Raw genomic sequence first — 70,938 nt, forward strand, 5'->3', positions numbered from 1 at the left:
ATTCACAAATGATTTCTAAAAACTATATATATATACATATACATAAGTTTGAGAATATATATTTCCGTTCAAATTCTAAGTTTTAACGATCACGAATTATCTTTCTCAAAATTTCAGACGTTCAATATTCAAGTTCTAAATTCTTAATATCATTTGGTGATTTGGTCATTTGGTGTATTTTGGAAGAGGATTCTTCTTTAGATTTCAACTTTCGACATCAATATTTTAATGTTCATCATAATCGTTTGTTCTTATACAAACGTTTGGTAACTTCGTTCCACTCTCTAATCTTATATTTATTTTTTGTATTTATTATTTGTAATTTGTAAGTTGTTCTTATTATATTATTCGTTCTTGTTAAGTTTCGTATTTTGTAATTTATAATTTTATATCATGGAGTCTTCTAAAAAAGTGGATGTAAAAAAGGTCTAGTAGAATCAATAAAAAATTTAGTTAAAAAAACTAATAGAGGTGCTAGTTCTTCTAAATCTAAAAATCCTCTTGTTAGAATGAATACGAATGAATTTACGCATGTGAATGAATCTAGTTTTTCCCGTCTCGGTCCAATAAATATTAATTCGGATACTCCTATAATTTCCCATGAACTCTATGAAAGACATTATGGTATTAATCAACAAAATGAAGAAGTGGAAATTGATGAACAATTAAATTTAGATGAAGAAGTAAATTTAGATGATACGCCGACTCGTCCCGATATCAATAGTACAGGTACTGAAGTTCCACCTTTCGGTTGGAACTACTCGTCCCCCCTATTATTCCAACTAGAGGTAAGACCAAGGTACAACTTTCTTTAAAATCCCCCTATTATTCCAACTAGAGGTAAGACCAAGGTACAACGTTCTTTAAAATCACATTTGTGAAAATTTTGTTATTTGAATGAAGAAAAAACTTTTAGTATATGTAATATTTGTAAACAACATTTTAAATATACATCTGGTGGGAGTGGAGGTTCAACGGGGGACTAAAAAAACATTTGATTAACAAGCATAGTAAAGAGTGATTTGCATATATGTCTTCTCTTGAAGTTGGTGAAAATTCTAGTGTTAAAGCATCGGCTAGAGGATCAAATATGGTTCAAGGTGAATTAAATACTTCGAACCCAAGTGGTCCTCTTGCACATCGAACCTATAACAAGGATCGTGATCGTGAAAACTTTACTAAAATGATTGTTGTTTGTGGTTTACCTTTTAGTTTTGGAGAACATCCGGGTTTTATTGCATATATTCGTGAAACATAAAATTCTAGTTTTAAAGGTTTATCAAGAAGCATGGTAAAAAGAGATATTTTTGAATTTCAAGAAAGACATTGTCAATATTTACGTGCCTATTTTGAACTAATGGATTGTAGAGTTGCTATTACTACTGATATGGGTCATAGTCCTAATGGTTTTGATTATTTAACTGTTATTGTGCATTGGATTGATTATAATTGGAATTTACAAAAAAGAATTATTGGTTATAAAATTTGTCAAAACAAAAAAAACGGAATATATTGCTATTACTGTGTTGAAAATTTTAGATTTTCGGTCTTTGTGATAAAGTCATTAGTATTACTTTAGATAATGCTTCTGCAAATTAAAATGCTATTAATATACTAGAACCTAGACTTTGTCCTATTAGTAAATATGTTTTTCATGTTAGATGTGTTGTGCGTATATTAAATTTGGTTGTTAGAGACGGTGTGAAATTATTTGAAAATAGTTGTGATAAAATTGATAATGCTTGTTTTTATATTTTTCATATGAATAGTAGTGGTAGAATTAATCAATTTAAAGAACTTTGTAACGCATTTAAACTTCCGTTTAGAAAAGTTCCAAAGCATTTAAAAACTAGATGGAAATCCTTTTATGATATGCTTGAAGTTGCTTATGCATATAAGCAACCTATTACTACGCTATTTAATAATCATAATGCTTATCTAGAATTAAAACTTAATAATAGTGACTGGGATGAAGTAAATTAACTTAGAATATTTTTGAAATCATTTTATGATGCTACTAAAAAATTTTCTGGAATATTATCCTACTATTTCTGAAATTTTAATACACATATGTGAAATTTTATCTATCTTTTCTGAATATAAAACAAATACTTTATTTACCTCTGCTATTGAAGTTATGATTACAAAATTTAAGAAATATTTTTTTCCGATCCCTCAAATTTATTTAACTGCAATTCTTTTCAACCCCGAATATAAAGAATATGGTGCAAAAACTTTAGTTGAATGCATTTATCAAAATTTAGATATTCAACCTGAAGAAGAACCTGATTTGGTAACATGTCAAAATAATATAAATTTTTTTGCTAAAGAAATGTATGATAAATATTCTTCCTTAGATAATGTTGAAAATCTTCAAACGTCTATGCCTCAAGTAGGTGCTCATGGACGAATGAAACATAAACTTGGTCTTGACTCTTCTAATAAATGTGAATTTGTTAAGTATCTTGAACAGGATTCGGATGATACTACAAACGATGAAGGTATACCACAACTATTGAACTGGTGGAGGTCTCGTGGAACTCAATTTCCAAAACTTAGTAGGATGATAAAGGATGTGCTTGCAACTCAAGGAACATCAGTAGCTTCGGAGGCAGCTTTCAGCGCGGCAAGATTTCAAATTGGAGACTACAGATATTCGTTAGCAGAAGACAGCTTGGAGATATCAGTGTTATTTAGAGATTGGATAAATGTTGAGTGGAGAAATCAAGGACTTCCGAAGTTAGATAGTCAATTTGAACTTTTCATAGATTCAGCTATTAGATGTGGTAGTGATGATGACATCGAACTTCAAGATCGTCAACGAGCTTTACCAAGACCAGAAGTTGATTACAGTCAATCTATAGCTGAGTTAGAAAGAGGATTTACGGAACTATACAACTATTAGTATTACATTCGAGACTTAGCTGAAACAGAACCCTTCCTAGAAGGTGACTGCGTAAACTTTGTACTCTACTAATAGTTGTAAATTGAAATTGCAATTTGTTACAAATTTAAATAAATTAAGTTGATATTTTTTAATTTTTGTAATTGTTTTATCCTTATTTTAATTTAATTTTTTAAAAATTACAAATTTAATTTATTTATATTACAAGAGACAAGTTATAAATATAAATTATAAATTATAAATATTAATGAATAATAAATAATAACTTATAAAATATAAACTTCAAAAGATTACAAGAAACAAGTTATAAATACAACTTATATATTATAAATATTAATGAATAATAAGTAATAACTTATATAACTTTAGAAGATTATAATACACAAGTTATAAATATAATTTATAAATTATAAATATTAATGAATAATAAGTAATAACTTATAAAGTATAATTTTCAAAAGAAACTTTATTATTCTTAACTTGCAAACTTAATAAGTAAAAAAAATTTTAAAAAAATATCTTTAAAATAAACTTAAGTAAAAAAATACATTATAAATTTAAAAACTATTAATTTAAACTTAGAAAAATAAAAAGAATATTCATATTTTTGTAATTCTAAAAGATCATTTTTGAAATAACTAGATGTGTCATCCCCTTTATTCCGTCCCGTTCCATTCCGATCCGTTCCGGTCCATTCCGATTAATTTCGGTTCCCTCCTGATATATAGTGGGACGGAATGGAATCGAGTATCTGTCCCGGTAATTCCGATCCGGTTCATCCCGATACCAATCAACGAATTAGTCAACGCGTCCCGTTCCGGTCCGGTGTCGGTTCGTTCTGATTTGTTGCCCACTCTTAGCCTTATTATTCCTCAGATGAAGCTTCTAATTTTGAAACAGATCCAGATTCTTTTAGTGATGACTAGTCTCCGGGCACGTGCGTTGCACGTGTATCCCAAATAAAAATCAATAAAAAAATAAATGAAAAAGTATATAATAAACTATTAGGAGAACATGATGTTTTTTTCGAGTATTCTCTCGATATTTTCAATCTACTGCAAATTAGATAAGTCTCCAAAGCTTACCCATTTATAAGCAATTAAATGTACATATAGTCATCAACAACTAAAAAATTAATGAAATTGATCAATCAAAAGGTGATTAGATATCAATATTTGTTTTATATTCCAAGAAAGACACATCAAGTTAAAGAATTAAAAAGGGAAAATGCGACGTTACTTAAAGTCTTCTTGTATCCTTAATGTGTGTCGTTACTAATGTAACTATTTCCTTAAAAACTTTGAGATATACCCAGACTTACATTTATAGGCTTACAACTACTATCCATCACTGCTAGAGCAAACTTGGAGTTGCTAAATTTGTTGAAGAAAATGTGATATATTTTGCTAGCAAACAACTGCAATTTCAATTTATTATTAATAGTTTAAAAGTTTATAACATGGTTTCTTTTCTGCGGGAAACTATGCTTAGAGAGTTTAAAAAGAGTTGATCATCATTCAACATCAAATCTTATGTGTACAACACTCAATTTTTTATATGTGTGATTATACCTTTCAAGCTATTTATTTTACCTATTAAAAAAATTAGAAAGTTATCATTCAAATGAAGTTAGCAAATCAAACGGAAAAATCTAGACTTAATAAGATTGTACCTGAAATTAGAAGACCCTTTTGTACCCACTTAACAATGGAAGCTTATGTTGAATGACTAATATTGAGTATGTTTATATAGTGTAGTCTTGAAGATTTGTTGATAAAAACTCTTTGATATTCCTCAATTACTTAATTTGATTCCTTTCAACTTCTCATAATTAGCAAAATACGTTTCAACTTCTATATTAATTGAAACTTTATTAGTGTTCATCCTATTTCGTTGTTTCACACATAGTAATTGAGTAGACTGCTGAACTTCTCATTTTGCTCCTCTATTATGTAATTCAAATATTACTATTTAATTAGATATTTAATTTATATTTGGGTAAAGTATTTTATTACTTTTTAATTTAGTATAGGGGCAAAATAGTAATTCAACTTTACACTTTAGAGCTTCATACTTATAATAATACTAGTTTCTGAAAACGTGCCTTGCACGTTTGTCCCATACAATTATTATAAAGTTGAATTATTATATAGAAAATGTTGAAATTAGAAATATTAGTTTTACCAATTTATATTTTATTCATTAAATAAAATTCATAATAATCGAATAGTACATTGACCATCAAGCAAGAAATATGGAAAAATAATTATATTACTATAGCATCTAATAATATGAATATATCTATATGACTTTATCATTAATAATCTCTCATTACGCTCCATATGTAGCTAGTTAAAGAAACTATATTAGTAAGGAAAGATAAAAGTAAATATATATTATAAAAGTACATTTAAAAATGAATCTAAATGTCATAAATTAGTAATTTCAGCACTAATAAAAATAGATTTATAACATTCATAATTTCATAGAAGATTATATTAAAGAAATATAGTCGGTAAAGAATACAAAAAAATTAAACCAATAAGAATAAATACAACATTCATATCCTTCTTAAGACTTTTATTATAACAATATATATAGTAAAAAGAAATACACAAGGAGTAGAGTTTTTTTTTCTCCCGTAACAAAAAAAAAGCAATCTAAAATGGTAAAATTAAAATTTATGATGCAAAATACCATTCTAATGAGGATCAACAAATATTAATATTTTAAAACAAAAAAAAAAGTATTTGAAAATTGCCTAATGATTCACATCAACACGACAATGGTAAAGAAAATTACTTTTTCATGATACATATATATAGCTAAAGATTCATTGGATAAGATGAAAAGGTGAAGAGTTGTTTAAGTTAATTTTCAGAAGTTAAGTGATCTTAGACATGGGGTAGAGGAAAGGTGATTGTTTTTACTAATAATTCAATACATTTAATTATACTAACTAAAGAGAGAGGATAACAAATTTAATCATTTAACCACATTAATTATAGAGAAAGAATAGATAATTTTTATTTTTTTAAAAAAGTAATTCCTAACAATTTCCTATGATATAATTTCTAACAATTAAAATATTTTTGTCTTTCAAAGTTTGACTTTACACCTTCTTATTTTTAGTATTTAGTAGAATATAATATAATTGTTACTTAGTATGTAAATAATTAGAATTTAAACCATTGTGTCTAGATGCATGTATTTAAATATGATTATTTAATATTAAATTAATTATATATTAATATTTAATTTAATTTAGGAATAAAATAAGGGCAAAATAGTAATTCAACTTTTAAGTTAGGAGCTTCCCACTTATAATAATATATGATATGATGTAGGGGAGGAGGTTCAACAAAGAGAGAGAGTTAAGCCAAAAAGGAGAAAGAAGGTGAATAGAGTTGTATTTGATGCATCTTCGTAGAAAATAGTTTGGGAATTGGGTCTTGTATTTGAAAGTGTTAATGAATTTAGATCTGTTGTTACCAAATATGCTGGTGCTGAACATGTTACAATTGAAATGCATATTAATGAACCGACAAGGGTAAGGGTTAGGTGTACAATTGGTTGTCCTTAAGTTTTATTTGCTAGCTTTGATTCTAGGACAAAAATTTTGTTGTAAAGACATACAATTCAGTTCACAAATGTGATCCTACTAATAGGAACAAACTTTGTAATAGCAAGTTCTTATCTAGTCACTACAGTGAAAGGATAAAGGAACAACCTGACATTAGAATCTTTGAGCTTCAAGGGCTTATTAAGAAAGAATTGGATTTATATGTTGGAAGAACAGTGTGTAAGAGAGCAAAAAACAAAGTATTACAAGAGCTAATGGGTGACCATGTTCTGGAGTTTGGGAGGATTTTGGACTACAAAGATGAGTTGCTAAGAACTAATCCAGGTAGTACATGTGTAGTAAAGCTTCATGAGGAAACATTTGAAAATAACAGAAAAATATTTCAAGGCTTCTACATGTGTTTTAATGCAATGAAGAAGTCTTTCTTGGCTGCGTGTAGGAAGTGCATTGATTTGGATGGTTGTTTTCTAAAGGGAATATCTAGAGGTCAATTATTGGTTGCTGTTTGTACGGATGGGAACAATCAATACTGTCACTGGCTTGGGCGGTAGTTGAAGTCGAAAATAAGTTTACTTGGGCTTGATTTGTCAAACTTATAAAGGAAGATCTTCAGTCGGGAGATGATACAGACATCACAGTCATATCAGATATGCAAAAGGTTAGAACATTTATTTATTTTTTAATTTATTTCATGTCTTGTATTTCATGCCTTTATTTATGGATGTCCTAGTTTCTTAGTTTCATAACTTGAATTTTCTTATATAGGGTCTTGAAATTGTCATACTTGATCATTTGCCAAATATTGAGCACAGAATGTGTGCTAGACAGATTCTTGCTAATTGGTCACCGAGATGGAGAGGTATTGAGAGAAAGAAATATTTATGGAGGTGTGCAAGGTCTACTTTTGAGTCTGAGTTAAAAGATAACATTAACTACATGAAAAAGTTGGGTAATAACATAGTTGATCACTTGTTGAATTATAATCCCGAAAGATGAAGCAAGCTTTACTTCAGTTTTACCTCAAATTTTTTGTAGACAATAACATGGCTGAATGTTCCAACCCATGGATATTAGCAGCAAGGCATAAGACTATAATTACAATGTTTGAAGAAATTAGAGTGAAAATGATGAAAAGAATAGGGCGGATGAGAGAGTTTTGCAATACTTGGATCTATGACATTTCTCCAATGGTAACGAAGGTTCTACAAGAAAACACAGTTAGGCCTATGAAATGCAGCATTGAATGAAATTGAGATGCAAGGTATGATGTACTTCATGGACAATACAAACATGTTGCAGATATTCAAAGGCAAACATGTAGTTGTAGAGCTTGGATGTTGAAAGGCATACCATGTCCTCATGCAATAGTTGTTCTTCACCATAGAAAATTGGACCCAATCAATTACATTTCTCACTGGTATAACAAAGAAACATACATGAATACATACAACTACTTCATTCAGCCAGTTATGAATCTAAAAATCTGGCCAGAATCACAAAACATCTCTGTGATACCACCTCGTGATAGAAAGATTCTTGGAAGGCCTGGCAAGAAAAGAAAGAAAGAGCAAGGTGAAACCAGTAAAACTGAAAAATTATCCAAAAGAGGAACTGAAATGTCATGCAGCACTTGCCATAACAAGGGTCACAACAAAAGAAAGTGTCCTCTTGGTTCACGTGCTTCTGGTTCAAGTGCACCTGCTTCTGATTCAAGACCTGCTGCTGGACTAACTGTTGCACCTGCTTCTAGTTAAAGTTCAAGACCTCCCACTGGCCCTGCTGCTGTACCAAGTTCAAGATCTCCTTCTGGCCCTACTGCTGCACCAACATCAACACAGACTGCTGGCCCAAGAGCAACACCTAATGCTCCAACTGGAAGATGGAGTGGTAGACTAAGATGTTCAACAAAAAAGGTGATATAATTTCCTTTATTTACTTCATTTATATGTTTTAGATAAGTTGTTTTACTGAATATTTTGTTGTATTTTTAGGATTATTTTACTAGCAGAAGAAGAATGGTTGGAATGGGTGTACTACACACACAAGGTGGTGCTACTATTATTAATGTAAGTTTTTTCTATTTGTATACTGGAATGCCTAGTGAAAGATTTAGAAATGTGAAGTCTTCAGCAGTTGTCATTGGAGATCTTGGGCATATACCAACATGTGGTGTGAAATGAAAGGGTAAACAAGCTATGACCTCAAGCCAACTTGAACAGATGAGGGGAAGAAAACAAATGAAGACTAGGTCTAAGGCTGCACATTTGAGCCAAGAGAGCGCTAATGTTATCTAACTTGTTTTGGTAGATTTTTGTTGGTAATGCAATGTTGATATTATGTTTTGTTGGTTGATAGACATGCAATCCACTTTAGGAATCCCATCTACTTTATCTCTATTTAGTTCCCTTATATTTAAAAAAATGAATTTGCAGTTGTGACTGCATTTTATTTTGTGGTGTTTAGTTATGTAATTGTTTTGACAACTATGTTGATTAATGATTATGCAGTTATGGATCACTGTTCATTTAGCAATATTGGTTCTCTTTTAGTTGATGATTTATGTGTATATGTAGACACTAAATGTATAGAAGATACGGGATCCCAAGATACAAAACCAAATAAGATAAGGGAAGCCTTGCAAATTCTACAGTACACAAATGCAAACAAATGCAACTTCATTACACAAGCATATTCAACTAACATCATTTCATTACACAAGCAAATTCAACTAACATCATTTCATTACACAAAAAGCCTTACAAGTTCAACACAATATTGCAAATTTTTGGTACAAGAAAAGATTATGGCAATCTCCTTGAATCTACTTCTCCGTTCAGAAACAATACTCTTTGAAATACTGAACTTACACCTAAAATACAAACACAAAACAAAGCAATCCAAAGTTGTTTCTCCCTTTTCTTGGACTTGGCCAAATAGTTTTTCCATTTTTTTTCAACTGCTTTCATTTTCTTCAAATCATCATCGAAATTGTCCATTTCTGACACTATCTTGTTCATATCTAATCTGCTTTCCATAGATTTGGTTGACTTAGTAGGCTTGTTGACTTCCTTAGTAGAAGTTTCAACTTTTTCAGAAGATTCAACAATATGTTCAAGCTCAGCAATTCTTCCCAACAACTTGCGAATCACAAATTTGGATCTTGGATCAATATAATCATCCTTCCACAGCCAAAAATCACATGATGTAGCATTCTTAAAAAAACAAAATGAATCAGTTTGTGGCTCTTGAAACAACAAAACGAATCATTTTACTCTTAAAAAAGATTAACTTACCCCATAGTAAGGACAACCCCAATATCTTCTACCAGGATTTCTTTGGGTCCAAGAGGTCAGCAAAGGCAAAACAAATCCATGTTTGCATCACATCTCTTCCAATTCATGATCTTTCTCTTGTAAACAGAGCGTACTCAAAAATTTTCGAGCCATTGTGGCTCCTTAATAAAAACTATAACGAATGAAACAACTAAAATAGATAGAAATGAATCAAAATGGAAAAGAGATGAATAAATAATAGTGAAAAAGAGTTACCTTTGATTCAAAAGAAGGAATTTTGAGTTATGTTTGAATTCAATTTGGGGTTCAGATTTTAGGGTAAAAAATTAGTGTTCTTCTTCATTTAGAAGGGAATGAGAATATAACCGTTGGGTTGGTTTTTTTTATTTTAAAAAATAAATAAAAATAACTTTATTAGCGTGTTTACGCGCTCAACTATGTGAGGCGAAGCGCGCCCTGATTTGGGTGACGAAAGGGAAAATTAAATCTATTTTTATGTACTTTAGGTGTGTAATAGGTCACTCCATTAGTTAAAGCATGTAAGTGACTTTTGGGTACAAGTTTAGGGGGCAATTTATGTCTTTTGCCGAAGTATCATTGTTGGTATCATACAAGGTATGATTTATGAAAGGAAGCATAATAAAACTTGATCATGGACTAAAACCAAAACCTATACCCCTAAAAGAGAACCTCCAAGAAATCAAACAAACCCTGAAATACAACAAATAGATGAATTCACAACTTCTCTTGATTTTCTATCAGATAACGAAGGAATTTTTCATTCCCAATAAGTGCATATAGGGTTTTCTTGACTATCCAGAGGAAAATAGAAAAAGGGAAAGAAAGATGAATAGGAGAAAGATACAAGCATATTTTGCCAACAAAAGATATTCTCATGTACAAGCATTTCTAACGCCAAAATGGCAACAGCATGCCCATCGATTACTGCTAATCTAAATTAGCATTTCTGCCGATAGACACAAATTATAATTTTTATTTTGTGAACCACCACACCTATAAGATCATATTAGTCACTGCAAACTATATTCAGCCTGTGAAGACCCTCTTCATAAAACCTTGTACAGAGCCTCCCATTCCTGCACCAACTGCTTCAGCCAAACGTTGTGCCTGCAAAATTGTTCACAGATTATTCTCAGAAGTCAGAACCAATATTCTGAAATCCTAGTCCAATTCATTTCAGGGGGTCTACATACAATAACATTAGCAGCAAAATACCTCTTGAGCGGTCTTCTTCAGATCAAATGCATCTTTTGTTCGTGCATCCAAGAATACCCATGTATCACGAAAATCTGTCAACAGAAACATAAACAATAAATCCCACAAATAGAAGAGACTTTTCTGAACACAAATTATTGGTGAAAGTGGTAAGTGTTCCAATATAGGTTGCTCACAAAGGGAACTTTTGTATGGTATATTAGCTGCTCAACTAATTATCAGAGGGTTGGTCGGTTGGAGGCATTTAGGCTTCAACAATGGCTCTAAATCGAAGAGTAAATGAAGAAGATTTGCCCATGGAGGGTATTACTTCAGGATCAGAAGTCGCTGCAACTAACTTGGAAATGATGATAGGCAAAGTTGTCTTCATGAAGCTTAGATTCTTAGAAAGCACCAAATTCAAATGAAATCCATATCCTTTGGGATCTGTTATGAGGTGTGGTCCCTTTCCAAAATCATTAGTATTTACATCCTTTCACCAAAAGATCCCTAATCCAACAGATAATGTCTCGCAGAGGACCCCCTCCAAAGTAATTTCTATTGAAAAATATGCAACACGTAATACATAGGTAGTGAGAGCAAAGTTGTCACAACAATGTACCATAAGAGGAACTCATACCAAATACTCCTTCCGGAGCAAGTGTCATTTATTGTTTTATTTTGATTGTCACAAGTGTCCTCTTTCTACTTGAAAGTATTCAGAGAGTTGGAAAGGCGACATATTGGATCCGAATATTACATTTTTTATTTTTAGGATTGCATATCCTAAAATTTTGTACATTACAGTGAATTATTGATGCTTCATACGGTGTTTATTACATATAATATCTCATCTACTTTATACGACGAATCAGAACTCCACCACTTACGCACCAAGCTTTTGTTTGCAGCAGGGTTCAAATCCGTCACATGTGCCTAACCCACACATCACGTGCTGCGGCGGGAGAGTCATGTTTTCTAACAAGGGCACATGTCATGTTCTTCACTTGACACAATACAAAAGTTGGGAAAGTACATGTTGGGTCCATAATTGCATTTGAAATTTTAGGATTGGGTTGATAAAATACTGTACGTTAAAATCTATTAGTGGATGCCTTATACGAAATTTATAGCATATGTTATCTTAAATACTTTATGCCAGCAGTATCATGGGATGACCCAAAAAGTTGGCCATTCATTTAGGATTAAGTGCGTAGATTTCATATATTCCCACAGGTACAACACTGTTATTGCAAAATATGTCCTCTACTGGCAACTTCAGTTTAATGAACTAAGGCACCAGCAGAGTGCATCTTTTGCGGAATTATTATCCCGAGAATTACTTCTGTTCTCATGCCTCCTAAAAAAAAAATGCTTTCTTCTGTAATTTAAAGAGTGACTCGGCGAAACAAGGAATGTGAATAATTTCTAATAACCTGAGAGGCTTCCTTCCAATTCTATGACTTCCATGACAACAAAGCAGTAGGAAGCAGGAAGAACTGTTGATAGTGGGGCATGTTAGGATTATAAAGGAGTTCGATTGTTGATTGAATGTTAAAATTTTAATAAGACTTATACCATAATATTAGAAGGATCGCACGAGAAGAACAAGCATAGGACAAAAAACACAGCAGTTACAATGGCACACCTGGAGAGCTATCTGTCAACATGTATAGTTCTGTCGTGGAGTATATTCCACCTAGAACAGTGCGCTTCACATACCAATCAATTTCGTTGGCATCATCACCAACAGCATGCCATATCTCATCAACCAGCATTGCACGCTGCTTGAAGCTTGTTGGAACATTCAAGGGTTGAGCCTACAATCAGTAGTTGTTATCTGAAACACTTCTGCTCATTATACAGGCCAACCACACAAGAAAGGAGCCTTAAAAGATGTAAACTTTAAGGAGATAAGTACCTGTATACTGAGAGCTTGTGGCCATTTTGATATGTAAGGGGTTTGCATTTCCAAGCGAATTCGTACAAGCTTTGCTACCTGCTCACTAGGTATTAAGTTTTTCAGATCGTTCCTTGATTCAATGATATCAATGAGTCTTTCCAGACACTCATCCATAAAATACTGAGAAAAAGAAGTTCAACATAAAAGATCAACAGAGGATTTACTTATTGATTTGCCGAAAAAAGAAAGAAAATACAAGCATTAACTAGATCAGCTAAACTACTTTAAATGTTAAACATGTAAGAAGCCAGTATAAGTCTGAAAGCAATGTTGTATATGATTCAAGAAAAGACGAAGCTTGACAGCTGAATGAGCATTAAGAGCCTTGCCAAAGGTAATTAATGTGCATTAAAAACAAAGTCAAGAGACCAAAACATCTAGCTTTTTAGGCCTTCTTGCAAATGCTAAACAAATCAGCAATATCTTAGGATTTAGCTCGTTATTTGGTATGGTCATCAAAGAGAGCACATAATTGTTAGAATAGGAGTAAGTATTTCCTACTTAAAAATAGGAATAGTAAGAAGAATAGGAATAGGAATCCTAGTCGGAAAAGGGTTCCAATGCAGTGTCTATAAATAGGGTCTCAATGTAACAATGTACATACACAATTGAATAATATTCTTTCCATATATATCTCACATGGTATAAGAGCATTGGTGAACACTTCAAGTCATCGGTGTCAAATTTCGGTGACGACAGTGGACTGATTTGTGTCATCTTTTATTTTGAAGGTGTTGTGCAAAAGACAACACTGTCACGAGGCTCGGGAAGCTCAGGCGACCCCCAGCCAGACCCACCGAAAAATAACCCCCACGCACCCCACGCGCCGATCGAAGGTGGAAATTTTCCGGCGAGATATGTTCACGCGCGCGGCGCGTGAGTGCTGCTCCTGTCAATTTTTTTTCGAACAATTTTCTTCCGTTGGGTCGCCCAGTATTTCCAACCAGAACATGGACAGTTTTCTCTAGATCCGATCACCGGAATTAGGGTTGCGGTGATTTTAGGCAGTTTCTGGCAAGTTTTCAGCGATATCAGAACTTTTAGGCTACTATAGGTAGATTCCGGCAGTTTCCAACAAGTTTCTTACTCTCTTCAAGCCAAATTTCGAAAAATGTCTTCCGGGTGTGATGTTTTTGGCTCCAAAAATACAGGGATTGGAAGTTCAAGCCTTACAATCACTTCAGAACCATTAATGTGAAGTTCAAACTATTTAGCTTGGGCTTCTTCAGTTGAATTGTGGTGCAAGGGTCAAGGTGTTCAAGATCACTTAACAAACAATGCTTTTGTTGTAGATGAAAAGACAAAGTCTAATGACGATGGTGCAAAAGCCAAAGCACAATGGGAGAAAGTGGATGCCCAATTATGTAGTCTCCTTTGGCGATCTGTTGATTCTAAGTTGATGCCCTTGTTTCGCCCATTCCAGACATGTTATTTAGTTTGGGAAAAGGCACGTGCTTTATACACTAATGACATATCTCGATTCTATGATGTGATATCTTGGATGACCAACTTAAGGAAAGAAGAATCCGATATGTTTACTTACTTGGGACAAGTACAGGCAGTCATGGAGGAATTTGAAACATTGATGTCTATCACTACAAACGTGGAAAAGCAACAAGAACAAAGGCAGACATTGTTTCTAGTTCTTACACTTGCTGGACTTCCTACAGACCATAACTCTGTACGTGACCAGATTCTAGCCAGTCCTACAGTTCCCTTAATTGATGAATTATTCTCTCGTCTGCTTCGTCTTGCTGCACCTCCCAGTCACAAAGAAGTTTCATCACTCATTGTTGACTCCTCTATTCTCGCATCTCAAACCACAGAAAAGCGTACATACTAGTCTATGGAAAATCGGTGAGGGGGAGGGCGTTTTGGGAAACCTCGATCCAAGTGTAGTCATTTGAATGGCTACGTAAACTATATACTTATAACTTATAAGGTGTCAAGGATATATCATTAATAATCCTTTTACTTTACCAAAATCATTAAAAATCCTTTTGTTAAGGAAACACAACTATTACGTTTTTGACTTTGCATATTACCTCAATGGAGTTCCTTTGAGTTATACTATACCAGACAAATTAAGTGCAGATAGATAAAGAGGAAAACCAAAATAAAAGATAAACAAAACTGAGAGGCAGATAATCTTATATCAACATTTTTAGCAAAACCAAATATGTTGGAGCCCTATAATGCCCACAAAATCCAGTCTCATTAAAGAATCCAGAACTATGAGTAAATGTAGGTGAACCCTCATTTACCTCCACCAGTGCAGCTTCTTTCCGAGGAAATGATCCAACAATGGAAGGTGACACTCCGACATCCCTTGCACCTGCAATCATGGCGGTTTCAGTCCATCCTAGCCGAAGCTGCAAACAAGTTACCCAGCACCAATTACAAGCCTGATATATATATGAAGGAATAGAAAATATGTGTTTGTATGTCAGAATATGTTCTTAGGAAAGAATTTTCCTTGACGAAATCCTTTCAGTGTTTGGTTGCCCTTATTGTAAAAAATGTTGTCTCCAATGAAGATATTTCCACCAAAAGGGAGAAATGACTTCCTTCACTTGTTGGGAAGTCGATTCCCTTTACAAATACTCTTCTTTACCATACACTTGGCAGTCACCGGCTTCATACCCAATTAAACAGAGGAAAACCATCAAGAAAATGATTTCTCAGAGTAAAAATATCTTTTCTAAAAATAATATAGGAAAGCATCTTCCTCCATACCGACATACCAAAGTAAAACTTTCCTTTGGGTATGTATATAAGATGAACCTTATATTACAAGGCATTATCTTCCTCTCATCAGGAAAGCTCTATGAACTTTCAAATGAACTACTTTTTCATAATCTATCTTTTTATCTTTTCCAATTGGATTACTGAATGTACTTGCCAGAAACTACTTCTACGCCAAAGAGGTTTGGCAATAGAATCACAATGCATAAAGGTCCCAATCCCATTTCTTCGGGGAGAAAGACAGCAGCAGGTTCAACAAATTCGAAGGTCAAGTAATCAATTTATGCAGCCAATTTCACCAAGTCAACAAACAAATTCAATTTAAAACACATAAGACACAACGCATTAATCTACACATATAAATCCAAAATTTCATAGTTGCACAAGAAACCAAAGAGAAAGTAAATGTAACAAACCACATGAGAAAGAGAGGCACCGAGTACACGGGCCTCTTCGTCCTTGTAATGCGCTTTGGGCCGCTTTGTTCTCGAGCTAGATTTTTCATCAGTATCCTGAAAACGTGTCCTTTCTTCTTCCTTCCAAGATGATGATGCGGTAGAGTCGGTCGGATTAGAGCTAGGAGGAATAGGGTTAACCGGAATAGGGTTCTGATCAGGAATATTTCCGGTGGTAGCTGAAGTCATGAATCGAGTGGGGTAGTCTGCTGCTAGGGTTCGAATGCATGATACTGCATCCTGGCGTCGCCGGTAAAACGCCGGCAGTAACCTCTTTGCCGCCGATCGATACATTGTCAACGATTTGTTCGCAACTATTTTGGAGCTTCAATAGAGAGAGTGTAGTATGAATATCAGGAAAAGGCTCCACGTAGAGATACTGCAGTGTAGAAACTTGTCAAATGTACAAGCCATTGAATTGTTAATGGCAAAATCTTAAACTTAATTAAAAATTAGACAAATTATGTAAAATTTCAGCTTATAAATTTAAATTACATTTTTTTAAAGCTCAATTTTCAAAATTTATAAATACGGGTTCATGTTAACCCTTTTTGTTTATTCAATACTTCTGTATTTTGTCAATAATTTTAGGCCTTTCCTTTTGTGTTATTTTAAATTCAAGATTTTCAATATAAATTAATATTTATATCTGTTCACAAGTACAATCGCAAACTTTATATATATAGTAATGAAGATTGGATAAGTGATGAAGATGAATAGCGACTTAATGGTGTTGGAAAACTAATATATAAATGATTTTTAGTGGGAAAAAAAGGAAAATGACCTAAAATATTTTTGAAATATTGAAAATGGTACAAACTATCATTCATCCACTATTGGCTCCAAAATGCTTTTCTCATCCACCTCTTGGCTCCAAAATACCCTTGTCATCCACTTTGTGTTCAAAATTGACCACTTATTTAATTGTTTTAAAATCAATCTGTTTAAATATTTTTTGAAATACTTGACGCTCAACTATTTTTTATAATTTAATTTATTAATATAATTTATAAATCAATCCACTACCCAATCATTACTACCCAATTAATAAACCAATAATATCAAAATTGTCATAAACAATACTAAAACAAGACGAAACTATAGATTCCTGAAATTGACATCTAAAATTATTCGAGTCAGAATCAAAGCACCAACTAAATTTATGTTGAACCCCTTATTTAGCAGGACACTTTCAATAGGATTCTCTTTTAAACTTCAATTAGAAATTTATGATTAAACGTAAAGAAGTAGTACATCCCAAATTAATTCATGCACTTTTTTAAATATAATTTTATAAATATTTATTGTTTGTTTTAAAACCTTTAATATATTATTTTGAAAAAAAAAGTTATCTATGAAGTAACATTACATAATTGAGACGAAAAAATAATTAAGATGAACATAGTCAGAGTTTTAAGTGCTGTAATTTTTATTTAGACACTTAAAATCCTGAATGTATGATAATTTACTTATATAGATATTTTCGTTTCAATTTTTTAAATACACTCATTGGCGGTAGCTTTCCTGATGTTGCATTAGTAATGTGACGGGTTTATTAATTTGCAGGGATTTAATTAGTAACGGGTGGGTGGTGGATTGATTTATAAATTATACTAATAAGTTAAATTATAACAAATAGTTGAGCCACGTATTTAAAAAAATATTTAAATAGTTTAAATTTAAAACCGTTAAATAAGTGGTCAATTTTGAATTCAAAGGTGGATGACAAGGGTATTTTGGAGTTAATAGGTGGGTGGAAAGGGTATTTTGGAATCAATAGGTGGATGAAGGATAATTTTATACCATTTCCAATACTTCGAAGGCATTTTAGGCCTTTTTCCGTGAAAAAAATAATAAAAATCAAAATGAATAAGGTAATAATTGAAACCATAGGAGAATTTGAGTTATGGGAAGGCTTGTATTCAAATTGTGAACTCTACATAGATGTTATAAATGTTTTGGAGATATTTTGGTCTGAACGAATTAGTAAAACTTATCCGTATCGAGTATCTATATCAATTCAATACATATATGTCATGTGTTTATATTTATAATTCATTATACTTAACTTTAATTAATTAGCATGTGTTTTACTTTATTAAATCACATAATAATGAAAATTTAATTAATTTGGTGTAAACATCGGTGTGGGTAAATTTTACCTGAACTAACCAATTTGATGATGACGGTCGGACATTTCAATTAATTTGGAGCATTATATTACTCCCTCCGTCTATTTTTATTTGTCATGTTGCACTTTTCGAAAGTCAATTTAACTAATTTTTTAATTCAAATTAGATTACATTAATTCGATATTTTAAACAAAAAAATTAGATATTTAAAAACTATATGAAAAGTACTATAGATTGAATTTTTTGCATATCAAAATGATAAAAAAATACATCTTAAAATGCTAGTCAAAGTTCTTATAGTTTGACTCTAAAAATAGAAATTATGACAAACAATAATGAAGGGAGAGAGTATATTGAGCAAAAACAAGATAAATTAAGATTTACTATTTTCAAGGTGTTTTCTCTAAAAGAATAGAAGGGATGGACAATCTTGGGGAAAAGTTAAAAATACATTTAAATTTTGATAAACATTGCTGTAACGATATCAATTTTTTAAAATGAACTTTTATCTACTGCATTATTTAATAGTGTACATTAAAGGGTCATTTGGTACAAAGATGCATAACGCATGGATTACTAAACCATTGATTAGTTATGAAGGAATTAGTAATGCAGGGTTTAGTAATGCAGGGATTGATTTTTATCAAGTGTTCGGTTCATTACTTCCCACCTAATTTTATGTTTGGTTTAAGACTCTAGAAAAACTTCTTTCCTATTATAAAATTGAGTTTATTGTGAGATTTTCCATTTCATTTAACTAGTCAATTAGTTAAATACTGTTATAAATCTATTGAATAAGTGGATAGTCCATAAAGTTAGTACATGAACAACCATTCATATTCACTAGGTTTCATGAACCTTTTTGGATAAGAATGTATCTATTTATTATGATACTTAATATGGTAACCTTTGGAGTGATTTCTCACTCTATAAATAGGGTTGTTCATTCACTATTGTATAATATTCATATGAAACTTACATATACTTGAATAAGAAGAAAGTCTTCTCCTACATCTACTTCTCTTGTCTTCTTCTTATAATCTTGATTTTATAACACGTTATCAGCACGAGTCTCTGCCAGTTCAAGTAAAGACTTTAAAAGCCTCGGAGGTATGAATTTCCTTTTTTTAAATAATGTCTAATCTTTCTAAACTTGAATTTCTTGCTCTAGACATATCGGGAAAAAGCTATCTATCATGGGCACTCGATGCAGAAATTCATCTTGATGCGATGGGTCTAGCAGACACCATCCAAGAAAATAATCAAGCATCGAATCAAAACCGTGCTAAGGCGATGATATTTCTCCGTCATCACCTTGATGAGAGTTTGAAAATGGAATATCTCACTGTTAAGGATCCTCTGGTGTTGTGGAACAATTTAAAAGATAGATATGACCACCTGAAGTTGGTCATCCTTCCACAGGCACGTTATGATTGGATCCACTTGTGACTTTAAGATTTTAAATCTATCAGTGAGTATAACTCTTCCATGTTTAAAATTATCTCACAATTAAAATTATGTGGAGAAAATATCACTGACCATGATATGCTGGAAAAAATATTTTCCACTTTCCCTGCCTCGAGTATGCTTCTGAAGCAGCAATACTGAGAAATGAGATTTAAAAAGTATTCCGAATTAATTTCACATCTCCTTGTTGCTGAACAACATAATGACTTACTGATGAAAAACCATGAAAGTCGACCTACAGGTTCTATGCCATTTTCTTAAGTAAATACGACAAATTTTTGCCAATCTAGGCGTGAAAAAGGTTGTGGCCCCAGTCGTGACCGTGGTCGTGGTCGAGGAAGAAATTTCAATTGTGGTGATCGTCTTGCACTAAATAATAACCTTCAACACCAGCAGTGTAAAAAGAAGAATGAAAAACATGACGTAGTGCAGAAGAAAAATTCAGAAAACAAATGTTATCGATGTGGAGGAAAAGGACATTGGTCACGTACCTGTTGTACGCCAAGGCACCTGGTTGAGCTATATCAAGCTTCCCTGAAGGAGGTGAAAAATAACGCAGAAGCCAACTTTATCACGGAAGATACTGTTGAACCAATGAATCTAGATGTAGCGGATTTCTTTGAGAATCTCGAAAGAAAGATAGATCACCTGATAGGTGATGGGTCTGTAATAATGTAAATATATTTCATTTTCGTCGTTTATATGAACTAGTATGAATATGTTTTCCTAGATTTGTAAATAACTAAAAGGTTGTGGTATTGTTTTTGTTTAGTAATAATATTATAATGTTTATTTCTTTTATATCTTTCATCTTGAAGAGTATATGGATACCTCAATGATCAATCATGAAGATATTTGTGTAATTGATAGTGGAACAACGCACGCCATATTCAAAGATGAGAAATACTTCTCCTACTTGCTTAGAAGAAAAGCAAATGTTACTACAATTTCTGGTAATTCAAACTTAATAGAAGGCTCCGGAAGAGCTACTATATTTCTGCCTAAGGGGACAAAACTTGTCATAGAAAATGCTTTGTTCTCTTCTAAATCCCCAAGAAACCTGTTAAGTTTTAAAGATATTCGCCGAAATGGATATCATGTTGAGACAATAAATGAAATGAATGTTGAATACCTTGGTATTACCAAGATTGTCTCAAACCAGAAATATGTATTGGAGAAATTATCAACTTTATCTTCTGGCCTGTATTATGCAAAAATAAGTACGATTGAAGCACACTCTATCGTAAACCAGAAGTTTACTGACTTAAAGACTTTTGTGCTTTGGCATGACCGAATAGGTCATCCTGGATCAATAATGATGAGACGAATCATTGAAAACTCAAATGGACATCCATTAAAGAACCTAAAGATTCTTACAAATGATGAGTTTTCGTGTGCTGCTTGCTGCCAAGGCAATTTGATTACTAGGCCATCACCAATGAAGGTTAACATTGAATCCCCTCAATTTTTGGAACGAATACATGGGGATATTTGTGGACCTATTCACCCATCTAGTGGGTCATTTAGATATTTTATGGTCCTAATAGGCGCATCTTCAAGATGGTCTCATGTGTGCCTCTTATCATCTCGCAACCTGGCGTTTGCAAAATTATTGGCACAAATACGATTAAGAGCGCAATTTCCAGATTATCCCAGTAAGACAATTCGTCTTGATAATGCTGGCGAATTCACATCTCAAGCTTTTGATGCTTATTGCGTATCGGTAGGGATAAAATTTGAACATCCTGTAGCTCATGTTCATACTCAAAATGACCTTGCTGAGTCATTTATTAAGCGCTTACAATTGATAGCAAGACCTCTACTTATGAAAAGTGAGTTGCCTACTACTGTTTGGGGTCATGCTATCTTACATGCAGCATCACTTGTTCGTCTTAGACCAACTCATTATAATAACTCCCAATCACAATTGGTATTTGGCCATGAACCAAATATTGCTCATCTTCGAATTTTTGGATGTGCTGTATATGTGCCTCTAGCACCACCTCAGCACACCAAGATGGGCCCTCAAAGAAGGTTAGGCATATATGTTGGATTTGATTCACCCTCAATAATTCGCTACCTTGAGCCATTGACGGGAGATTTATTCACTGCAAGATTTGCAGACTGTCGATTTGATGAAACAAATTTTTCGCAATCAGGGGGAGAGAAAAATAAACTTAAAAGTGAAATTGATGGAAAGTTTCATCATTATCTCATTTTGATCCACGCTCCCCTGTGTGTGAACAAGAGGTCCAGAAGATCATCCATTTGCAAAACATAGCAAATCAAATGCCAGACGCATTTACTGATTCAAAAAGGATAACAAAGTCACATATTCCTGCAGTAAATGTGCCTATCCGAATCGACGTTCCAAAAAGACCATCTACAAGTGTCATAGCTTCTGAATCACAAATACGCCTGAAGCGTGGTAGACCATTGGGTTCAAAAGATAAGAATCCTAGAAAAAGAAGTACAAAAAATGACACTACAAAAGAATTTCACGAAGAAATTCAAGATCTGATTAATCCTGATATTCCTGAAGAAATCAGTGAACCCGAGACTCAAGTAAATGAAGAACTCTCAATAAGTTCTTCTACAGGTGATGGGATAAGTTTAGATCGATCAAAAATCATAGTGGATAATGTTTTCGCATATGATGTTGCACTTAACATTATGCAAGGAAATGAGGATCTTGAACCTCTATCCGTCGAAGAATGTCGACAAAGACATGATTGGCCAAAATGGAAAGAAGCAATTGAATCAGAATTGAATTCACTTGCTAAGCGTGAGGTTTTTGGACCAGTAGTCCAAACGCCTAGTGATGTTAAACCAATTGGCTATAAATGGGTCTTTGTACGAAAAAAATTGAGAGAAATGAGATTGTAAGATACAAGGCACGCCTTGTTTCACAAGGATTCTCTCAACGACCCGGTGTCGACTATGAAGAAACATATTCACCTGTTATGGATGCAATAACTTTTCGATATCTCATCGGTTTAGCTGTACATGAAAATCTTGAAATTTATCTAATGGATGTGGTTACAGCTTACCTTTACGGTTCACTTGATAATATAATTTATATGAAAGTTCCGGAAGGACTTAAAATGCCTGAAGCATGTAGTTCAAAATCTCGGGAAATGTATTCAATCAGATTACAAAAGTCATTATATGGCTTAAAACAATCAGGGCGCATGTGGTATAATCGCCTCAGTGAGTACTTGATAAAACAAGGTTATATAAACGATGTCATTTGTCCTTGTATATTTATTAAGAAAACAACATTGGGGTTTGTTATTCTTGCTGTTTATGATGATGACATTAATCTCATTCGAACTCCAGAAGAGGTTCAAAAAGCAATTGAATATCTAAAGAAAGAATTTGAGATGAAAGATCTTGGAAAGACAAAAATTTATCTTGGACTACAAATAGAATATTTAGTAGAAGGGGTCTTCATCCATCAATCTGCCTATACTGAGAAAATCTTGAAAGGATTTTACATGGACAAAGCACATCCATTAAGTACTCCAATGGTTGTCCGATCACTTGAAGCGAGTAAGGATTCATTCCGACCTCAAGAAGAGAATGAGGAACCTCTTGGTCCAGAAGTGGCTTATCTTAGTGCAATTGGGGCACTTATATATCTTGCTAATACTACGAGACCTGGCATAGCATTTTCTGTTAATTTGTTAGCAAGATATAGTTCTTCCCCTACACGAAGACATTGGAATGGAGTTAAACATATATTGCGATATCTAAGGGGAACTAGTGATATGGGTCTGTTTTATACTAACAAAGATAGTGCAGATCTTGTTGGTCATGCAGATGCAGGTTATTTATCTGACCCATATAAAGCTCGATCAGAAACAGGCTATCTGTTCACATACGGAGGTACTGCTATATCATGGCGATCTAGGAAGCAGTCTATTGTTGCTACTTCTTCAAATCATGCTGAGATATTAGCCATTCATGAAGCAAGTAGAGAATATGTATGGTTAAGATCAGTAATACATTTTATCAAAGAAAGATGTGATTTGAAGTGTGACGTCAAGATACCCACAATACTCTTTGAAGACAATGATGCATGCATAGCTCAATTAAAAGGAGGCTTTATAAAATGAGATAGAACGAAACAGATTCACCAAAATTATTCTTCACACATGATCTCCAGAAGAATGGTGATATTGATGTGCGACAAATTCGTTCGAGTGATAATCCAGCAGATTTATTTACCAAATCTTTACCGGCCTTAACTCTTGAGAAGATGGTTCACAAAATTGGAATGCGGAAACTTAACCATCTGAATCGTGGTTTTTATCAGGGGGAGTAAAATACGCACTGTACTCTTTTTTCCTTAATCTAGGTTTTGTCCCACTGGGTTTTCCTAGAAAGGTTTTTAATAAGGCAGCAAATAATGCGTATCAAAAGATATGTGTACTCTTTTTCCTTCACTAGAATTTTTTTCCACAGTTTTTTTTTAGTAAGGTTTTAACGAGGCACAATCTATGGACATCCAAGGGGGAATGTTATAAATCTATTGAATAAGTGGATAGTCCATAAAGTTATTACATGAACAACCATTCATATTCACTAGGTTTCATGAACCTTTTTGGATAAGAATGTATCTATTTATTATGATACTTAATATGGTGACCTTTGGAGTGATTTCTCACTCTATAAATAGGGTTGTTCATTCACTATTGTATAATATACGTATGAAACTTACATATACTTGAATAAGAAGAAAGTTTTCTCCTACATCTACTTCTCTTGTCTTCTTCTTATAATCTTGATTTTATAACAAATACTAAAATATAAAAAAAATTATTATTAATTTTGAGGTGTGATGTGCCACCATCCTTAATAGCACAATATATTTTTAATTTTTTATTGGTCAAATACACCTTAAATTTAACATAGTTTTAAGAGTACTTAAATTGTTCAAATAAACGAAACTTTTTTTTAAAAAAAAAAAGAAAACTAATAGTTAATGTGGTCAATCAACAATATTTAAAAAAAAATTAAAAAATCACCCCAATATAGCAAATCAAAGATGAAGAGGAGAAAAAATTAGTTTGTGAAATCATCAAATTATATAGAACGAATTTGGAGAATTTAAAAGAATATTTAAATATCCTAATATAAAAAAATAAAAGAACATTAAATTACATAAAAAATTTAGAAAAAAGGATTTGGGGATAGTTTAGTAATTTAGGGGTCTTATCCAAGGATTGTTAAACCTTAGATTAGTTATCCCTCCCTTTTCTAGGGATTAGATAAGACCTGTATGAGGTATAACTAATCCATGGATTATGTTAAATAGAATAACCAAACAATGTTTTTCTTGAACTAAAATATAATTCATGGACTATTTTGATTAATACCTCCTACCAAACGGGTCCTAAAGTTATACATGTGCTCACGTGGACATAAAAAGTATTGCACAATTATAAATAGTAATGTGTTCACGTGGACATATATAACTTTAAAATATACTATTAAATAGTATAGAGATAAAAAGTCTTCCATGAAATTTGATATTGTAATAACAATTTAGCTAAAAGTGAAATATTTTCCAGACTCTTTAATAATAGTAAATAGAATGAGGGATATAAACAAGACATATACTAGAACAAATAAGTCTAATTGAAAGAAAGAATCTTACAAATATTCATATGGGCTTCTAGCCCAAAATCATATGCAACAAGACATAACATTTGTGAATATATACAATTCGCAACAATGTCTAATAAAGTCTCTACTAGTACCTATATAAATGAATGTGTTATGTATAGGTTCAACTTACATATAGCACCTGTATATATATCAAATCATAGTAAAAAAGAAATTTTAAGTTCAATAGTGGCAATAGCCTAAAGGGACGGTATGCAACTTCGTATGTTTGTACTTATCATGTGAATGTAGTGCCCATCTCCGCACCATAAAAGACACTAAGTGTTGATAGAATGATACTTGTATGTAAGATAGACAGAATAAAATACGTCTTATTTGATTGTCTCTTTTTGGTGAATTTCTTAAATTTAAGAAATGATCACTTGCACACATTACATCTTTCTTCTTTCTCTTCACTTTGATGAACCTTCCTTCCCACACATTGTATGTTTTTAGTTGGCATCTATCAAGTTCCTCTATAACTTTCAAGATATTCATGCTCGAACACCCATTGATTCAAACGAAAATTTTGTATATATGTATATAAAAAATACTTAAAAATGGATATAAACAACTAGCGGGCAAGAACAAAACGTCTTGTAGGTATTTTAGTTGAGGAGTAGAATTTTAATCATTGATCACTCTAGTGAGGGTTCAAATCCCTCTATATTTTTGTTGAAAAAACTAACTCAAACTTCTTTCATGTATTTTTTTTACTCTTCTTTTATACGTTTTCACGATTGACTTTTTCCTTCTTTTTTTTTTAACTTTTCTATTTTTTTGTACTTCTTTACTAAATTAAACTATAAAAATATTAGTAAGTTTCTAGAAATTATTTTTTCCGCTAGAACCTTTAAGTTAAAGGATTTGATCACCTAAGACCATCAAATTCTAGATTCTACCACTAGTTGAAGGTCTATTATTTTCCATATAAAAAGAATATTATATAAGTGAATTTCATCAATCATAATGTCCATTAAGGGTGTCTATATATTAGTTTGACTTTGACTTTTCATTAAAAAATATAGATAAGTGTCAGAAACACCTAAGTTGTTTTCTTCTTTTAATTTCATATATAAGAGAGTGAATTTTAAACCAAATTTATCACTTATTAGTTTAAGAAACACATCTTCAATGGTGTATGTAATACACTCTCTCTTTTATTTTCAAAATCTCATCACATGAATAAATTATTTCACCTTGATAAAAATTAAATAATCTATTAATATTCGTTAAAAGCTAAATATTAAAGTATTACTATTAAAAAGAATATAAAAATAAATTTAAAATTCCATCCACTCCACCATCTCCTCGCCCAACCCCGACAATTCCCCTATCCATTTTTTTTTTAAAAAAAAAATTTATAAAATCTTTTTAAAAAATTTAGACTTCACCCGCTCCTCCACTCTTCTCTTAAAAAAAATTGATAGTATGTTATCAAATAGGAAAAAGGGTCAAAAATACTCCCAAATTTTGATTTATTGTTTAAATTTATCCTTGCCCTAAAATAAAGTTAATTTTACCCCTCGCCGTTAAAATAAAGTTAATGTTACCCCTTTCGTTACTAATTTCACCAAATTTATCCCTTATTAGATGGAATGACCCAATTTTTTTTTAAAAAAAACTCTATTCCTTATTTTAACCCAATAACCCGACTCTGTTTAAAATAACCCGACCCATTCGGGTTATTTATAACCATTATTCTTGTAACCTTTCACTTTCATAACCTCCCCCATTATATTCATGTTAATGTCATGTTTATGACTAACCTTTTGTATGCCTCTATGTTACAATATAAATAGAGGCATAAGGGTTCATATTGAATACACTTGAAGATTTGCTGAATACTTTGAAGAATAAGAAATGCTCTCATCTTTTGTCTCCCTATTTCTATGGTTTTCATCTTCTATATCTCTTGTCTTATATTCTTATTTTCTTTATCTTTATATTGTTAGTTTGGTTTAGTTTTACAACACGTAATCAGCACGATTGTTCTACTATTGAAGAATTGAAGCAAAAAATATACAGAAGGTAAAAATATTTGTGTTTATTTTTCTCTCAAGGTAAATTACTATATAATTTATTTTATATTTTACTTTTGATTATGCATCATTTAATCCATCTCAAAATCATATGAGTCCAACAAGTTGCTTTTTCCTTTAGCAAACTTTTAATGTGATCACCTATAGATTTAAAAAGTAAAATTAGTCTTGTAAGTTAACAATTTGTAAACAAAATTGTTGTTTATGATCTTGTTTTATTGAGTTATTTGACATATATATATTGATTGAATTATTATTGTTGTTTACTTTTGCACATCTTTATTTTTTTTTAAATCTAAACTATGCATGTTGAGTTATTAACATATTATTTGTACTAACAAAGCTTGTTTTGTAGTTATTCTAAAATGGTTAGTAAATTATAATAATCTTCATAACAATGTTGAGAGGGACTATTAAAATGTTTGAATTTATTTTAACTTGGGACTTTTATATGATTCTAACATGTTGTTCTAATTAATTGATTTTTTTTTTATTTTTCTTGTATATCAAATCAGGTTCAGATTATATTTATGATTTTTGATAATTATTTTTTTGGTAATTCATTTGGTTTATCAAGGCATTGGTTGAGGGTAAGACGGTGAATTCAGGTTTCACCGCACCAAGTGGGTAAGACATCGAGTTAAAGTCTTGGTGCACCATGATAATAAAAAGTTGGGTTCAAGTCCTATTTATGACCAAAGGTGTCTTTATATGGGTAAGACATTGGGTTAAAGTCCTAATGCATTATAGTGATGATATGATGATGACTAACATAAAGTTTTATACTTTTGACCGAAAGTCATGAAATCTACCCAATTAATTTGCTCCATTCTCTTATGTGAATGAGGAATGTATGAATACGGGTATGGTAAAATGTTAATGGTCATCATTGTGGAAATTAAAAGAAAGAACATTATGGGTTCTTAAGATGTTCCTTCAAATGTGAAGACAATTTTGTCCATTAAAATTGTATTAAAGGTTATTGGACACATTGTACTTGAGATGGTCCTTCAAATGTGAAGATAATTGTTAAAGACAATTTTTATCCATCAAAGTGGTATGAGAAGTTGGGCACATTGTTGTTCGTGCAATCCAATTTAAAAAGTTTTGTAAATTCTCCATCAAAATAAATGAATACAAAGTGGTAGTAGATTTGGTACATTTTACCTCTTAAAGCGATGTTGAGGTGAGTTACATAATGTCAAAACATGACAATGAATTTCTAATAAAAACTTATGAAACATGTAGAAATGGTTATGGTCCATTTCTTGAAGAAAATGTGACTTGTGTACGTATGGATAAGAATATGTTCATGTATTGTTGGATGAATGTCACATCTCACCTCTACGGGAGGTTTGAGAGATTGAAAGAAAATATTTTCACATAAATAGTCATTTTGGTCATATATATACTTTGAGTACTACACAAATATTGTGGTATATTTTAAAATGAACTATTGGAGGACAAAAGAAAGAATAAATCTATTCTGTAAAGGTTGTGGTCATGATCAAAATAAATGTTATTGTGTGGCAACACAAATTTGTGATTGGATATCAAGAAATAAGTCTTGAATGTTATAATTTTAATCATGACAAAAATAAAAATTTTCTCCTTGAAGGAGATGGTCACCATAAGAATGACATTGTGAAAATTGTGGTAGTACACAAAATTAATTGATAGTTTCGAAAGGGCTAATTGTTACTATTTGGAGGAACGAAATTATTCATAATATTGGGGTTGTAGTAAGTCTCAAAAGAAACTTTTTATGTTTCAGAAAAATTAAAATCAAATATTATATTGAGACAATAAATTATGGGAAGATTTCATATCTTCAAATTACTAAATCAAAGTAGGTAGTAAATATTTACGTATAAGATTATCCATTTTTTTCGTTGTTTGTTGTATAAAAATACGGACATGGTGATGGAATATGCAAAAGTAAACTAGAAGTTTACTTGAATAAATATCAGTTGGCATAATCGGTTGGTCATTCCGATTCAAATGCGATGCAAGAGAAATTGAGAATTCACGTGTATATATGTTGAAGAAATAAAAGATTCTTCAAGATTTCTCTTTTGTAGCTTGTTCTCGTGATAAAATGATCATTGTACCAGCTAAGGTTGGGATTGTATCCCCTAAAATTATTTGGAACATATAAAAAGGTGAATATGGGCCCGTTCACCGACCATGTGGACTGTTTACTATTATGATTTAATAGACGCATCTATGGTATGGTCATATATGCATTTGTATCAACTTACAAATTGGTTTTTTAAGGTTGTTTGCTCGAATTATCAAATTAAGAGCACAATTCCAAACTATAAAGTCATGTTGATAATGCTGGTTGGTTTAGCAAAAATTGTATGCCTCCAATTATATTTAGACCATTGATTATGAGAACACATCTCTTAAATAAAATTTCGTATGAGATAAGTTTATTTAACATGTATGCATCAAGCCAACAAGGTTCTCCCAACACAATTGGTTCAGGGTCAGGAACCAAATAATTTCCATCTAAAAATTTGACATGTGCACATAGATTTTATTGCTCCACCATGCACAAAGATGGATACCCAATTGAGGTTGAGGGTGAATGTTAGATTTCTTAACATTAGGGGGCGATATGTGTAGCAGCTGAAAATTATGTGAGGGTGAATTATCTAGATACTCGTTAAAAAAAATGTGAACTTGAAGTTCAAGAGATAATTCATTTGCAAAATGTTGCAAGTAATTTGCCAGATGTATTTGCTGATCCAATATTTTAATTAAGCCGCAAATGCTCCAATAAAAGTCCTTGAAGGACAGAGTCTATGGTACGCCAAAAGTGTGATAGACCAGTCGATTTCAAATGTAAAACTCCTTGAGGAAGGAGATGAGTAAATTATCAAAATGGTCATTGATAATGAAGTAAGTGTTTTGAAAGAGCACTATGACATAACATTTCATAAACCTTGGCAAAGGTTCAGGTACCTGAAAATGATATAAAAAAAATGAAGAGATATCGATAACTTATGTCATATTGGATCGATATCAAAACGATCGTCGACGGTATATTTGATATGATGTAGCACTCAATGCTATAAATGGTTACGACGATCTTAAATTTGAATCTGTCATATAGTGTGGACAGATAAATGATTAACACTATTCAAGTATATTTTGTTTCACATAGAAAAATGATGTTTTTGAACATATAGTTCATAGATCAAAATATATGTCACTGAGGGTACAAATGAATCATTGTGCGAAAGTATAACCGTAAGATACAAAGTACGATTCGTGCCTCAGGGCATAAAGAATTTTCGCAGAAGTCCTGGCATTATTAAATGGAGATATGTTCTCCAGTGGTGAATGCAATGAGATTTGTTTCAGTCTAGCAATAGATGAAATACTTGAATATGCATAATGAATGATTATTACGTCTAACTAGACGATGAAGGTTATATGAAAATCCTTGAAGGATTTAAAAGGTCTTAAAACTATTCCATTAAGTACTCAATGATTTTGAGATTGCTTAACACAAAGAAATGATCTTTTCAACCTCATGAAAATGATTTAAAATCTTATGTATTAGTGCAATTGGTGCACTTACAGATTGTTGGTTATACAAATGGTAGAAGATGTGTGACTTTCTTTGAGATGAAAAGACGAGTTTCAATGAAATTGATCAATCTCTCATTAGTCAGAAATGATTTGATTGTGTGAATGCAAAATATTTATTTGATCTACATAAAGATCGATTGCAAATGAGTTATTTGCTTACATATGGAGGCACAACAATATATTGGCATTCAACAAACATTTGTAACCACTTCTTCGAATCATATTGATCAATGAAGTAAGTCAAGGGTGTGTTTGGTTGGAATCTAATCTATCATATTCAGAAAATATGTTATTTTCCTTTGAAAAGGATATTTCAGCCACCATATACGAAAATAATATATAGCTCAATTGAATGGAGGATGGAATCAAAGGAGATCAGGTACAACATAATTCACCAAAAGTCTCTGTGAACACCTAATTTTTTACCAAAATATAAAGATTAAACACCAATTTAAAAAAAGTTATATTTAAAATAAATAAAAATAAATAAATTGTAAATTACTTTAATAATAAAAAATTATGAATTTATGGTATTTGTTTTAAATCTTTAACTTTTAATTAGTTTAAAAAATAATGATAGTATATATTAAAAAAAAAAAGAAAAAATAAATTTAAAAAAAAAAGAAAAAGAAGAAAAGAAGAAGAGTCCTAAATATTCAAATTACCTTCCCTTTATCTTAATTAACCTCAAACTCCCAAAAACTAATTTTCCTATTATTGTTATTTAGTAGGTTAATTATTTAATTATTTCTCAACCATAATTCCCTCAACAATAGTTCAAATTTAATCCTAATCCCACTCTATTACGTTCCTTTAAATTAGCACCAGATTCTCACCCAAAAAATATAATATAACCCCACGTTCAGTTGAAAAAAAATATACAGGGAGATATAGAGAACACACAAAAAGGAACGGAGATTGAAAGACGAGAGAGAAAACAAAAAGCAAGAGTAAAAATCAAGGAGAAGAAAAGTGAGTTATTCTTTTGAAATTTAGGTTAGAGTTAGAATTTTGTTTGTGGTTTCAATTCGTCGCTCATTAAAGTTAATACTTGTTTATTAACTTTGGAAATCAGTAGATCGTAGCAATTATTTTTGTGGTGAATCAATAATACGAGGTAACTCTAAATTCTTGAATTCTTGTATGATTTTAATGAAATGCTTGTAAGAAAGTTTAATTCTAACTATATGAAATTCTTTTAATAGTGTGTTATTATTATTATTATGAAATATCATTTTTGTGATTGAATTATTTTTAGAATTTGCAAAAGCTTAAGAAAATGTTGTCAGAGATTCTTATTGTTAAGAATAAATAAATAAATAAATAACTTAAATATGCATCATGTATTATTATTATTATTATTATTATTATGCATTTTAGATACATTTTGTAATTTATATCGCTTCATGATATTGAATTGTTAAATTTGAATAGATTAGCATATCTTTCCCTCTAGTCTTCAATTCAGAAGATTTTGTTGAATTTATTGTAGACTCTTTAGATTAGGATACAAAATAAAATTTAACTGATTAGCAAAAAAAAAACTTATGTTTAATATGTTTTAGTCTTTTTAATACATTATTTGGATTAAAAGATGTCTTTAGAATAACATAAAATGCTTATCTAATTCGGATTACTAAAATTTATTATTAAGATAATATATGAATATTATTTAGAGTTATAATAAAAAAAATAATGAAGAAGAGTGATAAAAAAATAAGATAACATAAGAAAACAACAACAACAATTATATGTATAGAAAAAGAAAAAGAACGATGAAGAAAAAAATGATTAAAAAAAAAAAGAGAAACAACAGTGTAACAAAAAATAAGGTAGTAAAACAGAATGTTAAAACAAGAAATATTTAAACGNATATATATAAAATGACTAAAAACGTAAACAAAAAATTGAAAACAAATAAAAAATATACAAGAAAAAAAATACGTGCAGAAAAAAAAAGAAAAAAAAACATGAAAAATGAAAAATCGAAAAAAAAATAAGAAGAGAGAAGTAGAATGAAAATAAAAAATAAAAATATAAAACTAATAAAACAATAAGTAGAAATTAAAAAGATCGAAAAAAACATTAAAAAAAAAAAAGAAGAAGAAGAAGTAACAAAAATTATTTTTTTAAAAAAAAAGGAAGAAGAAAGCAAAACTGTAAAATAATGATAAATAAAAAATAAAAAAATAAAAAAACAAATATAAAAAGAGAAACGGAGTTGTTACACAGAAAACAAAAAAATATATATAAAAAAAAAATTAAAACAAAAAAAAACGTACAAAAATAATAATAATAAAAGGAAAAATTTCTATTTTTTTAAAAAAAAAATATTCCTGATCTATTCGGGATTTCTTGATAAAACTAACTTCAAATCTTATAAAATTTTATTTTTTTCCTACTTTAAATCTAAATTAAATAAATAAATATATAATTCTAAATTAACTTGAACTCTAAATATCTCTTTCCTACACAAATTCTAGTTCTTAGAAACTAGATGTCAATATATATTCTACCTATAATAACATTAAAAATTAAAACATACAAATATAAGCAGAAAAAGAAATATACGTATGTTCAAGTTTAAAATTAATGGACGCACAAAAAAAAAAACCATTCAAAATGAATAAATCAGTTTCAAATAAGTTTAGAATAAATCTGAGGGTAAATAACAATTTTATTATTAAGTTAAATAATACAATATCCAAAAATTAAGTCAAGTCATACCAAAGTTAATAAAGCGACCGTGCTAGAACCACGGGACTTGAGGGGTGCCTAACACCTTCCCCTCGGTCAACAGAATTCCTTATCCGTATTTCTTGTTTGCAGACCAATAAAAAATAGAGTCAAATTTCCTTTTGATTGAGGATTTAAATAAGGTGACTTGGAACACCAAAACTCAATTCCAAGTGACGACTCCGAATAATAATTATCCCTTTTCAAAATGTCACTTTAATTGGAAAAACTCTTTTTCTTTCAAAACAATAAATATCAAAAAATATTGAGAAAAAAAAGGGGCATGACAGTCTTTTCACACATTATCTTCAACAAAAGGCTGAGATAGATGTTCAAAGGCTCGTTCAAATGATAATCTTATAAACTTTTTCACTTAGGATTATTAACATCAAAGTTGTGATATAAGATCCGAATGCATCGTCTCCAAGATATTGAGTAAAGTTTTTACCAAGAGGAGAAAAATATGCGTTGTACTCTTTTCCTTAACCATGGTTTTGTCCCAAATGGGTTTTTCTGGTAAGGTTTTTAACGAGGCAACATTCAAGCGTATTAAAGGATATGTGTACTCTTTTTCCTTCACTAGGATTTATTCCCACAAGGTTTTTTTCCTAGTAAGGTTTTAACGAGGCATATTATTTATGGACATTCAAAAGGGAGTATTATAAAATATTATAATGTGGATGTCACACCAAGAAGTTACTCATCCATTATCTCCACTATTTTCCTAATTACGAAGATGATCATAACCTCCATAGCCTCCACCTTTATAACCATTATTCTTGTAACATTTCACTTTCATAACCTCCCCATTATATTCATGTTAATGTCATGTTTATGACTAACATTTTGTATGCCTCTATGTTACATTATAAATAGAGGCATAAGGGTTCATATTGTATACACTTGAAGATTTGAAGAATAAGAAATGCTCTCATCTTTTGTCTCCCTATTTCTATTGATTAATCTTTTATATTCCTTGTCTTATTTTGCTTTAGTTTTACAATTTAGTATTATTTTTTTAAAAATAAAATAAAATTCTACTTCACCCTGTCTAGCCCTCCGCTCCTAGTTTATTTATTTTTTTGCCTTTTTCTCATTTTGTGTTAGATGTGTACATATATTTTTGAAATATTCTTTTCTACTTGTGTACCGAACATAACAGAAACAAAAAAAAAATTTAAAAAATCTTGTGTCAAGTAAAACAATTATTTTTTTAAGAAAATATATATTTAACACAAAATGAGAAAAAATTGTAAGCAAAAGTTATGTGCGACGGGGTACATTTTCTTTAAAAAGAAATTAAAATAATATCTAAATCATTATGGGGTTGAGATGAAGTAAGAATTTTTTAAAAAACTTTTATACAAGAATTGGGATGGGGGGAGTATGGTGAGAGGATGGGGTGGAGTGGGGTAAGAAAAATACTTAGTTGTATTTTATAAATTTTTTTGTAGGGGAGGGGGATAGTAATACTTTAATATTTAACTTTAAGGAAAATGCACAAGTACCCCCTCAACCTACGCCTAAAATTTCAGAGACACACTTATACTATACTAAGGTCCTATTACCCCCCTGAACTTATTTTATAAGTAATTTTATATCCCTTTTCGGCTTACGTGACACTAGCTTGAAAAAAAAAGTCAAACAACGTTGGACCCACAAGATAGTGTCACATAGGCCGAAAAGGGGTAGAAAATTATTAATAAAATAAGTTAAGGGGGTAGTAGGACCTTAGTATAGAATAAGTGTGTCTCTGAGATTTCGGGCATAGATTGAGGGGATGCTTGTGCATTATTCCTTACCTTTAACTAGAATCAATAATTATTTTATTTTTTATCAACGTGAAATATTTTATTCATATAGTGTGATGTGACAAATTTCTTAAATAAAAGAGAAGAGTATATTTACATAGCATGATGAGAGTGTAAACAAAGAAAGATGCGTGTTTTTCAAACTAATAAGTGATAGTTAAATATGAAACTCATACTATCAATAGTTCAAATATGAAACTAAAGAAAAAAAAGATTAAGTGTGTTTTTGACCCTTATCTCTAAAAAATAACTAAATCAATTATGTTGATTGATTAAATTTATAAACTAAATCATATCAACATAAAATTGATTTTTCTGATTTCCATTTAGTTGATTTTTTTTTATTTTTTTATTTCTAAGTTCTTATAATTAAGCGGTGATCGAGATAGTGATCAAATTGAAAAGGTTATTCTCTTGATTGTGTAATTTAATGTAGCTCTAAAGTTCTCAACTGAAAAGGCATATGATATCATTGGCACATGAGTAAATGATAATATTATTTAAGGACATTTGAAATATTGTATTTTCAAGACAAAATAAACAAAATTGAAAAATTAAGATGTACAATGATCTCTCCAAGACATTGTGTTAGGCCATACATGAGCGAATTCAGGATTTGAAGACGACGGGTGCATTAACAATGATAATGCGCTTAGTTAAAGTATGTGTCCAATATTGATTTACATGAAATACAAAATTACGATATTCATATATAAATAAATTTGATGATTCTAATAAATAAAGTGCTTTAGGTGAAGTGGTAGTTTTAAATTTCACTTTGCACTTGTGAGGTGACAATTCAAAACTAGTAATCCTCCTACTTCTCAATGGAGTTCGGCGTCTAACCCAACTGGCTTTTGGTTTTTGGGTGCCTCTCAAAATATATATTTATCTCAAGCGTAGATATATACACATATATATACATAATTTTTCGAAGTTAACTGGTGCAAATGCACCTGTAATAATACACGTGGATCCGCCCTTGGGGCCATATATCATAAACACACGAAAAGACACAATAAATATCAATTTCTCAAGTCATATTCCAAGCTCAAATATGAAATAATATATTACCTTCGTCCCATTTTATATATCATTTTTCGGATTTCAAGAGACAAATAAGTCTATTTTTTATCGTAACTTTTCATAGATTTTTATAAATATTTTAAATTATCAATTATTGTGACTCGTAGTACTTTTCTTACGTACTTTACAAATATATAAATTTTATTTCAAAAAAATTAAAGATTTCATGCTCAAATTTATGGTCAAACTTAAACTTTTTTACTCTCAAAACGTAAGATATGTCATATAAATTGGGATAGCGAGAGTATCAAATATGGAAGGTTGTAAACTAATTTAAAACATACTTACAAAGTACCTTATAATTAAAAAAATTATGTAAAAAATAAAATTATATATATTCATTTGATTTGAATTTGATTTAACTTTTTTTTTAATATCAAATCAAGTAGAAAAATGAACGAATATTTTTTCAATTCAAATCAATTGAACAAAAATAAAAATCAATTTTACATCGGCTTAACTTGATTTGTCGATTCAATTATGCTTAATGATTGAACTATACCTTAATGACGGTGAAGCTTGATATGTTATTTTTAGAAAATACGTAGCGCACTAAAAAAGTGAGCTATGTGTAGTTTTGTCAACTATATAATTCTTTTCTATTTCTGATCCCTACATAACTTACTTCAAAAATATATTTATTTAGCCAAATAAAAACAAGATTTAACCAAAGTAATGATGTAATGGAGTATTTTTATAAAATAAATAATTGTGGTTTTTTTTTGCAAGACTATTTAATTGAACTATGCATCATTCTATTTTCGGCTCAAATTCGTAAAATTTTTATTTGGAAGTCTTTAGATAATTGGTGAACTTAAAATCATTATTTTTTTTTATCCATTATTTAAATTTCAGACTCATAACTAAAATGTGTTTTGATATCTCATCTTTTATGTATCCTATGACCATAAATCATTGAGCCCAAGATTAAGAAGAAAAAACAGCTAATTGGAAAAGGCAACTACTTATTAGATTGGAAAATGATTAAGGAGAAGTAGATTCTAACAACCCCATAAATAAACTTTAATTTACTGGTGTTGTTCAACAACCTTGTATTATATTGCAAGTACAAGTCAACTGACTAGCTCAACTATTTTAATTATTATTATTATTATTACTCTTAATTATTGCTACCAAATTTTATGATATTTTTCCATGGTAAAATGCATCAGGGCGAAAGGGACACCTTAATTGTTGAGATCTATACTTAAAACTTAATTAATAGTGGTAATAAAATATTCCAGTTAATTTAGACAATTTTTGTTGGTAGAATCATATGCGTTTATGCTAAACCTTGCTTACACGTTACAATAGTGCACTTAGCTAACTTTAAGATTCTGAGTGTCTATTATAAACAACTTATTTAATTATCCTGCAAAGATAATCATAAAGTCTGTATATATTCTATTCTCTCTAAACCTTAATTATGAAATCACATTGAATATATGTAATTGTTGTATCTAAAGGTAAAATGAGAAAACATAAAGTTAGAAATTAACTTCCTATTTGGAAAAACAAGATAAATTTTGTAGGTATATGAATATACAACCATTTAAATATTTAATATATGTTATTGTTGTATCTAAAGGTAAAATGAGAAAACATAAAGTTAGAAATTAACTTCCTATTTGGAAAAACAAGATAAATTTTGTAGGTATATGAATATACAACCATTTAAATATTTAAACTTTTTTATATAGTAATTGACCAATTATTTTATTAGGTATTATTTGATCTATTATGCTTGAAGTTTAATTATTTGATACAAAACATGTATGTATCATTAGAGAGATATTATTCTAAAAATATCATGTATTTACTTAGGTTAGGATATAGGTTGTTAAATAGTACACATCTTTGAGTCAAAACATGTATTATGATCTATGTCATTTGAAAATTGATGTTCCCTTCTGTACTTTCACATGCTATATTGACATATATATATTCCAATTTTAACTCCATAAGTATAATCAAATTGTAATTATGATCCAATAAAAAAAATAACATGGAGTGTGCTTTTAATTTTTGAAAAACCTTTCTAATTTTTTATTTTTGAAAGAAATCTACCATTTCCTATTGTCTTGTGGCTTAAGGCCAATATTAAATTAAACATTATACTAAGCCGCTAGACAGTCTTCCTCTTTTAGAAGCTAGTATCAATTATTCGACTTAAGGAATCGGGTTCCTTTTAAGGGAAGCTTAAACAATATATATAGTAAATAATACGTAATTGAGTAAAAATCACAATTTCTATTTTATTTAATTTTTATTTAAGCTTATTTTCCCCACAAATTTATACTACTAGACAGAGTGTGTAGAAGTTTTTCTTTTAAAAAAAATATTAAAATATAAATCCTCAATAGAAATAAGTACTAGCAAGGGGGTTAGGTCTTACCTTGTCAATCCTACTCAGGTAATGTCACAACTCAGATCGTTGTGCCTTAAGTGGAAAAGCATTTACTAACCCAAATTAATCCATCAAGACTACTTATACAAGCCAAATCATGAAAGACAATAACTAATTGATAGTTTTAATAGATAAAGATTAGGTTTTCATAACTCAACTATTTAACAAAAATCATTGTGGAATTAAACCCCTTAAAATCGGAAAGTCATAGTACTAAAACTCTAAGTATCTGAAATGATGCAACCCAACTAAGAAATCATAAACCAAAGTTTCAGAAACGTGTCTGTCTGAAAGGATGAACAAAGAATTGGAGAAGAATCTTGGCACCCGGCCTCGAAAGAGTAGCTCAATGTATCGCATGTTCAAGCATCTCTCCACCGAGGGCTTGAAATATCCACCTGAATATGCTATGTACTCAATAAAAAAAGAATAACGACAGTATTAGTACATCATGTACTCAATAAAAAAAAAAAGAGCAACGACAATATCAATACATAATCACAAGTGTACTGATAGGATCATACAACCAGTTCCAAAACATGAATTTAAGAAAATAACTATAAAATAGTAAAACATGCCAACACATATACCAACAACCACAATATAATATATATACCCAATCACAATCTTGAACCAAGTAATTCATGGAACATGTCCCGTATGATTACAAAATGCTTATATCGGGTCCTCTTATGAAACCCACACACAAATTGTTATTGTGTTAGTGCGGTACCTAAGCTAATCAATGTTAGTATTTTTATCAGACATGGTATCCGATCCGACTGTTAGTATTCATGTACCTACGTTGTATCCGAATCAATCCTTAGTATTCATGTACCAACGTTGTATTCGAACCAACCAACAATCACAACAACATGCACAATCACAATCAAAATGAACAATCACACTCGAAATCACAAGCAAAATAATAGGCTCGTCGCATGAGATCATCAAACGGTGTCATCTCATATTCTTCCTCTAAGTTTTTTCAACAAAAATTAAACCAGTGATACTATAAAGCAGTAGACATGCATATATAAATAACTTGGGAAATGAATAATCATCACCTCCTCAAAGCAAGACTTGGAAATTCCAAAAAATCCGAACTCTTCCTTTTCGAAGTGTCTTATCTTGTTCTCGATCTAAACAATAATGAAAACACAATAATCGATCAATAGTCTTACGATACCTAGATTATAACCAAATCATAAGCCGCAGTTTAGTTCATGATCAGTTTATCCAAATTGAGATTTTTTCCTCCATTAAGACCCTTCCTAAGAGTAATACGCCAATGATACTCCACATGAACATATTAAAATATAGTTGACTCGAGTACCATATTAACACACAAATAATGATTGACTCGAATATCACGTTAGTACACTAACAATTTGTGTGTTGGTTCCATGAGAGAACTGATATATGTTATTATAATCATGTAGGACTTGTTTCATGTGCTTGTAAGTTGTAAGTCAAGACTTGTGACTGGGAGTCTACATCTATTTTGATATGTTAATATATGTATTTGCTTGTATATAATTGCATTTTCATACTTTTTTACATTCATATCTTAGAACTGATTTTGTGATCCTACAAAGTATGAGTATACGATGATTGTGTAGTGATATTATCCTTATTTTGTTGTTGAGTACAGAGCATATTTAGGTGAGTGTCTTGAGTCTTCAACTTTGATACTCACGATAACCAAATTTAAGGGTGATCTATTTCTTTTGGGCTGTTAGGGCTGTTATGGATTCATACTAGTTCTTTTTCATCTTTTTGGAATCAGATATATCGTAGAGTTAATTTTTGCTTTATTTATTGGGGTTGCTTCCCCTTATTCTAGATACCTTAGAGTTTCGGTTCCTTTCAGATTTTTGGAGGTTAACTTCCGTCAATATTTTGAATAATTGATTAAATTTATAAGAACTTGATCTTTTTTTCGTTTTAACTGTTTCTTATTATTTTATACAATGACTTTGTTTCGTAAATTGGTTTGATGGGTTAAATTTGGATTATTAGTTGATTGATTTAATATGAATATCACTCACGATAGCTTGGATCGTAGTATCACTCTTGTTCAAGCCTCTTTCCATTTTAAGTAACAAGCTTCATATAGCAGTATGTATGAATGAGTTTACCGTGTTACCTCCGAACTACTAACTAGGAAAATGGTAAAAAATATCTCTCTTTTAGTCTATTAGCTAAGTTTATTCCTATTTATACTCTGGGTCATTATCAAAATTAACAAAAAATATTCTTCTTTTTAACATATTTTCACCATGACAAAGTGAAAGCCCACGTGGGCTGACATTTGAATAAAATGAATGCCACGTAATATGTAACGCTATATATTTTTTTTCCTTCCCGACTTTAAAGGCTAATAGTGAAAAAGAGAAAAGAAAAGGAAAAATTAAAGACAAAAAAGATTAAAATCTAAAAAATAAAATAATCTAACTCTAATATAACATATCACGGAATATCTATTGTCACCTAAATATCAGGCTACATGAATTCTTGACCTTGTCATGATGAAAAAATGTTAAAAATATATACCTCTTTCTAAATTTGGTAATAACATGAGTATATCTATTAGCCTTTTAATATAATTAGCGAAAAATATAACCAATAAATGAAAATAGAATGATATTTTTGACCCTTTCCATTATTAACTAATATGTCATTAATCCGAAGTAATGGGTAAGTTGACAGAGAATATTTATTTTTTTAAAAGTCAGTTGTTATTTCAAAACAAATTTACGGATTTGGCTCCCCCTATCTATGAGATATGTATTTTAATTATTTTTTTAAAATTAAAACTATATTACATTAACAAATATTATAATTATAATGGAACATGTCTTTTAATTAGGGCAAATTGTATAGCCACATGTCAGCAAGTAGAACAAAAATGAACATAACACCAACTGTTTTCAAATTAAGGCTTCTTTAAAGGCACATTCTTCCTTAGAATGCAATTCATCAACATTTACCTAACCCCTCACTGATCCAGACTGCTACACTTCACCTTCCAAATTCATAATTCACTTCATATTATTGTTTTTTGCTAATATACTTTCATGCACACAATCACATTTCTCCTATCTACACTTTGAAATTCGAATTTTCTACATTATGGTTGAGACTCTAACACCATCGTCTTCATCCCGGTGGACTCAATTTCACCACCCACGTCCATTGATCACGTCACTCTTCTCTAACCCCAAAACCCTTTTGACTATTCTATGGATCGCCGTTATATTTTCTGTTCTATTCTGGCAAAAGGATGCTACCACCCGGATCTTGTTTTTCCGGCGGGATTTTCCGGTGAGGGAGATGCCGAAGCTGAGGACGGTGGCGTTTAATTTGACGGAGTTTGGAGGGGTTGGTGACGGAGTTACATTGAATACGGCGGCGTTTGAGAGGGCAGTGTTGGCTATTTCTAAGCTTGGTAAGAAAGGTGGTGGACAGCTCAATGTGCCACCTGGATATTGGTTAACGGCGCCCTTTAATCTTACTAGTCATATGACTCTCTTCCTTGCTGAGGGAGCTGTGATATTGGGTGTTGACGTAAGTACTCTCTTCATCTGTCAATGGTTAAAAGTTTTGAATTTTGCATTCTGCACAGTAGAAATTAACTGCTAATTGCTTATAGTTTACTGTATGAACTTTCGCTCATTGTGGTAGACAAGCTTGCTACACATGATTTGGATGTTGAGAAATTGTGTAAGGTAATGCTATATATGGTGGATGTGTCTGATACTTGGTATGGTTGGGCATACGTTCTACCCTCCCCAAACCTCACTTGTGGGATTTGACTGGATATGTTGTTGTTGTTGTTTTGTTGTGTCTCATACTTGGTTGTTCGAGAAGTCAGGATCAAACAGTTTCCTATCTTGAGTTGTAGATGAAGATCTCGGAGAAGCTATTTGTAGTGGACGTATGCTAAGACTCTTTCTCTATTGACATCAACTAAACACTTGCAGAAAACTATTGTTGGTTAGATTACATTGCATTAGAACATCGATGATGCTTGATAGGGATTCTATGTGTATGATTGTGGTATGCTTTCCACCTTCATTGTTATATACTTTCTTTGTTGGTGGTGAAATATCATATATGTTCCTATAACCTTAATATGTATAGAACTATTTTGATATATATTACCTCCAATACATCTTAACTCATCTGCCTTAATTCACCATAAATTTCTTTTTTCATAGTTGATGAGGTCATAACTTATGGCTTTCCACTTGCCTCTGTTTATATTCTTAAACTTCTGATTCTACTCTCTTTTCCACTTCATTTAGGTTTAGCAACTATTATAATCATAAATCCATAGGTTTGTCTCTAGATAGCAGAAGAACAAAGGAGGATAACACACTTGAGTTTTAAAGGTAAAACTTTAGGAAAATCTGAAGTTAAATGATCAAAGCCAAATGCAAATGAAATATAAAGTTGCAGACCCTGTTGTTTATTGTAAAAATGTCCATAACTCCCTAATCCTTAGCAAACTTGGACTTCTAATATCTTTTTAAACTGTAAAATGATAAAATTGTACCTCTAATTTATTCTTAACTGATTAAGTACTTGAAGGAAGAAGGCAACAAGTAAGTCTAATAATTGATCTATATTTATAGAAGAGTAGATCTCCTTAATCTCTTGAAAGTACTCTCTTTGTCCTATTATATCTCTTACTTCTACTTTTTTCTACCAAAATGAGTCAACTTTCCTTAAAAAGGATATTTTCTAGTTATTAGAAAAATCTTAATACATCCTATATGCTTCTCATAATGTTTGAGATTATTCCACTTAATAATATCTTTATTATTATTTTCAAGTTTTTTCATATTGGCAGTGCACGGCCAGCTGAGAGTACCTTGATTTTTCCACCGTATACCTGCATCCTCCCACCAATACATGTACCAAGTAACTCCACCATTATGACTTAGGCATATAGGAAGAAATCACCTAATTTATTTGCCTCATCAGTAAAAATATCATTATTTTATACAACTTTGAATTTTCAAATTTCTAAGTTCATGTGGATAAATCAAATTTAAATTCTGATTTGATGTTCTCTATCTAACAAGCTAACTTTTCAACTGATCCCTTTGTCCCATTTGTGAGACACCACTTGGTTATCTTGGAGTGTAAGATGATAATTTGGATTGTATACACGGACAGGAGTGGCAAAAAATAAACATAATTGCTTATAGTTAGTATAATAGGGAGGGATCTCAATATAAGTATAAAATTTTAAATTTTCTTAGTTAAATGGTCTTGAATTCTTGAGTCTTATGAAGGTTGAACGAAATTATCGAACACTCTTATGTTTCTATTCTTCAATAATATAAAAATGCTATGTATAGCCCCCACATGTTCCCTGATCAATTACTTAACAACACATATTTCCAACTTCTCTTATGTTGCGAGTCAAATTAGGACTAATCTAATAGGAAGGATGCAGTATATTCCGAAGCATATCATAATTGGATCCCACTAGAGACTGTAGTTGAAAACTTCTGAATCGTTCCTCATTTGTGAATATTAACTGCTTTTACAACCACTTCTTGGGTCACATCCCAGCTGCACCTGCATTATCTTCATGGTGCATCAACATAGATCTTTGGGCTCTGCTTTGGCCTTTGGCTCGGTTCACCTGCTTTTAATAATCTCTTATTTTTCTGGTTATTTCTCCTCATTCTTTTACTTTAATGCATAGGTGGCGCAGGGAGACTGATCTATCTCTGATTTATGATTCCATAGGTTCTCTGTTTCAGTGTTCACTTATAGTTCACCTCTTATAATATTATCTTTAAGTACTGAATTTCTGGTTGTTTCTCCTCTTATAGCTCACCTCTTTTAATATTCTCTATATGTACTGAATTTCTGGTTGTTTCTCCTCTTTTTCTCTTCAATGCCTAGGTGGTGGAGGGAGTGTGGTCTATCTCTGATTTATATACTCTGTATGGGTGACTTGCTGGTTGTTTCTCCTCATTCTTTTTCTTCGATGTCTTCTATGTGTTACATGATTTTTGATCATGCTTCGATTTATGATTCCTTATGATCTTGTTATCCATCTGAGCTTTTGACAACTCCTTGTGATTGTTATCCAAAAATAAGTGGATTAAGTGATCAAACAACCGAGTTTGTTGCAGCGTTTGCCTGCGCTGACTATGTATTTTGGCTCATGGGTGGTATAAGAGTTAAGACATGATGTTTTTCGTTACTAAGTCCAAATTGAAAGGATTTGATGATGTCAAATTTCCAGTTGCTGCATGTGTATATTGCCTCAATTCATTTCCTCCACCCCCTCCAGTTATTACTGCTTTAAGTTTTTAATTCCTGTTGGTAAGTGTGGTTACAGATGGGAGGGTTCTGTTGTAGGTTTACTTTTGAACTAACTGGAAATCGTAGCTGGTTATATATGATGCTTTCATATTAATATGTCATCGAGGTAAGGCATGCATATAGCTGAGTGGATGGTTTCTCAAGTATGTAATCTTGGGCTTGACATTCTGTGTCAATGTTATCGGAAGACTGTATTTTTTCCTACTGAGATCACCATGTGTCTTGTGAGTCAAGTTCCTCGATCCCTTTAACATTTTTTTCTCTTTTCCTATAGTTGCTTCTTTTTTCAATTTCTTTCGGTGTTTTGGTCTTTGGGCTTACTGTGAGAATAAACTTCATGTCTATTTTGATAGTTCTATTTTGTTTCCAAAATCAAAACAGACTAATGTGTTTGGACATGAAAACAGAAACATTTGTGGAAGATGACAAAACATTTTGTTATTTAAGACCATGTAAAGATGGATCTTGGGCCTAACTCAACCTCGAAAGCTAACTTATGAGGGGAAGATTGTCCAAGTCCATATAAGGAGACCAAATTCTCATCCCTTTTACAATGTGAGAATTCTTAACACTCCTCCGGCACGCCCAAACCTCGTTAACCGGAGCGTGGACACAATGATGTGGGGGGCCACATCAGTGAACAAAGAATCAGGATGGGCCTGATTGTGATACCATAGGAGAAATATAGGAGAAAAATATTATGGAATTGTTTTATCTACATTATTACAGAGAGACCCTATTTATAGACTATCCTTTTCCAACTAGGACACTACAATACAATCCTTTTCTAAGTAGGACACTATATTAATCCTATTCCTATTATTATTTCTAACTAGGACACAAAATTAGGTGGTTGCTCCATATAGACTTCTTCACAATGCACCGGTCGCCGAAAAGTACTCAAAATCTAGTATATAGTATATGGATCATGTTGGAATTAATAGACGAGTCGATATTAAATAAGACAATCACCAAAAGAATGGCCGGAACATGCTCCTATGCTAGAGTAATAGATTTGATGGCCGAAAGTGGTCATAATCTAAGAAATAAAATTATATGGGTAGGTCAGAATGATGACACGACCCAATTGAAAAATAGGAATTGTATAGGAAAGGTCAGGTTGACGGCAAAACTCTATTAATAATATTGACAGGGTCGGAATGATGGCACGACCCTACTAAAAAAGAGAAATTATATGGGTAGGGTTGGAATGATGGCCCAACCCTATGCAAATCAGATTTGAGAAGTCACCTAAAAGACGAATGGGACAATGCAAATCAAATTTGAGAAGTCACCGAAAAAACACATGGTGCTATGCAACTCAGATATAAGAAAGTGATTCAAAAAAACCCACGGTACTACGCAAGTTAAATATGAAAAGTATTTCGGAGAGATGCACGGTGCTAGACAAATAAGATAATAAGATAGTCATCGGAAGGATGACTCGGTGTTACACAAATTAAATATGAAAAAGTAGTCACCATAAGGATGTCTTGGTGTTACACAAATCAAATATGAAAAAGTAGTCACCAGAAGGATGGCATGGTGTTACGCAACATGGTGCTACACAAATTAGATATGAGAAAGTAGTCACCGAAAAGATAGCACGGTGCTACATAAATTAAATATGAAAAATTAGTCACGGAAGATGCATGGTTCTACACAAATTTCGACAGATATGGGGTTGACAGAGAACAATCCTAGAAAGTCACTGGAAAATTGACGCACAATGACTTGTCTGAATGAGTTTTCTTCCCTTGAATACAGGGTTCATGCATATATCATTGGTCCTACTTCTGTTAATGAGAAATTAGAAGAAGAAAAAGAAGATGTTTATAATTGTTGCCTTGATGTTTGGTACTGAAGGTAGTCATTATAGTCTGCTCCAGTGGAGCAGTTGAAGTGACTGATTGAGATGATCCATCCTTGGCATTAGGTATAGATAGAATATCATTTCTGTTTTGAGTCATATTTGTTGTGTCGAGGACGATCATTATTGTGTGGAGGCTTACCATGAAGAAGTTGACATTCTTCTCTTATATAAAGACTGTGCGACATAAGCAAAGGAGTTACCAGATTGTTCTGTGCAAGCAGACGATGAGGTTGATAATTGTTGCCTTGATGTTTGGTACTGAAGGTAGTCATTATAGTCTGCTCCAATTAATTGAGATGATTCATCCTTGGCATTAGGTATAGGTAGAATATCAGCTCCATTATGAGTCATATTTGCGGTGTGTCGAGGACGATCATTATTGTTTGGAGGCTTACCATGAAGAAGCCGACATTCTTCTCTTATATGCCTCCCTTATTACAATGAGTACAATGTAAGACGAGAAGTCGACATTATATGTCCTCCCTTGTTACAATGAGTGCAATGTTTATTGTTCCTCCATTTTCCTTTCCTGTATGCACCTCGGAAATTGTTAGTTTGGACAGCCATGATAAATGCATCATTAGAATTTACCTCTGGTGGTGCAGATGTGATGCGTAGTAATCTTGCAATTACTTCTTCCAAGTTCCAAGGTAGGAATAGATGGGCTAGAAAGGATTTGGTCACGAACTGAGATTAGGTCTGCTGGCAACCCAATCAAAGCCAAGACCATAAAGAACCTGTCTCTTTGTGTCTCCTACTCACTGAGAATCAAATTTATCCTTTAAGGATTCTACCTGACCCAAATAAGTTGCCATGTCTTGTTGATTTTTGTAAATGAACAATATTTGACACAACTTTGAAAGTGAGTTGTATATCATTTGTATACAAAGTTTTGGCTTTGTTCCACACTTTGCAACAAGTTTTACAAGACTTGAAATAAATTTAACAACTTGGGATCAAGTGAATTCCACATAACACTACACAATTGTGCATCAATTTTAACCCAAGCTGGTCTATCAGTTGCTCCAATATTACTACTGTTTTTGAGCAAGTGATCTTGAAATCATTGACCTATAAACCACAATTCTACAGATGCTGCCCAAGAAGTGTAATTACCACTACCATCTAACTTTACCGTAGTAATTGCCAGTGATGGTGTAGAAGAAACAATTGACTTAACAATCTGATTTGGAGTAATCTGATTATCATTTTGGTAATGAGGCATTTTTGTTTGTCACAAAGAGAAGTACTGATGAAGTAGTCTTCAACTGGAGAAACAAAGAAGTAGACAATCAAATGTAAGAAAGAAAGAAATTAGACCTGGAGAAAGAGAGAAAGAGGGAGGTGAGAATGAAGTGAATCTAATATGATTGATATAAGAGCTATTGATCGATCCCTCCCGTTTTTTCATTTTCTTTTTTTAACATTCAGAGAGAGGGGGCTGAAAAAAGAGCCTTGTGTCTCTGATACCATGAGAAATTAGAAGAAGAAAAAGAAGAGATGGGGAATTTGAATTGATTGATCATTCCCTCAAGTTGATGAGATTAAATAGTTGTTACTGATAATATAAATAAGGAAAGAAACTAATAAAATATTACTTCCTCTGTTTCACAAAGAATGATCTAGTTTGACTTGACAAGGAGTTTAAGAAAATAAAGAAGACTTTTAATCATGTGGTCCTAAATTAAAATTATGTCAAATGTATAAAATTGTCCTTTAATCTTATGGCCTTAAATATGCCACATGAAAAGTTGTTGCAAAAAAAGAAAGAGGTCATTCTTTTCTTTTTGAAACGGAGGGAGTACATAATATCCTAACTACATAATTAAAGGGATTAGGGTATATTCTCATATCTAGACTATCTAATCATACTTTATTTAAATATTCTCATATCTATACTATCCAAATATACCATAATTAACAGTTAACATAATCATTGGCCAGATGGGCGTCATCTATGGGTAATAGCCACTGACCGGTAGCGAAAGCTCTTTCCTTCTTCACCAAGATCGTGGAGGCTCTGATATCATGTAAAATGGATCTTGGGCCTAACTCAACCCAAAAAGCTAAACTTATGGGGAAGATTGTCCAAGTCCATATAGGGATACCAAATTCCTATCCCTTTTCCGATGTGAGATTTCTTAACAAGACACAAACAGGGCTTAGTCCTTCAAAAATGTTCTGCCTCATTGACCTTCCTATAAATTGGTCCATCTCCGACCTCGAGTTCCATTATTACATTATGTTACATCTATTTAACGAGGGAAGGATGTAGCTATTTGCCTAGAAACTACTAAAAGACATGTAGCTATTTGCCTTTTTGACACCAAGGTTTATCCTTCGGGTAAAACTGCCCTGGTTATGTCAAACTCAAGGTATATTGGTGATTGGCTTGGTGGAGGCCTTAACATTTCAATTCAAAGGTGGGTGAGAATTTACCACAGACATTATCGGCTATAGAATATCACCTTAATCTGCTTAAGATATTTTATTTTGTATGTCAAACTTATCAATCATTTGGCTTGCTACTTCAGCCAATCTGGTTTCATAAAGCAATGGTAAATAGCAAGATCACAGATTCCCTTGGGAAAAGCTCTTCTTCTCTTCCACCTGTACAATGGTTATATTTTAAAGCTCTTCCAAACTGTGATTTGCTTGAGGCCTTCTAGACCATTACCTACTTCTTGCAAAATAGTCTGAATTCTGAACTTCTATCATTTGAAGCTGTTTGATCTTTTTGCTATTTTATCAAACCCTAATTGTCCCATTACTCAAGGTGAACTTCTATTGCATGATCTCCATTATGCCTCTGACTAGTGACATACTGACATTTAACAAAAAGGTGGTTTATATTTGTCCAAATACATAGACATCTCAACAAGGGTGTGACCTATTTGACACTTGTCCAAGAACAAGCCAACAGAAGAAGTGTGTGCAAATCACACACTAGTGATGACACATCACTGCAATTCAAAAATAACAACTCTCACTGAAATTAAGAAAAATCAACACTATGAAAAGAATTGTCTCTTCTTCCCCTTTCCTCTACCTTCCTTGCAGGAAGCTCAGACAGACTTTAATAGAGGGAGTTCTGTTCAGTGTGCGATAGAAATAGGTAGAACATCAAACAAGGATTTCGCTAGATGGGTGTATGAGTTGAATCCTAACTCTTTTCTCTGACTTGGTCTAGCCTCCATTCGTAAAGTTCGGAACTATAGAAGCTTTTATGGATCCTTAGGGAAAGGGATCCTAATGCGAGCAAATTTGAAGACTTCCGTCGTAGGTACTTAGTCACATACAAAAAAGAAAGTACTACTGTAATAGGAATTTAAAGGAATTTGATAATAATTCAGCAATGATGGTCATGATGCTCAAATCAGACTCATATCCTTCGCAGTGGTTTAACTCTATCAGTTAGTGAGAATAAAATCTGTGAGTTAAATTAGTTGAGAAGTACTATGTGTGTCATTAATCCGTAGGTATACTTATAGATATATACTGCTGCATAAGTTTATTTTTTGACAATTAATTGAAGCTAGTATAACTAAATTCTTTATAAACACTTAGTGCTTAATTAATAAGTTATCTCGTATAACAGCAAAGTGTCACCTTACATGTGTGTTTGTGTGTGTATATATATGTGTGTGTGTGTGTGTGACATAAACCCAAGATCAATCTAAATGCCCTATAACCTATACTTATTGGCAATAGGCATAATTAAAGCAATCCAGTTATGCGGACCACACCCACAACCATATTGTGTTGGATCAACTTGGGTGCAGGCTGCAGCAAGGATATTGCAGGGTCTGAGCAACATAGATGCCCATCTTCTTATTTTGTCCATGACAGGATAACACACTCTTGGAAAATAATCCATGAAAAGTTTCTCGGAGTGCCTTTTAATATCTTTGCCAGTTCAACTTTTTTCCTCCATGACAAAAAGTAATACTTTGGCCTCCATGCTACCACCTTATATTAGGCATTTTTGCAGTTTGTAACTCTAATACTAATGACTGTGCAAAGTTAGAAAAGGGATTCAAGTCCTAATGGAGGGACTACAATTTTTGTCAATATAGTGGCATTCTCTGTGGGAGTGGCCTCTGTGGCGGACAAGACGAGGGAAGTGAGACTGAGATAGTTTGGGCATGTGGAGAGGAGGTGCATTTGCACCCCCGTGAGGAGGTTTGAGAGACTAGCTCTGGGGAATACGCGAAGGGGTAGGGGTAGGGCGAAAAGATAGTTGGGAGAGGTGATTAGACAATACATGGCGCAACTTCATATTACCGAGTACATGACTTTAGATAGGAAAGAGTGGAGGTCACGTATTAGGGTAAAAGGATAGTAGGTGTAGAGTGTTGTCTTGCCTTGTGAAGGTTTAGTGTCTGGTGTAGGAGTAGTCGTGTCCTTGTAGTTCTTGTCATATGTTGTTTATTGTATTCCGAATATCGTACTATTTTGCTTTTGTTATTGTTTCTCTCCTGTAGACTTTATACTGTTTTCTTATTCATCGTTATGCTTTCTCCGCTGTTTTTTTCTTCTTTTATTTGGAATGATGCACTTCAGCCGAGGGTCTTCCATAAACAACCTCTCTACCTCCATGAGGCAGTGTTATAGTATGTGTACACTCTACCCTCCCCAGAGCCCATTTTGTGGAACTTCACTACGTTTATTGTTGTATAATAGCATTCTCTGTTCTTTTACAATTAGAGGCGTTTATTCATTGAGAAAATTAGCTGATAACTTTTTCATACTGGCCCATCATTTTGCATATTTCTCATTTCTGAAACTATATCTAATTTTGTTTTATTTCAAGTCGCTGAGCTTATGACATTTCTGTATTTCTCTTTATATCTCTGATGCTCAACAGGATCAGAAGTACTGGCCTCTCATGCCTCCCTTGCCTTCATATGGGTATGGGAGAGAACATATTGGACCACGATATGGAAGTTTAATCCATGGCCAGAATCTCAGAGATGTTGTAATCACAGGTTAGCGACTTGTTTCTGAACGTTTATGACTGTCAAACTGACCCTATATCTTCACCCAAAACAGCAAGAATTTTGCAATGTGAAGTTCCCATAGTTTCCAAGTTGTTGAAAATAGTGATGTATTTCTACATTAGTTATATTGTCATCATTATTATTGCTAGTGACTAAATCCACTGCGTAGTACTGGGATGAATTGGGTCCAAATGGATCGAAACAGATATTGAGGATTCACGCCAACCCGAACTAGCTTGGGATTGAGGAGTTGTTATGTTACTTTTGTTGTTTTATAATGATTGTGAATCATTTAGATCAATCATGTGGCAGGTCAATGTGCATTGTTATAATTTTTGTACCGGAAGTGTCCGTGGCTGGTGTTCAAATTACAGATATTCCATCCACACTGCTGAAGCAAAACTCTTCTTTGCATTGACACTACTTCACTCCAAAAATTATTTGTCATATTTGACAAATAAAATTTATTCACTTTACGTATGGATAAGTATTGGATTATTTGTTCACACACATATCAACATTTTATATCAGATCTATTGCATGTTTTCGTAAAGGTTCAGTAGTGAACTAGGTGATGTGATCATGCATGGACTTTTCTGGCATCATGCACAACGTTATTGTTTACAGATTTTGAATAGTAAAGTGTTTTGAAATTTTCGCTGAAGTATGAAGCTAATCACTTCAATCTGATTATCTGTACATATTCCTGGCAACAGGGCATAATGGTACCATTAATGGGCAGGGTCAAGCATGGTGGAAGAAGTACAAGCAGAGGCTTCTTAACAATACCAGAGGGCCGCTTGTCCAGATAATGTGGTCTAGTGACATAGTGATCTCTAATATAACATTGCGTGATTCTCCGTTTTGGACACTTCATCCATATGACTGCAAAAATGTAACAATCAAGAATGTCACAATTCTGGCACCCATCTTCAATGCTCCGAATACTGATGGCATAGATCCAGGTAAATGTCCAATATGTCATCATTGCAGACAATAGAAAACCTTGAGCTAGTAATCACTTTTATCTGCAGGTTAGGATCAGCCTGCATTATATATCGGTCAGCTGTGAACAATAACATTTCTAGACTAAATTTTATTGATTTCTTGTGAACTTTATTATTTATGAAATTAATAATAAGTAAGCCAAGATACTCGAAGATAATTTGTTTAACCTGCTTATAGAGGCGATTTGTGCTCTTTTTTTGGTTTATCATTTCATAGAAAATAGAATTAAGCTCTGATATTTTAATATGCTAAAATTCTTGCAAACCTGCTGAACCAGAATTCTTCTTAGGTTGATATTATTCTCATAGACTTTGATACACTATACATACTTCTTTATTGTTTACTTATTCCCCTCTTACTCTGTGCGAGTTCTTGATGTTTTTAGTATGGTCTGGACAGATTCATGTGAAGATATGTTGATCGAGAACTGTTACATCAGTGTTGGTGATGATGGCATTGCAATAAAGAGTGGTTGGGATCAGTATGGGATTTCTTATGGACGGCCTTCAACAAATATAATCATCCGAAATCTTGTAGTTCGTTCAATGGTCAGGTGAGGTTTCCATGTGCACTTACATTTGTTTTTATGACCTGGATATTTCTGACAACAATTGCACCTATGGCATTTCAACACATTAGCTGTCTGAGGAAGGAATCATCAGTTTTTCTTGCTTTGGTATATTCGGGAAAATGTTCATTGCTGTTGATATTGTTAACCTGCTGACAATTAGTAACTTTGGTTGAAGAGATGCAACTTTTTGTTTTCATCTTGAGCCTTTTTGTTAAAAAGAATCTGGCAACATAGCACGTTAGAATCAGAAAGAGTAACACCATTTACATTGCATGCCGCTCACATCGGTTGAACAATATGCAGTGCAGGCATATCGATAGGAAGTGAGATGTCTGGTGGAGTGTCAAATGTCATCGTGGAAAACGTACATGTCTGGAACTCAAGGCGTGCTGTTCGCATCAAAACAGCAGCTGGCAGAGGAGGATATGTACGACACATAGCATACAGGAACTTGACATTTGTAAACGTTAGGGTGGGGATCGTCATCAAGACAGATTACAATGAACATCCTGCAGGGGAGTTTAATCCCAAAGCTCTACCAGTACTAGAGGATATAAGCTACACGTCGATACACGGTGAGGGAGTTCGTGTACCCGTTCGTATCCATGGAAATTCTGAAATTCCAGTGAAAAATATAACTATCAGAGATATGTCAATTGGGATAACATACAAGAAGAAACACATATTTCAGTGTTCTCACGTTCAAGGTCGTGTTATAGGTACCGTCTTCCCCGCCCCCTGTGAGAACCTTGACCTATATGACGAGCAAGGACATCTGGTCCGACGTTCTGGCTCTCAGAATGCATCAGACATAGATTACGACTTTTGAAATGGTTTCAAATTTCCACATTTTCTAGGGCCAATTTTCCCAGTAGCCAGCCTCTGATTTCTATGTCTATATTTTTTAATGTTCAGTCCAACTACTCATTGCCCAGTCAGTCATTTTCTAGTTTTTCTTTTTCTAGACTTGTAATATTCCTTTTCCACTGTACATAGAACAATGAAGTCCAGCTTTATGTATTCGAAAATTCCAACAGTTAATTAAACTAAGTTTGTATGAAATGTGAAAGCAGCATGAAGTTTCCACTCAACTGTTTCAATTTTTTTTATGGGACAATGATTTGTGTCAGTAGTGAGTGACATGCTCCTATTAACGCGTTTCCTTTGTCAAAAAAAATAACTAAACTATTCATTTTTTTTTAGTTTCGTACCTAAACTATTGAAAGTATGAGTTTTATACCTAAACTATCACTTTTTAGTTTGAGAAACAGTGGTGTGTGCAGTGCACTCTCTCTTTTATATGAAAAAACTTTGACACATGACATTTCACATAGATAAAATATTTTATCTAGATAAAAATTAAATAATAAAAAATTAATATTAATTAAAAATTAAAAATTACTTATCCATATAAAAAATTAAATTATTTTTCTTATCTCACTCCACCACCTCCTCCACGTACTCCCCTCCCCCAACAACCCCATCCTTTTTTTAAAAAAAAAGTCATTTATAAAATATNCATCCTCCCCCTCCCCTCCCCCCCTCCCCCGATAGAAATTGATATTATTTTATTATAAAAAAATCTACCCCATCCTATTTAATTTTCTGCTCCTAATTTTTATTTCTTTTACATTTTTCTTATTTTGAGTTAGATTTGCACGTACATATATTTTTAGAAAAAAAATACTACTAGTATGCCGAATATAACATTAACAACTAAAAAATATAAAAAATTTTGTGGCGGCAAGTAAAAAAATATTTTCGATATGTATATTTAAACACTAGGAAAAAAATGAAAGCAGATGTTTAAGTGGGATGGGTAGAATTATATTTTTAAGAAAATAAAATAATATCTAAATTAGTATTTGATGAGAGGGAGGAGATGAAGTAAAAAATGAAATACTTTTATAAAAGAAATTTAAACAAAATAAAAAACTTTAAAAAATGGTGCGGCGTAAGAAAAATATTTTACATTTTATTTTATAAAGAAAATATTATTTTTTTATAATAATTTTTTAATTTTTAATTTTAACTAATATCAATAATTTATTTATTTTTTTGCAAGGTTGAATATTTTGTCCATGTGGAGTGTGTTGTGAAAATTCATTAAAATAAAAGAGAGAGTGTGTATTACACATACCATGATGAGAGTGGTATAAAAGAGAAGTGTGTTTCTCAAACTAAAAAGTGATAGTTCAGGTATGAAACTCAAACTTTCAATAGTTTAAGTATGAAACAAAAAAAAAAGGTATAGTTTAGATGTGATTTTGACACTTATCTCTTTCTTTATAGATATGCATTTTATGCGATAATGACCTCTCGAGACAACATTAGATTCTTTTTTATTGGAGATTTTAAGTAGCCCATTTGGTTGACTACTGAAATTTCACCTCTTTGGTGAAAATTTTAGGGACCAAAGTACGTTGCTAAAAGCATGTACAAGTCAAGTTGAAACAAAAGGAAATGGAGCCCTCTTATAGAAAAACTTTGCAAGTTTTTATTAAAAAATAGGAAAATAACATATATTCCTCAATTTTGTAATTTTGAGATGAGATATTCATTATTTTAGAAGTAACTCATGAAACTTACATAAATGTGCTATAATAATAAAATATTTACCATTTATAGCAACAATATTTTTTTTCACTTGATCGCTTTTAATTCATTTATAATACAGTTTTAATACATATTACAAAGAACAATTTATTATTCACATATAATACAAGTTTTAATGATGGATAATACATTTATCACACATTTTAATACACTTATAATATAATGTGACCATTTTTTACCAAACAAACACAATATATTTCAAAAACAATTATAATTCAAATATATTGCATAAATAATTCACTTTTAATACATGTTACAGATTTATCACAGTATTGCTATAAATGGTAATAAACAAAAAGTATCGCTAAAATCAGTAATTATTTTTTAAAATGTATTAATTTATGTAATTTCATTGTTATACATATAGCTCTGATATAGTTTTTAGTCAAACGAAAGAGGAAAAAATAATTTTATTTTTTTAAAACTTTTTGCAATAGCCCTACTTTATGTCTTCTTTGAGAATAAGTTCAACAAAATTCAATCATGATACTTTTCAAATTTCTTCAATCAAACAAATTCAAATCACAAATAAGCAATAATATATCTTCAATTTTCTACGACACTAAAAAATAAGATAAAGAAGGATGAGCAAAAATTAGTTGCTTTTAAACATGACAATTGACACTCTGTACAATAATAGTTGTTCACTATTAACTTGACACATGAATTAAGAGCATGTTTGGTATTACCATTGAAAACAACTTATTTTAGAAGCATATTTTTAAAATAAATTTTTAGAGAAGTGTTTTTCAAAAAAAAAAAAAACAATTTGTGTTTCACTTATTAATTTGACAAGTGTTTTCCTGAACAAATCGCGCTTGGTTAACTTTTTTAATTAATTTATTTTTAAAAAAAAAGTGTTGTAAAGAGTCAATTTTTTTTAAAAAAAATATTAATTTCTAATATTGTAAGATATCTCAAGATAATATAGCGAACAAACATTATAAGGCATTTTAAATAGTATAGTGGACAAGAAGATGGAGGGAGGGAGTATTAATTATCCTTTTGAAAAAAGAAATTTAGTATCTTCAAAAATTAATTAAACTTCTTAAATTATATTAATTATAAAAATAAGAAAAATTAATTAATTTTATTTTAATTTAATAACTGATCAAATAATATGAGATAAATATTTTTGTAAATGTGCTTCTAATATTGGACCGAGGATGTACTACTCACTTTTCCTGAAAATACGTTATAATGATTTGTACAAACTTTAATTTCTTTCGATAAAAGAATAAAAAAATTTGAATAGTAAACAGATACGAATAATTGTTCAAACGTATGATAATTTGTTTTCCTTTTGAAGTTATCTATTGTGCACTTCATTTTAGTAAAAAATATAGCCAGAAGTTATAAGTATGCATTTATAAATTAGACTGTCAAGAAATAGCTCACTAAAGATATGATCAAATAATCAATAGTAAATTTCAATAATAAACTGAGACTTACATACATTCTAATAAATATCATCTTATCATGCATATATTCTATTTTTACATCTCTTTTTTCGTATGTACATTTTTTCATATGAATCTTAACATTTTCAGGTGGGTGGCTTAAAAAAAAATCACCTAACTAACCGAATGCAATTAAGTGTTATAATATTTATATATATATACACAGATTTTTGTATATATTGGCTAAAATTTGTCTTAAGAAAGAAGTAAAATTACATGGAAATTGGAAATTAGCCTTGTGTATTTGCAAAGAAACAAGGGCCATTACACGATGGAAAAGGATATAATAGTAAAGCTAAAGAAATGTGTAAATTTAGGTGAGAGGTCATTGTTAGAACATCTTTTAGAAAATATATCTTCAATAATATAATATATTAAGTCAATAATGGGAAGTAACAACCATGGCCTTTTCCTATATGGCATGCCATGTTCTTATTCAACATGTGTTTACATTAATTATTTATCAACTATATATCTTTTGTATATATATATATACATATATGGGATAGAATAGAGCACTCCTATTACGATTCCTTTTCTTGTTATCTTGTGTTTTTTTTAATATATTTATATATATATATTTCACTTGGCTTATTCAACACGACAATTATGCTAATTAATTCATGCATGTGATGTACGATTATTATTTAAACAAAATTTAAGTTTTATTAAAAGAACAATTAATTAATAGGTCTAAGAGGTGTTTTTTCTTTTTCTTTTTTTTGGGTAAAGATAAGCTTAAGAAGTTATTAACGGGATGAATAACTATTTAGTCCGTGAAGAGGTTTTCTTATTTTAGAACTTCACTTTTATGTGCCTACTTCTTTTTTATTTGTGTTGTTCTTTTATTTTTAGCTAAAATATAAAAGATTATTAGCAAAAATCGACAGTATATGAGGCCAACTAGGTTCTAAACAAAAAAAAAAAAAAACTAATAGCACATATATACTTAGCCTCATTTGTTTCTATTAAGATTAAGAAGTCTAAATCTGACTACACATTTAAATATTATGTTTAACATTAAGATTTAAGTGTTTTGATCTGAATACACATATGAATATTAAGATGTGGTCTCTAAATCTAAACACCAATAATTAGTGTTGTTATTTTCAAAATCTGAATACGCATGTGAATTTGAATATTATATTAATAAAATATTATAAAATTTCATTTCAAATATATCACTTTTGATTAAAAAAAAAGAAAGTTTTCAAAGTTCTAATAATCATGATTTTGAGTAATATTTTTTCATTCAAAAACCTCGATAAACAACCATATACCAAAAATATTATTGCAACCAGTGTTCTTGACACATGTCAATACAAGAAAATTATTTATATAAAATAAAGACTTGAAAGGATTATAAAAACTTGCCGGTTCAAGAGTGAAAATATGATATTTGATTGAGAGAATAGAGAAAGAAAGTTTTTGGTATGAGATAAAAAGGCACGCCCAAAGCAAAGAAGCGATGATTTATTATTTGATAACTTATTAAATGAGTCTGAATGTTGTTAAGAGTCTCCTACATATTTGATTCGTTCAGGCCTCTTAAGACCCATTAAGAAGCTTTTTAAAAAATAAATCAAATGAACTTAATGAGCTGAATCTGAATGATTCAGATTCAGACCTAAAAATCAAACGTATTTAATGGATTGAATCTGAATGATTAAGATTCATACCTCCATTAAGTGCAAACAAATGATGCCTTAAGCACTTATAGACGAGGAAGGGCATAATAATCGTCAAAATACAATGTGCTATTATTTTGATATAATACTTAGGCGAAATGGTTCGGTGGACCCTTGTACTTTAATTTGTTTGTGTTCTGAACCCTTCTACTTACCCTTTTGTCGTCTGGACCCCTGAACCCATCCAAACACATTATTTTAAACACAATTTTTGATGTGGCATCCTATGTGGAAAGACTCCACATGGAGTGTGTGATACACCCAAAACTAGAGTATGAGACGCCTTAAAAAGTCAGATTTTTACCTTTAAAGACCATCTCTTTTTCTTTACTTTCACTCAACACCATTGTTGGACAAATTTGAGCTTTTCTCTTGTCTTTTTTTCTGATTTTTTCTCTTCATTTTTTCTCTTTTATTTTTTCCTTCGTTTTACTCATCTCTTTTTTGTGTTGATTGTATTGTATCTTTGTTGGTTTAATTTTGTTTGTCTTCATGATGACGGTTCGATGTAGTCATAAATTCACAAAACTCATTTGTTATTTTTGATGCTTCATCAAGCTTATCAATAGAGTTTAGGATCGAATCCACACACACACACACTTGATGAATGAAGAAACACAATAACTTTTGAGAGAGAGATGAGAGATCTAGAGAGAGAAAGAGAGAAACCAATAGTTCGTGGTAACACCCCGTGGGTAAACTTCCACGGCGGTGGGGTATATATATTAATTATTCAGAGTATATTCAGTTACAGAGAATAAATGGAAAATCAATAGTACAACCTAACATTAATATATGACAGTACATCAAATATTAATCAGGCTCCACAACCGAACAATTCTCCCACTTGGAGACTGATTCAGTCATCCAAAAATACATTCTCAAAAAAAAAAAATTCTTCATCATCAACATCTTTACCGCACCGCGACATCTGTAGTAACAACTACAGAAGACCAACCGAGGTTTTGCATAACCCCAGTTTCCCAACATCAACACATTTCGTCAACATGTCTGCCGGGTTCTTTGCACCCTCTATCTTCTCCAAGCACATATCACCATTCTCCACTGCACTGCAAGTGAAATGGTACCGCCTTCTGATGTGCTTTGTCTTCGAATGATAGACTGGATTTTTCACCAACTGTATGGCACTATGGCTATCTGAGTAAAGAATCTTCTCGCTCTGCTTCTTGCCCAGTTCCTCCAGATAATCTGCCAGCCAAATCATCTCTTTCCCAGCTTCAGCTATTGCCACAACTCAGCTTTATTAGATGAAAGAGAAACACACTTCTGAAGCCTGATATCCAACTCACTGTTGTTCCACATGGTGTAAATATATCCGGATGTACTATTGCTCGAGTCCACATCCCCACCAAGATCAGCATCCACAAAACCCTGTAGAGTCACCTTGCCTTTGCCAAAACAAAGTGAAGTACTGGATGTACCTCTCAGATATCTCAGAAGCCACTTCATAGCTTTCCAATGCTATTTCCCCGGGTTCGCCATGTACCTGCTAACAACTCCCACTTCATGTGCTATATCAGGTCTAGTGCAGACCATAGCATACATCAAACTCCCAACTGCTGAAGCATATGGAACAAGTGTCATATGCTCACGCTCCTCGGCTGTCTTGGGTGACTGCTCCTTTGACAATTTAAAGTGATATGCCAATTGAGTAGTCCTGGGTTTAGCATCATTAACCCTGAATCTGCTCAACACCTTCTCAATGTACAATTCCTGATATAAATTTAAAGTGCCAGCAGATCTATCCCGAGAAATCCTCATCCCCAAAATGTGCTTCGCTGGACCCAAATCTTTCATCTCAAACGCTGTAGACAACCTTGTATTCAGATCGTTAATCTCCCTCATACTAGATTCTGCAATCAACATATCATCTACATACAAGAGTAGAAAGACATATGAATAAGTGCATTTCTTGAAGTAACAACACAGATCATTTTCAGCTTTGCAGAATCCGCTCTTGGTCATGAAGGAGTCAAACTTCTTGTACCACTGCCTTGGTGCTTGCTTTAGTCCATACAAGCTCCTGGTGAGCTTGCACACCATGTGGTCCTTGCCTGGAACCACGAATCCTTTCGGTTGCTACATATAGATCTCTTTGTCCATATCTCCCTGTAAAAACGCTGTTTTTACATTCATTTGCTCTAGATGCAAATTCTCCGATGCAACAATACTCAACAGAATTCGAATAGAGGTTAACTTCACAACAGGAGAAAATAGTTCAACATAATCAATACCTTTCCTTTGTGAATATCGTTTAACCACTAAACGAGCCTTGAACCTTCTTTTGCCATCTGGTTTAGTCTTGATTCTGAACACCCACTTGTTCAGCAAAGCTCTTTTCCCTGCAGATAACTCAGTCAACACCCATGTGTCGTTCTTATCAAGTGACCTCATCTCATCATCCATGGCTTGCTCCTACTTGATCGAATCTTCCACCTGTAGGGCCTCATCAAAAGACTCTGGTTCCCCCTCATCAGTCAGCAATAGATAGTGTAATGAAGGTGAAATACCTATCTGGTGCCCTGATGGTTCTGGATGATTTCCTTAACACCTGCTCAGGTGTAACTTGCTCCACTTCAGATTCTTCAGTAGGAGTTTGTTGAGTATTTGCTTCAAAATCTCTAGGGTTACTCTTCTCCAACTCAACCTCAACTCCCACTTGCTTTGTAATCTCTAGAACCTTCTGCTCTCTGTCCTTGTACAGGACAGACTCATCAAATGTCACGTCACAATGTCCCATGATCTTTCTGCTCTTGTCATCTCAAAACCTGTAACCAAACAAATCAGAACCATAGCCTATGAAGTAACACTTCACAGCCTTGGCATCAAGCTTGTCTCTCTTTTCTGGATCAACATGAACATAAGCAGTGCAACCAAAAGTCCTCAAGTGTGAGTACTTGAGTTCTTTTCCTGTCCACACCTCCTCTGGAATCTTGAACCCTAAAGGAACTGATGGTCCCCTGTTGATCAAGTATGCAGCTGTGCTCACAGCATCCGCCCAAAATGTTTTGGGCAGCCCACACTGTATCCTCATACTCCTTGCACGCTCATTCAATGTTATGTTCATCCTCCAGCAATTCCATTCTGCCTTGCCTTACCAGGGACTGTTCTCATCAATCTGATTCCCTCAGCTGCACAGAATGCCTTGAACTCTGATTTGTCATACTCTCATCCATTATCAGACCTTAGGCATTTGATTTTCAAATCGGTCTGATTCTCAACTTCAGCTTTCCACTTCTTGAAAGTTTCAAACACATCCGACTTATGCTTCAAGAAGTAAACCTATACCTTCCTGCTGGAATCATCAATGAAGGTAACATAGAATCTGGATCCTCCAAGTGATGATACTGGAGATGGTCCCCAAACATCTGTATGGACCATTTCCAACCGCACTTTCTTTGGCTCTCTAGGAGTCTTTGTGAAGCTTACTCTTTTCTGTTTGCCTATAACAGAGCTCTCACAAAGACCCATATCAACAGACTTCAGGCCCTCTAATGCTCCTTTTGCAACCAGCATCTTCATTCCTTTAGCACTCATGTGTCCAAGTTGTTGTGCCACAGACATGAACCAGAAGCACCTTCAGCAACAGCGGCCATGTTAATACACCCTGCAGTGGTGTACAAGGTTCCAGATTTGGTGCTACGAGCTACTACCATAGCACCTTTCACAATCTTCCACGAACCTTTCCCAAACTCTGCTTCATATCCCGTGCTATCCAACTGACCAACAGATATCAGATTTTTCTTGAGCCCAGGAATATATCTGACATCCTCCAATGTCCACTGGTTTCCCGAGGGGGTCTTTATGCAAACATCCCCCTTTCCTTCAATCTCTAAGGCTTTATTGTCAGCAAGATACACCTTTCCAAAATTTCCAGATTTGAAATTTTGGAACAACTCCTTGCTTGGAGACGAATGGAAAGATGCACCAGAATCCAAAGTCCATGATTCAACCGAGCTGTTCACACTAAGGATTAGAGCATCCCCAATGTCCTTTGATGAATTTACAGAATCATTGTCATCTCTAGATTTTTTATTCTGTTTCTTGTTTGGCTTTGTACAGCTTTTTCGAAAGTGCCCTTTTTCTCCACAGTTCCAACAAGTCAAGTTTGATTTGTTTGGAGATTTTCCTCGATTCTTTGATTTTGATCGACCATGTTGATTTTGGCCTTTCGTCTTACTTCTCCCCCTTCGGTCAACGCTGAGAGCACTGCCTGATGAATCTCCCACTTCTCGTTTGAGAATACTTTCGCTAAGAACAACATCACGGATTTCATCAAACTTCAATTTCTCAGATCCAAGGGAACTGCTAATCGCAGCAACAATAGTATCCCAAGACTCCGGCAGAGATGAATCAAAATCAACGCCTTAATTTCATCTTCGAAATTAATATCCATAGAACTGAGTTGACTCAATATCATATTGAACTCATTTATATGATCAGTAACAGATACATTCTCAGACATCTGTAAATTGAATAATCTACGCATCAAATATATCTTGTTCATCGCCGATGGTTTTTCATATATGTTTGACAGTGCCTTCAACAGATCGGACGTAGTCTTCTTCTTCATGATGTTGAACGCCACGTTTCTTGACAAAGTCAACCGGATCAACCCTAGAGCCTAGCGATCCTTGAGTTTTCACTTCTCCTCCGTCGTGGATTCCGGCTTCACTCCGGTCAACGGTTCGTGAAGATCTTTCTGGTACAGATAATCTTTGGTCTGCATCTTCCAGAAACTGAAATTAGATCCATCAAACTTCTCGATTCCAAGCTTCGAACTATCCATCTTCAGTGATCGTGTTGAATCTCCTTAGCTCTGATACCAATTGTTAGGATCGAATCCACACACAGATACTTGATGAATGAAGAAACACAAGAACTTTTGAGAGAGAGATGAGAGATCTAGAGAGAGAAAGAGAGAAACCAAATAGTTCGTGGTAACACCCCGTAAATAAACTTCCACGGCGGTGGGGTATATATATTAATTATTCAGAGTATATTCAGTTACAGAGAATAAATGGAAAATAAATAGTATATTTTTCATCAAATATTAATCAGGGTCCATATCCCAACATTTTTCATCTTTCAATATCATATACCCACAATAACAAAAAAAATACGCACAAAATCGAGATTTTGAAAAAATAAATATGGCAAAACAAAAAGAACTATGAGAAAAATTTATTTGAAGCAAAAAGAATGAACTTTGAGAAAATATTTAGGGGTGACACAATATGTGGGGTGTTAAGAAGAAGAACAAGGAAAATGGTGGGTGAATTCAAAGAAAGAAGGAAAGAAGCGGAATGGGTATAAGAAATTTGGTTGGGGTGGGGGCAGCGATTAGAGTGGAGGGGGGGGGCAGCATTTGAAGAAGATGACTCCCCCTTTTTTTGGTTCTTTTCATATTAATATTCATACGTGGATTTTTTTATTTTATTTTTTCAACGTGTACGTGTTTGTGCAACATGCATCATACCACATCAAAAATTGTGTTTAAAATGATGTATTTGGATGGATTCAGGGATTCATATGACAAAAGGGTACATAGAAGGGTCCAGAATACAAACAGATACTAGTACAAGAATACACCAGACCATTTCGCATAATACTTATAATAGCGTATTTAGTTAAGCTTTTGGAAGTCAAAAGTGAACTAGTATGTAAAAGTTACTTTTCAAAAGTTAAAAAATCACTTTGCTTTGAAAGCACTTTTGAAACTCTAGCTTAATTGCCGTTTAACATTTATAAATATATTTTTTAAATTGATTAGTCAAATACAAAACAATATAGAAAAAAAATTGAGTGATTGTTGTCACATGAACTAATACAACTAATATGGTGATAAAATATGACAAAAGTAGTATATGATAGGATACTATAGATTTTTCTAACTAAATTTTAAGAAGCTTTGGCTTTCATGAAATTAGCATAGGCATGATGTGGAAGTTTATCTCTAACCATTTATGTTGTTAGTAATAACGTGAAAATAAAGAATAAGGAAGAATAACTATATTTAACGCGGTTCAAATTCTATGTTCAACAGAGAATAATTATCTGTACATTTACAAAGAAAGAGGAGGGACCCAAAAAACATCTAGGAGCATTGTATCACTTATTATCTACTCCTCTAATGTATTTTGCTATCAGTTTGGGATGATTTTAATAATGAAGAATGATCATCTTTTTTGTAGGTGGCCCAACTTGGGCTCCGAACACACACACAAAAAAAATACAAAACTTGTCTTCCACAAACTTTAGCTTGCTCTCCAAGTGTAATTCCTGGTCAATTAAACCGACACATGAAATTTACTTCCATTGAATTTGACACCACAGGGACCAAACCAACTCTTTAAATCTCCACCTTGATTTGTGTTCTAAGTATGCATATAAACACCTTCGGTCAAAACTTCTGAGCTTACTGAGTAGTTCCATTGCAAGAAACAAGAAGAATAAAATATTTGTTGAACACACTAGCTCCACTTAGCAGTTGTTCTCCAAAGTTGCATAAGTTTATGCATACTGCCGTCAAGTCCTTGTAGTGTGCAAACTTAGCAAGCAAGACAACCTTGGTCGACATGTCTGCAATGATATCGTTCATGATATGTCTGCAATGATATCGTTCATGATAACCTCGACCTTGATAATTCCATCTTCAACGACATCTCGAACGAAGTGGAATCTAACATCAATGTGTTTGGTGCCCTCATGAAATTTTTTATTTTTAATCAAATGAATTACTCTTTGACTATCACATTTCATAGTTAATTCCAACTGAACCAAACTCAATTTTGCCATCAAACCTTTCAACAAGATAAATTTTTTCAATGTCTCCGTTACTATCATATATTCTACCTCTAGTATAGATAAAGTGGCAACCGACTGGAAATCAATTTTCAACTAATGCCACTGTCAAGGAGAGTAATGATATATCTAATTGTGGACCTCTTTCTTATCAAGATATCGTGCATAGTCAAAATCTATATAATTGAGAACTAAAATACCTTTTTTAAAATTAAAAAAAATTAGGCCAACATTAAAATATCCTTTGAGATAATATTCATTTGACAACTTCTCAATATTTACAGATTGAGATATTTGGACATGTGCACATCATAGCTACATTATGTTATCAACTATGCTAGCATAAGAAACCTTTGACATATATGTTCCAACTCATCCACATACTAAAGAATTCATAACTATAGAAACTTGAAATGAGAACCTAACCATGTACTTAGAGGCTTGTTCATATGCATGTTGGATCTCTCAAGAACTTATTCCGTGTACGTCTTATGAAAAAGATATACAACACTGTCCTCTCTTGAAATCTCCAATCTAAGGATTTTTTTATAGCTCCCAAATCTTTCATGTCAAATTCATTGCTTAATAGTTTCTTCAAAATATTTATCTATATGATGTTGTTAGCAGCAACAAACTTATCATCAACATACAAAAATTATAAAATCATAATGTTATTATGATACACATAACTATCAATACACTCCTTAAAAATTTATATGTAGTCATGAATGCATCAAATCTTTTGTACCAATGTCTACGGAATATTTCCAAGGCATGCAATGACTTTTTTAGTTGGCATATATAATCTTATTTTTTCTCAACTAGGATACCTTTCTAGATTGTCTTTTTTTAGATCACCAAGTTAGAAAACAGTTTTGACATCAAGTTGTTGAAACTCCAAATAGAATTGTGCAACCAATGCTTATTCAATTGAACTATGTTTTACGACCGGAGAGAAGATCTCATTGTAGTTAATTTCCTCCTTCTAACTGAAAACCTATGAAATCAATCTCGCCTTGAACCTTACATTTTCTACTTTTGAAATACCTTTTTCGAGTTTTAGACTCATTTGTATCCAACTGTTTTCTTCCTCTTTGGTCTTTCAACTAAGACACATGTCTCATATTTGTGAAGAGACCCCATCTTTTTAATCATGGCTAATTGTTACTGTGCAACTTCCTTGCAAGAAGTTACTTCAACATACGAGGAGGTCTCGAGATACTTAATCTTTTCTATCTAGCTACAAACACATATATAATTAGATTTGCTTACTCTTAAGACGTTTCGATTTCTGCATCTACCTTTTGTCCTTTTTATTTGTAATTGTGTGTGCTTCATTGACAACAAGTTCTTCAAAATCTGTATCTTTTGACTCATCAACTTGAGTCTTTTAATCTGTTTCTTTGGCAAGCTTAATTGATAGCTCCACCTTCTCACTATTCTCATTTCTTGATAATTCCATAGAAATTTTACGAAGATCAAGTATAGAGAATTCATCAACGGTAAAATCTTTACTAACAACAAATTTGGGCAAATACAAACACCAAATATTGTATCTTTTTACTCCATCTACATATTTTATGAATATGACCTTCTTAGCCCTTGGTTCAAGATTTCCTTCATTAACATGATAATAAGCTGGACACCCAAATATTTTCAAATATGAATAGTTAGAGGGTTCACCTGATCATACCTCATTTGGAGTTTTAAAGTTAATCGTTGATGTTGGAGATTGATTAATAAAATGAGAAATAGTGAGAACTTCTTCAACCCAAAACTTGTAAAAGCATATAACAAGTCTTCTCGAGAAGAGTTATTTCCATCGCCGCTGCAATTTCATTTTGTTGTGGTGTGTGCTTGAACGACTTATGTTTTGTGATCTCGTGAACCTTGTTGGAATTATTGGACTCTTCACTTCAAAACTTCGATACTTGATTTTTCTCCCAGTTTGATTCTCAACCAAAATCTTTCATTCTTTAAATGTTTCAAGAGCATCACCTTTTGTCTTCAAGAAACGTGTTCAAATCTTTCGTGAAAAATCACCTATGAATATGAAAAGATACCTCTTTCATCCCTTCGATGAAATCTTAGAGGGACCCCATAAATATGAATGAATGTAATCTAGTACCCCTACCGTCTTGTGTTTGTCAGTGCTGAATATGACCTTCTTTTGCTTTCCCAAGACAAAGTGCTCAGAAAAATTCAAGAATGTTGATCTTTCCACCATTCAAAATGTTGTGATTGTTCAATATCTCCAGTCTTTGTGCACTCATATGACCTAGTTTCATTTGTCATAATCTTGATTTGTCATTATTAATTAATTGCATTGTAAACGCATTTACAAAGCCAACAATAGTGCTTTCTGCTAGTGTCATTTCAATATTTACCTTTTACTTCTTTATCTGTAAACCTTCATTTATAAAAACAACACTATCTTGTGTCATATTATTAAGTATACAAATCAAGGTTGATGTAATCCATAGAGCATCGTTATAGTCATGTAAGTTATATAAAACCTTATTAACTAGAGAAAATGGTCCAAAATTCCTTCAATCTATACCCGAAATTCCAACTACACACTCTAACTTTACGGGTATCCTATCATCCCCTGAACTATTTAAAAATGAAATAAATAACTCTTGAAATGTTGAGTTGGCACAGAGAGTGCATTCACTCTCTTTGAGAGAGTAAGCTGACTGTTTTTTATTTTTATTTTCTTTTTGATCGTTTTTTCTCTTTCTTTTTTCATTGTTTTCTTTCTCCTTCTTACTATCTAAACTATTTTTTGGGTTAAAACTTTGAGCAGGTGACAAAAGTGAAAGAGTTAATGGTGAAGAGATGGAAGGTGATAAAGGCAAAAACCAAGGATTAGATCTTTATTCAAAGTTTGCCGTCGCGTTCATCATCTTCTTAAACTCACATAATATTATTTGGCTTCTAGATCTGTATTCAAAGTCCCTCTTGATTTGTTTTTGAAAAAAAACCTCCTATAACTAAGAGATAATGTGGAAGTTAACCGGAAAGGATTAGATCAGAGTGTATTCCTAGTAGAACATTTAGGGGTCGTGGAGGTGGAGGGGGAGATGGTGACGGTGATATCAATCTTTTAGTGACAGGGTTGAAGAAAAGGATGAAGGAGATGACAAATCTATATTTCTCTACAACTACACTAGGTAATTAAATCTTCAATAAAAAAAAATTCACCCAAATTGGATTCAAATCCCTCTATTATTTTATATAAACTTTCACAAAAGATTGAGGAAGAAAGGATAAAGGAGGAGAAAAAATGATTAAAAAGATTAATTGGTGAAAAATACGTGTCAAAATCGTGTGTTTTACCACAAGTCATATGAGTGGTTATAGCATTTTAAGGGGTTATTTATTTCGTTTTTAAATAGTTCAGGGGGGGTGATAGGATACCGTAAAATTAGAATGTGTAGTTGAAATTTCGAATATAAATTGAAGGAGTTTTGGACCATTTTCTCTATTAACTATAACACTTGGTGTATACATATTGTCATTACGGGTTAACAAGTTTTTAGTTTTTCATATTTGCCACAAAATAGAAAGATTTAACATCATTAGTTTAAGAAAATTAGGGTATTAATTTAGTGTGTTGCGAAACAAATCATTTCACCATATTACAAAGTCAATATTTCTATCTAATTTGTTCAATTAATATGAGTCAATTTCCACAGTAACTGAATTTTCGGATAAATATATTCGATGATTTCTATTGCTAAACTAGGAACCTCGCAAAATATCATTGTTGTGTATTGTAAAACAATCATTCCACCATATTATAAATTTAATATTTTTATTTAATTTTGATTATTTAATAGGAGTCAACTTTCGTACTAACTAAACGTTCGAATAACTAGAAAAGATATTCTAGTAATGTATTCACTTTGGATATTTATCTCTAAAAAAAAAAGCACCATGTTTAATTTAAGTCTTGATACTACTATTAACATTCAATTTATTTTTATTTATATAGAGAGAGAGAGATACAAGAGAAGGTGAAATTATTAGGTTGACTTGTTCATGGTATATATTTTACTCTTATTGTATTTGTATGGTGCAAAATTTCTCCGTCTATTTTCCTTTTTTTGTAGGCATTGTACCTCAAAAGAATTTAAGAGTGAATAGGAAGATCATGTGATGGATTAAAGCATTAGTTGGTCCATCGCAATTCACAACTTGCAACTACTTAACAGCTTGTAACGTCCCTACCATCCATAAAAAGCTTACTCCTACATAGACATACTTCTTGTTTACTAGAAAATTCGTATTCGACACGAATCAATATTTATTTATAAATTTATTTTATAATGAAAATTAATTAATTTATTTAAAACTATCTTATCAAATGTAACATAATAATGGTGATACAAACAAAATTTAAATAACATTAATTAAATATATATATA

The 70,938-nt window shown here is 32.3% G+C and overlaps 2 protein-coding genes across 2 annotated transcripts; one reads left to right on the forward strand and one right to left on the reverse strand.

Annotated features, from left to right (window-relative positions):
* Positions 1-10,511: 10,511 nt before the first annotated feature.
* LOC107024200 (ubiquinone biosynthesis protein COQ9-B, mitochondrial) lies at positions 10,512-16,880 on the reverse strand. Its single transcript, XM_015225121.1, has 6 exons — positions 16,121-16,880; positions 15,224-15,331; positions 12,918-13,079; positions 12,645-12,816; positions 11,018-11,091; positions 10,512-10,909 (listed from the first exon to the last, which is right to left on the reverse strand). The coding sequence occupies exons 1-6, from the start codon at positions 16,451-16,453 to the stop codon at positions 10,829-10,831; spliced, it is 930 nt and encodes a 309-aa protein (XP_015080607.1). The 5' UTR covers positions 16,454-16,880; the 3' UTR covers positions 10,512-10,828.
* Positions 16,881-42,046: 25,166 nt separating this feature from the next.
* LOC107024271 (probable polygalacturonase) lies at positions 42,047-55,010 on the forward strand. Its single transcript, XM_015225218.2, has 5 exons — positions 42,047-42,683; positions 52,208-52,328; positions 53,057-53,305; positions 53,748-53,901; positions 54,223-55,010. The coding sequence occupies exons 1-5, from the start codon at positions 42,249-42,251 to the stop codon at positions 54,746-54,748; spliced, it is 1,485 nt and encodes a 494-aa protein (XP_015080704.1). The 5' UTR covers positions 42,047-42,248; the 3' UTR covers positions 54,749-55,010.
* Positions 55,011-70,938: the final 15,928 nt, after the last annotated feature.

This window comes from Solanum pennellii, chromosome 7 (genome assembly GCF_001406875.1).
Source record: "Solanum pennellii chromosome 7, SPENNV200".
NCBI lineage: Eukaryota > Viridiplantae > Streptophyta > Magnoliopsida > Solanales > Solanaceae > Solanum > Solanum pennellii.

What these genes read in the sequence shown, in the direction of transcription:
- LOC107024200 (XM_015225121.1), bottom strand. Translation starts at nt 16,453, where the DNA reads ATGTATCGATCGGCGGCAAAGAGGTTACTGCCGGCGTTTTACCGGCGA. An exon ending in AAGAAGCTGCACTGGTGGAG is followed by an intron (nt 13,080 to 15,223) that starts GTAAATGAGGGT and finishes TCTTTTTCTCAG; the next exon opens with TATTTTATGGATGAGTGTCT. An exon ending in GTTGACAGATAGCTCTCCAG is followed by an intron (nt 11,092 to 12,644) that starts GTGTGCCATTGT and finishes TTCTGTTGACAG; the next exon opens with ATTTTCGTGATACATGGGTA.
- LOC107024271 (XM_015225218.2), top strand. Translation starts at nt 42,249, where the DNA reads ATGGTTGAGACTCTAACACCATCGTCTTCATCCCGGTGGACTCAATTT. An exon ending in CAGAGATGTTGTAATCACAG is followed by an intron (nt 52,329 to 53,056) that starts GTTAGCGACTTG and finishes TCCTGGCAACAG; the next exon opens with GGCATAATGGTACCATTAAT. An exon ending in GTAGTTCGTTCAATGGTCAG is followed by an intron (nt 53,902 to 54,222) that starts GTGAGGTTTCCA and finishes AACAATATGCAG; the next exon opens with TGCAGGCATATCGATAGGAA.